Genomic DNA, 72089 nt, shown 5'->3' on the forward strand with positions numbered 1-72089 from the left:
GCTCAGTGGCCACTTCCGTCTGAGAACATCCTGCTTGAAGTCTCGCAATAGCGAGGTACTGTTGGTTGTTAGGTGTCTTGGTCTCATGATATCAAAATGTGACCAGCATGATGAGGAGGACTGTTTAAATACCAATTCTAATTTTGACGTTAAACTCCATGTTAGAGAACAGCAAGTTGTGCAAAAATTACTGAAACATTGAACAGTTGGACATGTGCATTCAAAAGTTTAGAGAAGGTCACATTAAAGGGGTGTCTGAGTTATTTTTTTGTTCTTTGTATGTTTCTAACTAATCAAATGTAACAGCTTTACCATGGACTTACTTTTATCTCCAGTTGCTGCTTTCTTAGATTTCACTGAGGATCACATGACCTGTAATGTCAGCTTCTCTCCCTTGCTCTAATGATGTTTCGTGCACAAGCCTGAGAGAGCAGATACGGGTCTGTACAGGAGACGTCGCTGTGCTGGCCACGCCCCCCTGCACTGCTATCACTGTGCTGCCGTCTGCTACTCTCTCCCTGGATTATTCAGAAAAAAACTTTAACCCCTTCAGTAGCACAGACTCAGGGCTGAAGGCATTACTGAGTAGCTGCAGGCAGTGAGGAGACAAATGCTGGGCACAGGAGCTGACAGACTAGAGGAGTTCTGCAGAGCCTTGCACAAGAACAGGTAGGGGGGAGATCCTGTGTGTATCAGCAGTGTCATTGTACTGCTGGGACTTGTAGTCCTACACATACAACATGCTGCTGAGTCTCCCACCAGGCAGACATGTCACTCAGGGCAGCACTTTTTATTCAAAAATCCCTTAATCCCTTAGCAGAGCAGGGAGAGGGGCACAAATATTCAGATTGTTGTTACTGCAGGTAAACAAAGGGCCAGAAGAGAACCAGAGAAATGAGGAAATAGATTTTTTTTTTTACCTAAAACTTCCTTAGCTTAGTTGTATATTGCTGACCATTAGATTTACAGTGCTATATACTTTTTTTCATAACTCGGACAACCCCTTTAAGTTCACCTGTAAAGGTTAAAGTGCATTTTAGGTTTATTCTGAAATTCCACTCACAAATCAAATATCTCTAACGTTTTGTGATCCCACCCATTTTTTTGGCCCAGGAATGCATGAATTTGCAGGGATTGTCTCTGAAAATTCAGAACAGTTGGCAACTATGTAATTTTAGTACACCCTAAGGCTACTTTCACACTTAAGACACAGGGTCTCAATACAGGATCTCAAACTGCGGTTTTCTTTCCATCTTGGGATAGGGAGCAAAACGGATCCGGCATGACCCACAATGCAAGTCAATGGGGGAGGGTCCCTTATCTCTGACACAATAGAAAACTGATCCGTCAGTGCTCTGTTAAAGATAATACAACTAGATCCGTTCATAACCGATACAGATGGTTTTATTATCAGTAACAGAAGCATTTTTTGCTGATGCCTGCCGGATCAGGCAAAAACGTAAGTGTGAAAGTAGCCTAACTCAGTAACATCCATACATTAAGAACCTTTTCATTATGGAAACCTGGTCAGGTGATCTCAAGTCTGACTTCTTGCTCTAATGTGTAAACAGGAATTAGGTCTCTCCCCCGTAGAGAACTTCCTGTGAACTACAGGATGACATCATCACCATTCAAATCCATCATGGGAGTTCTTAGCCTCTCCTCACACTCCTCTGTATATCTCTGCATTGTGTTGAAGATATAATGTCCCCCTTATCTAACGGACCAGAATGCAGATATATAGCAGGTCGTGTATACAGTGATTAGCTGCAGTTATATAAAACTCCTGACTCACACTGTCTGTACTATCTGTGTGTGCAGACTCTCCAGTGAAGTTCTATGGGATGTAGCTTAACACTAGACTCCCTGCCTCCTGCATGTAAGAGCTGACAGGGGAGAGAGCTGCATCACATAGGAAAACATGGAGACTGCAGCTTGAGGGGACATCAGCTGTGTCACTAATCTGTCAGGGCTGCCATTATACAGAGCAGGGCATTGTGGCGAGACTCTGCCCCTCTGTCTCCGCAAAGCCATTGGCAATGACAGGGGTCCAACGTTTTCTGTAAGTCTTCACAAGGTATTTTGGCCCATTCCTCCATGCAGATCTCCTCTAGAGCAGTGATGTTTTGGGGCTGTCGCTGGGCAACACGGACTTTCAACTCCCTCCAAAGGTTTTCTATGGGGTTGAAATCTGGAGACTGGCTAGGCCACTCCAGGACCCGTTGCCCGGGCGGTGTGTTTGGGATCATTGTCATGCTGAAAGACCCAGCCACATTTCATCTTCAATGCCATTGCTGATGGAAGGAGGTTTTCACTCAAAATCTCACGATACATGGCCCCATTCATTCTTTCCTTTACATGGATCAGTCGTCCTGGTCCGTTTGAAGAAAAACAGCCCCAAAGCATGATGTTTCCACCCCCATGCTTCACATTAGGTATGGTGTTCTTTTGATGCAACTCTGCATTCTTTCTCCTCCAAACATGACGAGTTCAGTTTTTACCAAAAAGTTCTACTTTGGTTTCATCTGCCCATATGACATTCTCCCAATGCTCTTCTGGATCATCCAAATGCTCTCTAGCAGACTTCAGATGGGCCCGGACATGTACTGGCCTAAGCAGGGGGACACGTCTGTCACTGCAGGATTTCAGTCCCTGGCGGCGTGGTGTGTTACTGATGGTAGCTTTTATTGTATTCTCCATCACCACCTCCTCAGGCAAAGAGTTCCATAGTCTCACTGCTCTTACCATAAAGAATCCTCTTCTATGTTTGTGTACAAACCTTCTTTCCTCCAGACGCAGAGGATGTCCCCTCGTCACAGTCACAGTCACAGTCCTGGGGATAAATAGCTGATGGGATAGATCTCTGTACTGACCCCTAATATATATTTATACATAGTAATTAGATCTCCCCTCAGTCGTCTTTTTTCTAAAGTGAATAACCCTAATTTTGATAATCTTTCAGGGTACTGTAGTTGCCCCATTCCAGTTTTTACTTTAGTTGCCCTCCTCTGAACCCTCTCCAGCTCTGCTATGTCTGCCTTGTTTACAGGAGCCCAGAACTGTACACAGTACTTCATGTGTGGTCTGACTAGTGATTTGTAAAGTGGTAGGACTATGTTCTCATTACAGGCATCTATGCCCCTTTTGATGCAACCTATTATCTTATTGGCCTTGGCAGCAGCTGCCTGACACTGGTTTCTACAGCTTAGTTTGCTGTTAATTAAAATTCCTAAGGCCCCTTGCAGACGAGCGTGAGCGGATTAGGTCCGGATGCGTTCAGTAAAAATGCACAATTTCGCAAGTCCATTCAGTTTTGTTTGCAATCACGTTCAGTTCAGTTCAGTTTTTATCGCGCGGGTAAAATGCGATTTAAAAAAGGAATGTTTACAAACAACATCTCTTAGCAACCATCCATGAAAAACGCATTGCATCCGCACTTGCTTGCGGATGTGATGCGATTTTCACGCAGCCCCATTCACTTCTATGGGGCCAGCATTGCATGAAAATCACAGAATATAGAACATGCTGCGATTTTAAAGCAACGCACAAGTGATGCGTGAAAACCAACGCTCATGTACACAGACCCATTAAAATGAATGGGTCCAGATCGTGCGGCTGCAATGCGTTCGCATCACGCATTGCACCCGTGCGGAAGACTCGCTCGTGTGCAAGGGGACTAAGTCCTTTTCCATGTCAGTGTTAGGGCTCATGCACACGAACGTATATTCTTTACGTGTCCATTCCGGGTTTTTTGCGGACCGTATACGGAACCATTTATTTCAGTTGGTCCGCAAAAAAAAAACGGAAGTTACTGCATTCTGTTTCCTTATGTCTGTATTTCCATTCCGCAAAAAAATAGAATATGTCCTATTATTGTCCGCATTACGGACATGGATAGTTCTATTCTATCAGGGGCCAGCTGCTCCGTTCCACAAAATGCACACAGACGTCATCCCTATTTTTTGGGGGATCTAAATTTTGCGGACCACAAAATACATACGGTCGTGTGCAAGCCCCAGTGTTTTACCATTTAGTATGTACCGGTGACTTGCATTATTCCTTCCCATGTGCATGACCTTACATTTGTCAGTGTTAAACCTCATCTGCCACTTCTCTGCCCGAGCCTCCAGTCTATAGTATAGTGTGTGTGTGTGTGTGTGTGTGTGTGTGTGTGTGTGTGTGTGTGTGTGTGTGTGTGTGTGTGTGTGTGTGTGTGTGTGTGTGTGTGTGTGTACATACAATATACTGTCCTCTGTAGTGTGTGTATATATATTTAGTAATACAATGGGACAATTTTTTTTGCTCACTTTCAGCATTTATTTCTACAGTACTTTTAAGTGCATTCTCACACACAGCAGATTGTCTCATGCTTATGAATGGGGCTTTCAGAAATCCATGTGCTTGCTGCAAGAACAAGCCCATGCAGATGTACAGTGCCGCCATGTGTGAATATATCCACTTTGAAGAGTAACTGCACAGCTCCTTCCTGGAGAGAAGGCTCTGAGGACATCTTGGAATACACCCAATAGACTGTATTAGAGATCAGCAGACCTTGGCTGTAGACTTTATCAGCAATAGAAGTCATTTGGCACATCAGGGCAAGGACAGCAAGCAGAATATAATCTTATCTTCTGCAATCATCCTCATTGCCAGCGGGTTAGTACAAGGTGAGAACGCTAAACATGAAGCCAGGGGACCAAGATGATCTGAGAAGATAGGACGTGGAGCAGATAACCAGATAGTCCAGTCCATCTTATCAACGCTACTCATGAAGATATCAGGTCTCCAGGTCTAGGACGGGGCAAAGGGTGTCAAAAATCAGTAACTGGAAGCATGCAACTAGGCTGCACCTGCCAAGGAGGGAGGAAGACTCATTTGGATATTCTATTGTAGACATTTTTACATGGCTGGTAGTTGTAGTTCTACAGCAGTGTGATTGCCGTGTGAGCTTCACAGCCTCCTTGCAGCTTACCAGGCACAGCACCGTCAACTGGATAGAGACCATGCTTAGTGTTGCAGCTCAGTCTCAGTCACTTGAATGGGACTGAGCTGCAACCAGGCCACGAAACCATTAAATGTGACATCACTGGCCTAGGAAGAGGCTCCAGTTAGCACCGCGGCCTCCTCAAACATCTGATCGGCAGGGGTCCCGGGTATAGGACCATAGGCGTGCGCAGCCTATTTCATTAGGGTGTGCACCCCTAAATCACAAACACACCGCACGCGCATATGTGTATATATAGCCTTTATGCCATTAGCCCCCATTATGCCTCTCACTAACCCCCATCATCAGCCCTTATGCCTCATTAGTCCCCATTATGCCTCTCACTAACCCCCATCATCAGCCCTTATGCCTCATTAGTCCCCATTATGCCTCTCATTAGCCTCATTTTTTTATAAAATAAAAAAAACACTTACCTCTCTGCTCCTCGCCGCCCCCGATTTTCTTCCTCCTGATGTCGGCTCTCGGCTGTGCCCTCTGAACTGGCACTCACAGCGTGACATCACAAAGCGCCTTACACTGTGCGCAGGCCTGCACAGCCTAGGACCAGGAAGCGGTAATTACATAGTGTTCTCCACTTCCTGGTCCTCTGGTACTAATGAGCACTTCCAAAATGGAAGCACTTCATTAGTATTCGCCGGCCAGCAGGCTTGGTTAAGGTGTGCCCAGGCACACCCCATGCGCACGCCTATGTGTAGGACCTTCCAGCTGTGATCAACAGTCCTATGTTAAAGGAACACTTCTATCAGGAAGATGTATTTGTTTTTTAAACTCAATATTCATTGACAAGCATTTTTTCAGAATTATTTTCCAACAGCACTATACAATAGAAAATGAATTCTAAAATATCGTCCTGCTATGGCAGTCAACACAAAACATAAGACTTCCCATAAAGGTAGGTAACCCATCATCAGCTTACTACTACTGTGAGGGGAACAATGCTATCTGCAAGGAGACGCTCATAAAAACCACATAGATCAGTGTATTGTGTAATGGAGTCATCACGGGGTGCGCTCTCTGGCCGCTGTGATGGCCTGACAGAGCGTTAACAGACTGTTTTCAGAGCTAAAATCCAAATAAACATGAAGTTAAAAAGCCAGCACAAGAAGTAGAATACACTGGAGTGACTTCAAAAATAGTATACCGTATATACTACTAGAGTATAAGCCAACCCGAATATAAGCCGAGGCCCCTAATTTTACCCCCCCAAAAAATGGGAAAAATTATTGACTCGAGTATAAGACTAGGGTGGAAAATGCAGCTATAATGCAGAGTGTATGTGTATATAATGCACACACTCTACATTATATACACACATCTGCAAGAGGGTGACTCGGATTGATGGGAGTCTGACTCTGACTCCCTGTATTTAATGCAGAGTGTGTGCATTATATACACACACACACACTCTGCATTAAATACAGGGAGCCATCCACAGATCTCCCTCCCCGATGCTCACAGCAGTATATTTATAAACTAATCAGTAACTACTTTAACTTTAATCATTGCTCATTGCTGAGCTCTTTACTCTGAGTATTTGGATATCTTACTTTGTCTTAGCTCCGGTAATAGCAGGCAGTGCTCCCACTAGGCGGCGCAGGTGCGTGACGTCAGTGAGTGAGCGCCGACCCCCGCACTGCCTGCTATTACCGGAGCTAAGACAGACCTAGACTCGAGTATAAAAATATGTGCCAAAAAACTTGTCTTATACTCGAGTATATATGGTATACAGAAATCCATCCATCCAGAATATTCACATATATGTTGTTAATATGTGACGAAAACATATTGATGGAAGTTTCCCTTTAAGGTGACCATAGATAACGGTTGGCTGAATGCTCAGAAAATGGGGAAGGAAATAAGATGCTGTGAGTCACCTCTGGTAGCAGCTTATCTGCCTTTAGAACAAAGCTTTGGGTATGCTGAAATCAAGCATACCCAACCCCCTGAGTCCTGTTTACCGCCATAGATAGGTGGTCTAAAGCAACAAAAAAAAACTGGTACAAAAAAGTTTATTGGTTTCTAAGGCTACTTTCACATTCGCGTTTGGTGTGGATCTGTCGTGGATCTGCAGAGACGGATCCGTTCAGATAATAATACGAACGTCTGCATCCGTTCAGAACGGATCAGTTTGTATTATCTTTAACATAGCCAAGACGGATCTGAACACCATTGAAAGTCAACGAAGGACGGATCAGTTTTATATTGTGCCATAGAAAACGGATCCATCCCCATTGACTTACATTGTGTGTCAGAGCGGATCCGTTTGGCTCAGTTTCATCAAACGGACACCAAAACGCTGCAGCGTTCTGGTGTCGGCCTCCAAAGCGGAATGGTGACTGATCGGAGGCAAACTGATGCATTCTGAGCGGTTCCTTTTCCATTCAGAATGCATTAGGGCAAAACTGATCTGTTTTGGCTTTCCGTTTGTGAGATCCATTCAGGGCTCTCACAAGCGGAAAACCAAAACGCCAGTGTGAAAGTAACGTTATACGAGTATCTGAGTAGAAGGCATTTCTACAATAAGAGACAACTACATGACAGCCCACACAAATCACAAGAGACAGAAAATGCAAAACTCTTCTCTTAGGAAAGAAACTGATATACACTATGTGATAAAACAAGCCATAAACAACGTGTAGCAGTGCGCCATAATCTCAAACAGAAAAACGGTGTGTCTGCGCAGTCGAGTTCATGTAAAAGGTCTGCGCAGTCGAGTTCATGTAAAAGGTCTGCGCAGTCGAGTTCATGTAAAAGGTCTGCGCAGTCGAGTTCATGTAAAAGGTCTGCGCAGTCGAGTTCATGTAAAAGGTCTGCGCAGAACAGCATTGCCTGCGGCACAATCAGAATGCAGATTTTATTTTTCATTAGAAAGACGAAAAAGCTTTAGTATCTATTTAACCCCTTAGTGACCAGCCTGTTTTGGGCCTTAATGACCGAGGGGTTTTTTTTCTTTCCATTATCGCCTTCCAAGATATTTAACTTTTTTTTTATTCGAAGTCGATGTTGCCATATGGCTGTTTTTTGTACGACAGGTTGTAGTTTGGGGGCCACATAACTTACCGATTAACTTTTATTAAATCTTTCTGGGAGGGAGATGGAAAAAAACAGTCATTACTGCCACTGAGTTTTTATTAATTTTTCAGTGTAAATAACATGACAACTTAACTCTTTGGGTCAGTACGATGACAGCAATACCAAATACATAGTTTTTCTACGTTTTTCTACTTTTGCACAATAAAAACCTCTTTAAAAAAAATAAATATATATATATATATATATATATATATATATATATATATATATATATATATATTAATGGCGGCACCGGAAAAACACAAGAAGGGTGCTAAGTCCAGGGATGTAGCAGCTTACCCCATCAGATAAAGATGAAAAACGGACAGCACTCCAAGTAAAAGATAGTGGTGTTTAATCACCCATGTGGATGGCAACGTTTCAGCTCATACAAGAGCCTTTTTCAAGCTTGAAAAAGGCTCTTGTATGAGCTGAAACGTTGCCATCCACATGGGTGAATAAACACCACTATCTTTTACTTGGAGTGCTGTCCGTTTTTCTATATATATATATAAATAAAATATTAGTAGAAAAGACCAGCATTCGCTGTAGATGAATCTTTGTATTTTATTCAGTCACATATACAGGCAATAAGTGACGCGTTTCGGTGCTACCGCACCTTCATCAGACTGATTGAAGGTGCGGTAGCACCGAAACGCGTCACTTATTGCCTGTATATGTGACTGAATAAAATACAAAGAATCATCTACAGCGAATGCTGGTCTTTTCTACTAATTTTACATTGGGACGCCATCCCATAGACTCGTGCACCGCGACTTCAAACAGCAGTGCCGACCTGTGATCATATATATATATATTTGACTGCATTGTCTCCCCGATATGATGTCCGGATGTATTCACTTAAAATGTATTGTACTTTATTTTTACTATTTTGTTTAAGTATCACTTATGTATGTTAATTTGAGATGACCACATAAAAACCCACTATTGTATTTTATGCATTGCTTGAAAATGGTCCCAGTAAGCGGACCGAAACGTCGCTACTTGGGTGAATAAAGGATCCCACCACTTTTTCACCAGACGGATGTGCTGCGGTGTGATTATTCTTTTGTCTATTTGACACTTTTGGACCTAGTGTCGACACCGCTGGCACCCAGCGTTTTCTACTAGGTGTGCTGCCCTGAATTTTCATCAATATATATATATATATATTTTTTTTTTTTTTTTTTTTTTTTTTTTTGCATCGCCACACCACCCATTATTTTTTGTTTTTTTCTTTCTATGGAGCTATGAGGGCTCGATTTTTGTGGGACAACTTGTAATTTTCATTGGTATCATTTTGGGGTGCATAACCCTTTTGGATCAATTTTCACAGTTTTTTTTGGGGGGCGAATAAGAAAAAAACATTAATTCTGGCTTTTGTTTTTCTACTGCGTTCACTGTATGGGATAAATTACATAATTGCATAGTGTAGGTCGGTACAGATGCGACTATACCAAATAAGTGGAGATTTTATTTTTTGCAATTTTTTCTAATGAATAGCGTTTTTCAAATGGGAAAAAAAAATGCTCATTTTTTACATGGAATTGTATTTTTTTTTTCTAACCATTTAATACTCCCACATGGGGACTATAATAGGCAATCTTTTGATCGCTTCCAAAATACATGGCACTGTTCATGCAGTGTAATTTATTTTACCGTCATTGCTACACAGCCATCTGCAGTCTGAGGCCTAACAAAGGGCCCAGGCCTTCTAGGACATGCTGCAAGCGGGCCTGGGGATTTCATTAGGCCCCAGCTTGCGTGAACAGACATTGGCACCCCGTGACCTCATTTGTGGTGTGTCGATGGGAGAAAGAGGGAATCCGCTTCCTTTGTAACCGTTTTTATACCATGAGCGCTTTTGATTGCGGCATCTAAGGGGTTAAACAGCCTGGATTTGCGCTTCTGCTGGTCCAGGCCATAAGAGCAGGACTTCGGCTATCATCTGAAAGCTGAGTCTCGTGCAGTCTGGGTCGTACAAAAGGCGATAGCCCCTTAGTGACCACCACGTGTATTGGTGATCACTAAGGGGTTACTTTAATGCATCTAAAAATATTTATTTTTTTAAATAATTAATCAACCTTGCAAATAGTTTTGTGTGGTCTGATCCTGCAGTCATGTGTTCCTCCCCTTCAGTCAGGTCATCTTCTCCAGGATCAGACCACAAAAGGGTTTGTTTGTAGTCTGTAACCATGGAGACACACATGTCTGTATAGGAGCTTTAGACATAAAAAAACAGTACAACGGAAACGACTGCTGAAGTGTAACTACCCCTTAAAGCAACCACTGGAAATAAGAGGGTGTAACTTCTGCCCATACAAATATATGAATTTATTTACATAAACTCTGCATAAAAGGCTCTTTAGAAAGTGATGACCAAAATCCTCTGTCCAGAGCGCAGGAAATGCCCCTGCCAGCTCATTCAAGTCCATTATGATGCCCACAGAGGAAAGACTCGGGGTCTCGTTATAGGAAATTGAATCAGAAGTCCTAATTGTCACATTGCTCAAGATTCCGTTTTTTTCTTGGCATCCGTTTTCTTTTTCCCTTTTGTGTATTTGAAAGTACGTAGAGGGTTCTGGCTCTTCCTGAACTGTAATGGGAGAGGAGCATACACTTTAATATTTAGATAACACACTACAAGAGTATTAGCATTCAGGCATTGGAACTTCCTGAACCACCGGATAAAGTTTTCAGCGCCACCTGGTGGCTAAACCATAATACAAAAAAATTTGTGAAGCTGTCTAAAACAAAAATGGCATTGCTGCCCATAACAACCAATCACAGTGCAGCGATTGAGTTATTTTTTACATTATTTCACAAATCTGCCCAGTCTCATTTAACCCCTTAATGACCAGCCTGTTTTGGGCCTTACTGACCAAGCGTTTTTGTTCCTTTATTCATCGTCTCGTTCCAAGAGCTATAACTTTTTTATTTTTCTGTCTATATAGCTTTATGAGGGCTTGTTTTTGGCGGGACAAGTTGTAGTTTTTAATAGCGCCGTTTATTAACTCTTCCTTTAAAGGGGTATTGTCATCTTAATGATCACTGTTAATGATTTAACAGTGATAATTTTTCTAAATATATTTAATTAACAAATTCCCACCCCTTAGAAGAAAATAAACCTATACTTACCTGACTGTTGTCTTCCGTCTCCCCTGGTTACGGCCACCGCTCTTCTCAGGAATCGCGGTGGCCGCGTGTGCGCAGACAACTTCTTATCTTCTCCCGGCTGGCCGCGCGCTGTACTGAACGCGCACGCCGAGACCGCGCATGCGCTATGGAGATTTCTTCCTGGCCAGTATAGTATACTTGCCAGGAAGAAGTCACCAGGGCGCATACGCGCTCTCGGCGTGCGCGTTCAGTACAGCGTGCAGCCCGGCCGGGAGAAGACATCAATCAAGATGGAGCACGCCCCCTGCCGAGTGCCGAAACCAGGAAGTGGACAGCGCGCCGGGAGCAGGTAAGTATTAAACGGCGTCATGAGAATACCCCTTTAAGTTATAAATTTAATGGCGTTCATTTTTCTGTATAAATAACATAAATATCTTTATTCTCTGGGTCACTACGATTACAGTGATACCAAATAACGAGATTTTTGTGAAACTCACCTATAAAATCTCTTTCTCGCGGGGTTCATTGGGGGACACAGGACCGTGGGGGACACAGGACCGTGGGTATAGCTTGCTGCTGCCACTAGGAGGCGACACTAGGCTGAAAAGTGATAACTCCTCCCCTGCAGGCTATACCCCCTCCAGCCTGGAGAGAGCATATCAGTTTGTGCCCAAGCCATAGGAGTAGGAGAAAATAACCATACGGTAAACAACCAACAACTGACCAACGCCAGTCGGATCAAACCAGAACTGGGGCCATACTGGCTCCACAACCGCCAACAATCACAGCAAACAGAAATTACTGGGTGGGAGCTGTGTCCCCCAATGAACGCCGCGAGAAAGAGATTTTACAGGTGAGTTTCACAAAAATCTCGTTTTCTCGCTGGTATCATTGGGGGACACAGGACCGTGGGACGTCCTAAAGCAGTCCACGGGGAGGGAAAAAATCACATGCCCATGGAGAAACAAACGCCCTCGAGGATGCGTAACTCACTGCCGCCTGCAAGAATTTGCTGCCTGGAACAGTATCCGCCGGTGCCTAGGAAGGCACCCAGTAAGACTTGATGAACGTGTGCCCGGAAGACCAGGATACTGCCTTCCACACTGGAAGCTACTGCATGAAGGAGATGGACCCGAGAAGCGCCGACCGCTGGTCGGGTGGGCCAAGACTCAGCTGGGCGTTGCCTACCCGAGGGCAAATGCCCGAGCAACTGTTGAACGGATCCATCTGGAAAACAGCCTTTGGAGGCCGTCAGCCTTGACAAGGACCCCAGGATAAGAATTGGTAGAAGTCCGTAGGGCTGTAAGCGCTAGTCAAGGACAAGCAAGCTTAGAGGCCAAATCACATGGCTGATGGAGAGCTCGGTTCGTGTACTACGAGGGAGAAGAAGAGAAACCCATGTCTGTGAGGTGTGGAAAGGCGACCAACTACTGCGAAAAAAGAGGATCCTGGACGGAACACTGCCCTATGTTCATACTTAGTAACATAGTACATAAGGCCGAAAAAAGACATTTGTCCATCCAGTTCGGCCTGTTATCCTGCAAGTTGATCCAGAGGAAGGCCAAAAACCCTGTGAGGTAGAAGCCAATTTTCTCCACTTTAGGGGAATAAAAAATTCCTTCCCGACTCCAATCAGGCAATCAGAATAACTCCCTGGATCAACGACCCCTCTCTAGTAGCTATAGCCTGTAATATTATTACACTCCAGAAATACATCCAGGCCCCTCTTGAATTCCTTTATTGTACTCACCATCACCACCTCCTCAGGCAGAGAGTTCCATAGTCTCACTGCTCTTACCGTAAAGAATCCTCTATGTTTGTGTACAAACCTTCTTTCCTCCAGACGCAGAGGATGTCCCCTCGTCACAGTCACAGTCCTGGGGATAAATAGCTGATGGGATAGATCTCTGTACTGACCCCTGATATATTTATACATAGTAATTAGATCTCCCCTCAGTCATATTTTTTCTAAAGTGAATAACCCTAATTTTGATAATCTTTCAGGGTACTGTAGTTGCCCCATTCCAGTTATTACTTTAGTTGCCCTCCTCTGAACCCTCTCCAGCTCTGCTATGTCTGCCTTGTTTACAGGAGCCCAGAACTGTACACAGTACTCCATGTGTGGTCTGACTAGTGATGTGTAAAGTGGTAGGACTATGTTCCTATCACGGGAATCTATGCCCCTTCTGATGCAACCCATTATCTTGTTGGCCTTGGCAGCAGCTGCCTGACACTGGTTTTTGCTGCTTAGTTTGCTGTTTATTAAAATTCCTAGATCCTTTTCCATGTCAGTGTTACCGAGTGTTTTACCCTTTAGTATGTACGGGTGACTTGCATTATTCCTTCCCATGTGCATAACTTTACATTTGTCAGTGTTAAACCTCATCTGCCACTTATCTGCCCAAGCCTCCAGTCTATCCAGATCCCTCTGTAGTAGTATACTGTCCTCATCAGTGTAAATTACTTTACACAGTTTAGTGTCATCTGCGAAAATTGATATTTTACTATGCAAGCCTTCTACAAGATCATTAATAAATATATTGAAGAGAATAGGGCCCAATACTGACCCCTGAGGTACTCCACTAGTGATAGTGACCCAATCTGAGTGTGTACCGTTAATAACCACCCTCTGTTTTCTATCCCTCAGCCAGTTACTTACCCACTTACAGATGTTTTCTCCCAGTCCGAGCATTCTCATTTTATATACTAACCTTTTATGTGGTACAGTGTCAAATGCTTTGGAGAAGTCCAGATATACAACATCCATTGATTCGCCGCTGTCAAGTCTAGAACTTACCTCCTCATAGAAACTGATTAAATTAGTCTGACATGACCGATCCCTCATGAAGCCATGCTGATATGGCGTTATTTGCTTATTTCCGTTGAGATGCTCTAACATAGCATCTCTCAGAAAACCTTCAAACAGTTTACCCACAACAGATGTTAAACTTACCGGCCTATAGTTTCCAGGCTCTGTTTTTGGCCCCTTTTTGAATATTGGCACCACATATGCCACGCGCCAATCCTGTGGGACATTCCCTGTCAGTATAGAGTCTGCAAATATCAGAAATAAGGGTCTGGCTATGACATTACTTAATTCCTTTAGGATACGGGGGTGTATGCCATCCGGTCCTGGCGATTTGTCTATTTTAATCTTTTTAAGTCGCTGATGTACTTCTTCCTGGGTCAGACAGGACACTTTTAATGGGGAATTTATTTTTACATTCTGCATGTCATCTGACAGTTTATTTTCCTCAGTGAATACATTGGAGAAAAAAATATTTAACAGCTTTGCTTTCTCCTCGTCGCTCTCTGCGACTCCCCCCTCATTACTCTTTAAAGGGCCAACACCTTCAGATTTATACTTTTTAACATTTATATAATTGAAGAACATTTTAGGGTTAGTTTTACTCTCTTTGGCAATTAATCTCTCGGTCTCTAGTTTGGCCGCTTTTATTTGTTTTTTACATGTTCTATTTTTTTCCTTAATAGTTTTTCAGTGCTTTCGTGCTACCCTCCTGTTTTAGTGTTTTATATGCTTTCTTTTTGTCATTTATTGCTTTCTTTACAGTTCTATTTATCCACATTGGTTTCTTTTTGTTCCTTAACCTTTTATTACAATACGGTATGTACCTCTCACAATGAGTTTTTAGGATGTTTTTAAAGATATCCCATTTTGTGTCTGTATTTGTGAGGACTTTGTCCCAGTTAGTTTGGCCTATGGCCTCTCTTAGTTGGCTAAATTTAGCTTTTTTGAAGTTTGGTATTTTTGTTCCTCCCTGTAGAAACGCTCTTTTGAATGATAATTGGAAGGTTATTACTTTATGGTCACTATTTCCCAGGTGTCCCCCGACCTGCACGTCTGTTGTTCTGTCAGGTCTATTGGTTAATACTAAGTCCAGTATGGCCGTCCCTCTAGTCGGGTCCTGAACCAGTTGGGAGAGATAATTGTCTTTGGTTATTGCCACGAACCTGTTTCCCTTATGAGATATACAAGTTTCAGTTTCCCAGTCTATATCTGGGTAGTTGAAGTCCCCCATAATAACCACCTCATTATGATTTGCCGCCTCGTCTATCTCGTTTAGTAGTAGATTTTCTGTGGACTCTGGTATATTCGGTGGTTTATAGTAAACTCCTATTAGTAATTTATTGTTGTTTTTAGCTCCATGTATCTCTACCCACAGTGACTCCACATGTTCATGTCCGTCACTTATATTTTCTCGGACTGTGGGCTTTAGACAGGACTTTATATAAAGGCAGACCCCTCCCCCTCTCCGGTTTTGACGATCCTTTCTAAACAGACTGTAACCTTGTACATTAACCGCCCAGTCATAGCTATCATCCAGCCATGTCTCAGTTATTCCCACTATGTCATAGTCCTCCTCACACATCACTAATTCCAGTTCACCAGTTTTATTAGTCAGGCTTCTGGCATTAGTATACATACATTTTAAAACTGAGAGACTTAAAGAAAAAAATACGTACAGGAAAGGCGTATCAACTCAGAGAAAAAAATAAAAATAAAAAAATAACGCCACCGCAGCTGTGGAAGTAGAACTAAAAGGCCAAGTCCGTAGGATTCACCTCTGGTCCAGAGAACGCCCCCTAGGGAGCGGAATATTGTTAGACCAACGCCCTTATAGCCATAGAGGCTGGTGGTGAGATTTCTAGTGAGAGAAGCTGCCTGATAATCACTAAGAAACAAACGCCTGAGCCAGGCGTGCCCCACTGCAGGCCAAAGTATCAATACCACATGGGAAAGGTAAAGTAAAGCCAATGTGAGCACCGCTAGTGATGGGAAGCCCCGTCAGTGACTATATTTCAACAAAGCGGCAACGCTGCCTGGAAGGGCAGATGAGTGGAACAAAGATGAGAGAAAAACTCTTGCCGGGTGAAGTTCGACTACGCTCCACCCGTCTTGGGAAGGCTCTCAGTCCACCCCCGGAATGAGCAGTGAAAGAACAACCACCATTGGCTTGAGGTGACGTAGATATCACCGACATCTGAAGAGAGGTAGCACCAATGGCGTTACGGTATGACTACTAGAATCCAGGTCCCGCTTAGAACGGCAATCTAGTGTTGACGAGTGCCGTAGGGACTGATCTACCCAGTAGAACGCACTCAAAAAGTAGGTGCCACTCACTGTAGTCTTCAACAAAAGATTATGTCTTTATTGGTCACAAACAATACTCTGCGACGCGTTTCGGCTCACATCAAGAGCCTTTCTTAAACATATGGATATGGATTAGATGTGGCAGAAGGACAACAGTTGTCAGAGCCACGGACCCTTATTGGTAGTAAACCAGAAAGAGGCCAGAACTAAAGCCCATTCCCATGTGAGACTGGAGCTCTACAGCGTCTAGTGGTGATGCGATACTCTGCCTGAAGGGGAGGCCCTACAAGGGAAGTCCCAAGAGTAATGCTCACGCCATACTCCAGCTGAGGAATAGGCCACACCGTAGAGGTCACTGATTCTCGTGTTAGAGGAATCCGTTGCCTGACGAAAGAACTGTGCAGAAGGAACCTTAGCATGTAATGGTGACTCAAACACCCCTCGTGCGGTAGAGGTTACCGCATGCTCCGCCAGCGTGGACATGAGGGGAAGGCCTGAGGACATCCAGTAGAATTTCTGGTATCAAGCTGGCCCAGTTAGTAGAGCTAACCTTAAACCCTCCACCTGAAAAGGGCGCTGAACAGGAGCAACTGCCGAATTAGTACCAGGGTAGAACCCCTACCTGAGGGGGGCTGTCTCGCTACAGCGACTAGGAGCATCTAGCCCTAGCGTGAAGACTACCCTGCGAAGGAGAAGCCGTTGTAGTAGCCACTGCAGATTGCCAGCATAACGCCCTCACCTAGATAAGGATGAGTGGTGGACGAAGCATCCGGAGTCGGTGGAATACTCTGCTTGCTGGATCTTGACCACAGTACTCTGTGCAGTGTGACTGACCCTAACGGTGGAGTGCTCATGGGGATGCGGAGTCTCTGGGACACCTAAGGCTGGGTGACACCCCTGAGAGCACAAAGGCCGACATTTTTGTGTCTCCAATAAGTGCATGAAGAAAAGAGGGATACAGTATTGGAGTGTCCATATTATCCAGTGGCAGTATCCATATGCCACTAGATGAGAATATCAGGCACCAGCGGTACCGACTGTTGCCACGGACCACCTGTGAAGGAACCCAAGGCCTCTAGATTCGTGGCGCAGCTGAAATACAGCATGCAAAGATGCATAGTGATCCCCCCGTTACTGGATCGTTTGTAAAGGGTAATGCCATAGGAAGTATGTGATGGCAAATGGGAGATGGAATAGTAACCAACGGAAGCGCAATCCCCCGGTTATGGAAGGGGGTAGTGCGATAGTCAGAACCGCAATCTACAGAAGTGTAATTACCCACCCAATGGAGGGGGAAAAATCTACGGCAAGCACTGCGCCCAGTGGCAGTGCAAACGCTTTACCTATGATCGGGAGTAATATATCCAGTAAGTACTGTAACCCGAGGTAGTGCGAATACATCACCCATCGAAGGGGGTAACGCACCTAGCAGGAACTTGCATATGACGAGTTCTGTACTCTGTGGGAAGTGCCATCATCCCACCCCAGAAAGGGTGTAATGCGTACGTAAACACTGCGACAGCAGTGAGAATGCCATAATGCCACCTATACAAAAGGTTAATGTATGCTGACGATACTGAGCCCAGTGGAACTTCAATTCTGCCACTCACAGAACGAGGGCACCTATGGCTGGCATTGAGGCCAATGCTAGTGAGGTCAGTCCACCTCAGGAAGGAGGTAATACCCAAATTAAGCACTGTATCTAGTAGAAGTGTAAGTAGTGCCTAAGGAAGGGGTTAATGCATACACCAGAACCAGAAAATTAATCCGGATTCATGTCAGAGTCCGAATAACTGTCCTGCTTCAGCTCGCTCGTGCGCAGTTCCACCTCTCAGCCTCTAGCCCATGGCTGTTGTAGGCTGTGGTGGTGTTGATATAAGAACCAAACTACCCGGAGGTGGAATGGAACTAAAAGGTCTGCTTACTGATTGCGCAGATGGTGCTCTATTAACCAAACGACCCAGGAGGGTGGGTTGGGAGCTTCCAGAGGTCCTCCGCTGAGTTGAGCAAGAGGAGAAACTCAAACAGACGCCCCCGGAGGGTGGATAGGAAGTTACAGTTGTCCTCAACTGGATTTGCGCAGTTGTAGTATTATTAACCAACCGGCCTCAGAGGGCGGATTGGGATCCTCCAGATGTACCCCACTGGACTTTGCAGTTGGAGCATTATCAACCAAACGGCCCGGAAGGCGGATTGGGGACTCTTCGGATGTACTCCACTGGATTTACGCAGTTGGAGAATTATCAACCCAACAGCCCAGAGGGCGGATTGGGATCCTCCAGATGTACCCCACTGGATTCACGCAGTTGGAGCATAATCAACCAAACGGCCCGGAGGGCAGAATGGGAACCCCTCAGATGTACCCCACTGGATTTGCGCAGTTGGAGAATGGATTTTGTGGTCTGAGGAGGGCAGGATTTGTTGCGCATAATTTTTTTTATTTTTTTTTGGTGAGGACCTAACCTCATATGGAGAGGTCAGGAAGGGCTGTATACCGCAATATTAAGGCACATTGTGCCTGCAGAAAGAAACCTATGGTAAACAGGGGCCTGAAAAAAAGGTGGCTGTGCAGGAAGGGTTAACCCTGCTCAGAGGACCGGAGCGGAGCGGAGCTCAGCGGGCACCTGGGGGAGGAGGGACAGCTAGTCGGGGAGGATTCGCGCCTAAAGGACGAACCCGCCCCCTCCATAATCGGAATGAAAGTAGGCCGCAAAGCCGGGACATAAAGTTCGGCGCACAGCCGACCGGGCGGTACTGCCGGCCGGCAACCACAGAGGGACTTAAAGGTAACCGCCGATACCCCCTCCAGATCAGTGGGCAGATGTGTCCACCTGCTGCGGGAACCCATCCTGTGGCCGCAAAAAAACTGTACGGGAACAGACGCCCCTACGACACTAAGCTAAAAACTGATATGCTCTCTCCAGGCTGGAGGGGGTATAGCCTGCAGGGGAGGAGTTATCACTTTTCAGCCTAGTGTCGCCTCCTAGTGGCAGCAGCAAGCTATACCCACGGTCCTGTGTCCCCCACGGTCCTGTGTCCCCCAATGATACCAGCGAGAAACATCGTTTTTTTTACAATAACCGGCTGTCAATATAAAAGTAGTCGACAACCCCTTTAAGACATTGCCAGCATATTGTTATGATATGCCATAACAGTCCAGACAGTGGGGGTCTGATCACTGTGCCCACTACTGATCGCTGGCATCGGCACTAAGAAGGCGTCATGCCCCCTTCCCCTTGTCAGAGGCCACATAATCAGCCGGTCACTATAAATAGCAGACAATGGACATAAGGGGGTCATTTGATTAGACTGGCGTTTTAGACGCCGGTCTTAACCCTAATAGCTGGCACTGGATCCGACGAAGTTACGTAGACACTTGCCTATACATGACTTTGGTGTATCCAGCGCCAATCTAAATGTAAGACCGCTTCCTTGCTGGCTTACATTAAGACCATTTTCTAAGCCTAAAACAGGCGTAGAAAATGCCCATCTCTTTCCCCGCCATGCCCAATTTTTGAGACCTGGCGTGAGTGGGAAAAAGTAGCAGATTGTGACGCATATAACCTTTGTGCCGCAATCTGCTCCAAAAATACGCCTAATACAGGCATATTTCTGGATAATAGGAAAGCACTATGGGGATCATTTAACTACCCTGCCACCGGGTTCTGGGGTCAGCAGGGGTCATGGATCTCCTTCCGTTGAGGAGCACTCACCTTTTTGGGTGGTGCACTGGAGGGACCCGGCTGCATCCTTTTCCTCTTCTTTTTCTTTAGTAAAGGATTTGCAACAGAGCGCAAGGAAGGGGGAACTGCAACGACAGAAATGAGGCGGCAGTCAATAAGGAGCAGCTGAGGAACATTACCACAGTGGTACCGTATACACAAGCAGCACTAAGGTCAGTTTTAGAAAAGAGTATCCAGTCTCGGAGACGCACTCCGCATGGGAGCAGAGTTTCCTGGATTGGACCCTGCTCCTTTTTGAAGTGAACTTGTAGCATCAGAATGGTTTATGATGCTGTGAATTCCTACTGAACTGTAGTCACAAAACGCCCTGACTACCGTTCAGAAGACATGCGGCGACGCAGCAATTCACAGCTTCATAAATCATTCTGATGCTACAAGTTCACTTCAAAAAGAAGCAGTGTTCAATCCGGGAAACGCTGCTCCCGCGCAGAGTGAATACGCTTATGTAAAACGGACAGAAAGAGCAAAAATACAGGAGCCGTGGCATCCATTTTCTATTGTGTCAGAGAAAACGGATCAGTCACCATTTCCTTGCATTGTGAGTCATGCCGGATCCGTCTTGCTCCACACCCCATGATGGAAAGAAAACCACAGCGTGCTGCGGTTTGCTCTCCGGTATGAGAACGCAACCAAACAGAACGGAATGCATTTTAGAGCATTACGTTCTGTTTTGTTCCCATTGACAATTAATGGGGACAAAAGGGAAGTGTTTTTTTCCCGGTATTGAGACCCTATGACGGATTTCAATACCGGAAAATATTAACGCTAGTGTGAAAGTAGCCTTAAATCTGATAGGTGAACTGGACGTGTGGACACATCTGCCTGGAAAAGCTGGGTGCTGAACTAGCGACATACTGGTTGTCACCCAGTTTTTCTAGCTTCCGAATCTGCAAACCTGCCATGTTATACGCTTATATGGGGAGGTCACCCATTACTGCAATACCTGGGAAGATCTGCAAGAGCTTGATGACATCTGGAGCTGTAATGGGGGCCATACTGCTCGTCTCCCAGAAACCGATATAACGAGGAAATGCTGCTTGCTGGCGATTTTACAGATTTCAGGAATAAATGCACATTAACAGCAATTCAGATTTCCCATAACCATCTAGAGTTAAACGGGTTGTCTCATCTTAGGATATACCACCAATGTCAGGATAGGTTCAGGTTCTACGGATGGGACCCGCACCTCTCTCCAGAACGGGGCCCCCCTAGAGAAGGTCAGTGGACCACTCATGCCCAGCATGCTCTCAATTCATTTCTATGGGAGTTCCGAAAAAAGCTGAGCGAGCGCACTGCACAAGAAATTAATGGAGAGCGCACTGCACAAGCACAGCCACCGCTCCATTCACTTCTATGGGACTGCCGGAGATGAATGGAGGTTGGCCGCGCATGTACGGCTGCTCTCTGCTCACTTCATGAGTCCCATTCTCAAGACAGAGACGCACCCATCTAATCAGGAGTGCACCTAGACTTTCTTCTGCCTGAGGTGAAAAATGTAACTGCGTCCCAACCCCCCACGCCCACTTCTTAACCTAACCCCTTCCCTCCTGCCCTACTGTTAAAGACATACTTGGAAAACATTACATACAGGGTAATGCAGCGCCACATACTGTGCCCACTGTGCTTCCCAATACTATACTGCAGAAACAGATAATCCCCCTTCTGCCCCTACCTGGTGCCTCACCTGGCCTCATTGGTGGTGCACCCCTGTATCTAATATTGGTGGCATATCCTAGAGACAACCCCTTTAAGCACACTTTTGGGTCGGGTCCTACTATTCTATACACACAGGTGTATGTGCACACCAGAGGAGCCATGGCTGGAGGACACTAAATTCGGAATGTGAAGCCACAAGTAAGTAGCAAGCCTTAGGCCTGGAACATATATGATAGCAGCTACATACGATGGCATTGATGTCTGTGGTTGCTGCCATGCAATAATTTGAATGGCAGTTCCTGAATTATTAAAGAGCCCCTGTCAGCAGGATCAACTCAATTTGATCAGGCATACTGTGTGATGGGGTTGATTCTGCTGATTAAAATCATACTTGCCTTGTGTAAATTGGTTAAGGGAAAAATATAAAAAAAAACTTTTTATGCAAATCAGGCTCCTCGGTGCACCTCCACTTTCCAGTGCTAACCACCCCCCTCGGTGCACAGAAGCCCCTTTTACTCGGGAATGCTGCAACTGATTTTCACAAGACAGGTGTCATTTTAACCAGCATGATCAACCCTACGAGGCAGTACCACTGGGTTAAGAGAGTTGATCCTGATGACAGGTGCCCTCTAAGCACACAGCAGCTGTAATGTACATATATATGGTATTCGAAGTATCTTCTAAATGTTAAAGACTAAATGCTCAGGCACACGACCGTATGTATTTTGCGGTCTGCAAAAACAGACCCGCAAAAAGTACGGATGCCGTCTGTGTGCAGTCCGTATTTTGCAGAATGGAACAGCCGGCCCCTAATAGAACAGTTCTATCCTTGTCTGTAACGCGGACAATAATAGGACATGTTCTATTTTTTGGGCGGAACGGACGTAAGGACATACGGAAACGGGATGCACACGGAGTAACTTCCGTTTTTTTGGGCAGAACCATTGGAATGAATGGTTCCGCATACGGTCCAACAAAAAAACGAACGGACATGGGCCCTAATAGAGTGTCAGTATAAAGGAATCGCACATTTTCAGGACTTTGTAACCCGTTTCATGTCTTATCTCACGCCTTCACCGCTGTCTGTCCGGTTCTCATGCCCTCCATCAGCGGGGACCCCTCTCTATATACTATCAGAGTATTTGGCCAGTGATGCGGCACCCTGCGCTAGATCTGGACTAATTCTTGATTTATTTCCCAGCAGGTCATTCGGCCCACGCGTACTTAGGTAATCGGGAACATTTTTCAGATGAGGTTTCACTATTGCAGGGTGCAGAGGTCTGTCATGACGGAGGAGATTGAAATCCCTTGGGTTATCTTCAAAATACGTCTGTTGGGACCAAAGGAAAGAGATTAGGAAAGTACAATCAAAATTCCATTTATCACACCCCAGCAATATCACGCAAAATGGAAACTGTTATAGGTGCCGCACACACCAGCCAATCAGATTTCAGCTTTTATACCTACAGGGTAGGCAGAAAGATGGGAAGAGTAGGTCCGATTGGTCGTTATGGGAAGCTGCCTCCCTTTTGGGTAGGGTTAGATTTAAAGGAGATAACTATTAGATCGATGTGGGGGTCCTACCACTGGGACCCCCACTGATCACGAGAAAGGGGCCCCCGTACCCCCTGCAGCCGCCCTGAAATGAGCGGATCAGCCGGTCTGGCATGCGTTCGGCCACTCCATTCATCTCCATAGGAATTCCGGCGATAGCCGAGTACAGCGCTCATCTTCATAGAAATTAATGAAGCGTCCATGAGCATGTTTGACCGGCCGTTCCATTCATTTCAGGGGGGCTGCTGTTTTCGTGATTGGTGGGGGTCCCAGCAGTAGTATCTGTTATCCCCTTTTCCTGTGATGGCTGACCTCCGGAACTCCAGCTGTGATAAAACTACGACTTTCACGATAACACTTGCTCAATGAATGGAGCATGCTGGGAGTCGTAGTTTCACCACAGCTGGGGTGCCAGAGGTCAGCCATCACTGCCCTATCCCGAGGATAGAGGACAATTTCTAACAACCAGAATACCCCTTTAAATCGCTCACAAACTACTGTTCATAAGAATGTATGATGTCAATTACAAATGATCGTAGTCCGCTTTTTTTTATATTTTTATTTCTTTTGATAGGACTACAGAGAAATTTTAACAATTTCCTGGAAGGCTAGGTGACCACCATGACTTGCTTTATAATACTCTGTATGGCTAATCTGTAGTGGTGGAGTGCTATCCTGCTGGAGCGGGAGTGGAGGCCATACAGGTTGTCACCCAGTTTTCCCAAAAACAAAATCGACCTAATAAATTGATGAATCTTTGACAGCTTGCAGGATAGGGACGAGCAAGGACTAATTGTATGCCCCTCCTCAATAATGCTGTAAGAACGCATTTTAGGCACCGGCCTTCTGGTTTTGCACTCTGTATTAAAAGGGAAGGAAATGTATAAAATTCAGAGCTAAAAACAGAAATAGACACTCAGCAGGAACAATGAAATCATTATAGACAAAGATTAAAACGTCAGCCACCTGTCCCTACTAGACACAGTGACCTGTACTCCTGCTGATAAGACCCGTCCGCGGTGCCAGCTGCCGCAGAACATTGCAGGAGAAGGCACAGAAATCGGGTTATGTAACTAACTGTGGCTATGATGTGAAGGCCGGTCATGGAGGACACACGGATGTGACTCATCCAGTAAACTCAGCTGCACCTTTTATAGGGCATGTGTAAGGGCAGAGATGACATACATAAACTGCTTACTGTAAAAAAAAAAAAAAAAAAACTATTTGAGATAGAAATGAGAATTATTAAAGGGGTTGTCCCATCTCAGCATGGTGCTATAATGTCAGGACAGGTGGGACCCAGACCTATGTCCAGAATGGGGCCCCAAAAGTGGAGAGCACACCACGCATGTACAGGAGTTCTGAAAATAGTCGACCACCGGTGCTGCTATTTCCAGCGTTCCACATTGGTGAATGGAAAGGTGGACGAGGTTTCTCGCTATTTTTGAAAGTCTCATAGTAATGAATGGAGCGCACGCCGCGCAGATGCAGAGCTGCAGCTATCTGACATTTGTGGCATAGGCATATCTTAATAGGCCATAAATGTTGATATGGAACAAACCCTTTAACGCCATGCGGACATCCAACATACATGTATGGTGGATGCCCACGCTAGGCAGACATCCGGGGCTAATGTTTACGATCGGCGATAACACTGATCGCAGACATTTAACTCTTCAATTGTCACCATGGCATCTGAGGCAGCTTTCCGCTGTCTGTGGCAGGGCACCATACGAACCTACTTAATGTTCCCTAGGCGGCAATGGTAAATCAACTGTTCAAGTCTCCTAGGAGGACTTAAGTGAAAAATAAAAAGTAGTTAAAAAAAAAAAAAAAACATTAACCCTTAGGATACCGGAGGTTTTTTTGTTTTTGCATTTTTATTTTTCTTCCCTATTTTCCGTGAGCCATAACTTATTTATATTTCCGGTCACATAGATGTATGAGGGCTTATTTTTTGCGGTACAGGTTGTACTTTCTAATGCCACTATTAATTATGGCATAAAATGTAGTGGGAAGCGGTAAAACAATTCCAAATGGGGTGGAATTGAAAAAAAAAAATGCAATTACAGGTTTTGTTTCTACAGCGTTTACGGCAAAACTGACCAATGCCCTTTATTCACTGGGTCAGTACGATTACAACGATACCCCATATGTGTACGTTTTTTAAATCTGAATAACGTAAAAATAAATTAAAAAACTTTGATAAAAAATTATATATTTTTTTTACATCACCATATTTGATCCCCATAACTTTTTTTTTTTACTTATGTCTACTGAGCTGTTTAGGGGCTCATTTTTTGCAGGACAATCTGTAGTTTTTATTGATACCATTTTGGAGTGTGCATGACTTTTTGATCACATTTTATTAAAAAATTTTGGGTAAGAGAAGCAATGAAAAAACTGTAAATTGGCCATTTTGACCCTTTTTTCGTTACGCCATTTTTATATTTTAATAGTATGGGCATTTTCGGTCGCAATGATACCCATGATGTTTATATTTGTTATTTAGGTATTTATTTTTTAATTATACGGAAAGGGGGGGGTGATTTTTTTAAAATATATATTTAAAAAAAAAAAAAATTGTAATCATTTTGAAGCTCTTATATGAGCCTAGAAATAATTTTGTTTAATTTTTTATTTTGTTCTATCAGGGATTTTTTAATTGACATTTAAACCCTAATTTGCTCATTTCTTATGCCGGCCAAAATAAGAATTGCAGTATGAATACTTTCATCCTCGTCAGCGAAGCTGAAAGTATTCAGCACAACTACTGATGCCCACTTTGGCCACACGGGGCATCGGTAGAAAGCACTGGTCACGGCATCTAAAGCATTTAATTACCGCGATCGGCATTATTGCCGGTCACCGTAATTAGCCGCAGGTTTCTGCTGTTTGAGATCTGCCGGCCATGGCGCCCACTGCAAGTGCGAGCAGGCACCATGTTTACACATTGCTCCAGCGCCGTACATGTATGGCGCTGGTAGCGAAGGGGTCAAAATTAACAAAAATTTAATCACCCCCTTACCCATGATAAAAATAAATTTTAATAAACTAAAAGCCATTAGCACCGCCGCCTCCCAAAATGCCTAAACTATTAGAATAAAAATGTATTTATCCCATATTGTGAATGCCATAACAGGAGAAAAAAAAATATCTATATGGCCAATTCAGAGTTTTTTTTCATCGCTTCACCTCCCAATAATTTAATAGAAAGTGATTAAAAAGTCATACAAACTCAAAAATTGCATCATTGAAAACTACAAATTGCCCTGCAAAAATTAGCCCAATGCAGCTGTGTAGACCCAACTATGAAAATCAAAATGCTGTTTTTTTGCTAAGTTTTTTTTAAGTATTAAAAACACAAGAAAAACTATATAAAATGTGCTATCGCTGTAATTGTACTCACCAGAAAAATGTAAAGGAACAGATCAGTTTTACCACATAGGGAACATTGTACAAAATGGAACCCATAAAACAGTGGTGGAATTTCGTTTTGTTTTTTAAATTCCACCCCATTTTTCTAACTTCTGACTACATCAAATGCAATACTAAATGGTGCCATTTGGAAGATCGGGAGTAAAAACTGTAAACGTAATAAAGGAAAATTGTTCTATCCTTAAGGGGTTAAGCTTGCTACAGGAAAAAAAAAAATGGATCCAGAAGCCCAATGTCAAATGATCTGATTCTACCCCAATAATGATGGCTGAAGCACACCTAGTCAGAGTGCCCCCTATAATGACCACAGTAATGCCCTGAAGAATAGCAACCAGTTGGACGCACCTATAACAGAGTACAACATAATGACAGCGACAAGCTAGAGTGCCCCATAATCTATTGGCATATTCTTATAGAGCAGGAGGAGCTGAGCAGATTTAAAGGGGTATTCCAGTTACACAAAGTAGTATCTATGTTAGAGTTTTGCCGTGCAAATGGCTCACCAATATGTTATTACCAGTTTTGCTGCCTTTATCTGTAATAAAAAGTACCTTTTTTGGGCAGCCAGCCTTTTGTTTATTCAAAGTTTTCTATGGATACGACCTGTAGTTTTCTGTGCAGCATGGTCGAGCATGGACAGTTATTCTCTGCCAAGCTTACTTCCTCATAAGCAGTGGAAGTGCTCAGATGAATGATCGCATGCCTTCAAGTAAAGCAGAGACATTGGGGCAAATAAGCCCTGCCTCGGGAAGGCTCAGATCCGCCCACTTACTGGGGGGTTTGTGTTTTGGCTAGGGGCAGGCCGAGAGAGAGTCATGGGCAATGTAGTCAGAATGTTTTTTTTCCAGCTCATATGATGTAAGGGAAAGTGAATTTCACTGATACAACTGGTATAAGGTATACGTTCCACCTATCAAAATTATATCACTGTCGTTTGGAACGCTATATTACTGTTAAAACTAATACTTTATTAATTAAACACAAGGGAAGGGAAGGGGAACTACCTATATTAAAATACTAGGACACCATCTAACCAGTGTTCGGTCGATGATTAGGACCTATGGAGCCGCCAATAGCGGTACACGCGGCTATAGATGGGGTCACTAGAAGTGCCGCAACTAGTGCTGTACTGCAGGCTGGATCATGAGGCCATGGGGCCGTGCTGGATCCAATCCACCAGAAGTATGCACTGTGGCGCGGTCAAAGTGCTCTGAACCACTACCAGCTAATAGTGCCCTAAACTAAAGTTAAAATGGACTAATCCATTGATAAACATCTGCCTGCAGAAGCCGACCTCAATGAGAACCATCCGTTCAGGGTGAATCAGATGTCTGAGTGTCGGCTCTGCAGGCACGAATCAAGGGACACTAGGCTAAGCTGGGTGGAACAGAAGGCTTGATTGCAATTGCTCATCAGCTGCAGAGGGCTGAGAACCGCAGACCTCAACTGCAGTGTGAGCACAAAACAAGCAGTGTGATCATTGATTTATCACCACACCACGCTCGACGCGTTTCACCATACTCGGCTCGTCAGGAGCATAAAACTGTGGTTATGTGGACAAATGGTCAGAGCTGCTAAGCCTCCGTGACAGAGGCTGCAGCTGTCAATACGAGGTGGCCGGCCATTGGCGGCTCCATAGGTCCTAATCATCGACCGAACACTGGTTAGATGGTGTCCTAGTATTTTAATATAGGTAGTTCCCCTTCCCTTCCCTTGTGTTTAATTAATAAAGTATTAGTTTTAACAGTAATATAGCGTTCCAAACGACAGTGATATAATATAAGGGAAAGTGCCATAACATTAAGAGTGGAGAACAGATCAAAATGTGAGAACAGTAGTCGGAGAGAAAGGCAACGCTGGACACCTGTTTCTGTATGGGTTAAGACTGACACCTATTGCAGAGCAACACTGTAGTTTATGGGAAAAGATACAGTATAACCTAAAATGTATTGACTGAAGTCCCTGATCTTTCTAACTAAGAAGTCCAGTGGGTGGTCTTATTAGTGACTGACAGGCTTATTTGTCAGGGAGATGAGAGGCAGGCTGAGAGGCTGGGCCTCAGCAGTTAGCACTATGTATGACTGCTTCAACCTGCCACTGGTTGGCTTCAGTGGTTACACCATATGACCGCTTGTAGCTAATCAAGGAAGGGAGTCATAAAAGGCAAGCCGTGTTGCCAATATATTAGTATGACTAGTACTTAATTACGGGTGACCCAAGACTATGGTTTAAAGGAGTTATACCACAAATAAAAAAAATAGTAACTAACTATATCAATGCAAAAATGTGGCTCCACGTGTCATTTTCACCAATCATATTAAAGGGGTTAACCAACATCATACAACACCCCCCCCCCCCCCCCCCCCCCCCCTTCCCATGTGCCGGGTCCCTCAGAGGGAATATACTTACTCTGCTCCTGGACCCCGCACCGCCGCCAGTGTCGGGGGGGAGGGGGGAGCAGCCAATGGCAGGCGGGGATTGGGTAAGTATATTCCCTCTGAGGAGCTTCCCCATGTCCGCAGATTTAATACTGTGCCTGAGGACGGGGTTTACTCCCTGTACTTCTATTGTGAATGGACATGGCAGACCACGTTGTGCATACATGCCTTATAGAGATGGTTACCTGCCAACATGAGGTATACAGAAGAGGCACACGGTTTGGGTAGAGGAGATACGATTTCAATTCTGCAGTATTGTCATGGATTGGTTCTCACCTTTAATTTCTCGGAGTTGAGCAGTTCTTCCTTTATCTCCTTCAGACGAGCTTCTTTAATGGCTTGTTTAGTTACAGATCTCATTGCATCCTGTGGGAGAAAGTCACATCACACATGATACAAGTAAACAGAGGAAACTCGCGGCCTAGCAGACCATGCTCTTACAATACGGCACTGCCGGGAAACGCAAGATCAAAGTAGGCGCATGGAAAAAGACACAAATCCATTAGAAGGGAACGAGTCATCAGAAAATGACTTATTGTTTATAACATTTTAAAGAATGATTGATGATATTACTTTTTTTTTTAAACACGTTTTATTGAAAAAGAGTAACAAGGCAAGATTGTGGTACAATCAGGTGGACATAAGTCAAGAGTATGCAGTATACAATATCTTGTAATACAAAGGTATCATTTGTACTTATGCAAGTTGATGTATAAGAGCAAATCAATGCTTCTTCACATTTACAGCATGAATACAATAAATTGAGCCAATACATTAATAACGTGTGAGGTCTGTGTGTTATGACAAATTTAAGGGCCAATGGAGATCGCAGATCCAGGAAAAGTGGTTAAAGATGAATCACCCCAGAGACCCCATACTTTCTGGAGTTTGTCAGGACATTTCCTGTGAATAAATATTACATTTTCAAGAGGTATTACTTGATTCACTAGTCTTTTCCAAGTCCCTAGTGTAGGTAGATCATCTGCCATCCATTTAAGAGCAATTACCTTACGGGCAAGAAACAGAGTTTCGCTCAGGAATATTTTATTGTAATGAGACCAACCATCATTGTCCAAAATACCCAGCAAGCATACTTTAGGACATAATGGTATTGGGCCTATGCCCAGTGATGAAAGTACCCCAAGCACCTCCTGCCAGTATGATCTAATGTACCTGCACTCCCACATCATGTGCCAAAAATCAGCACTATTATGAGAGCATCTAAGACCACTAGGTTGAGACATTTTCCCCATCCTGTGCAGTCTAGTGGGAGTTAAGTAACTGCGGTGTAGCATAAATAATTGAATGAATCCGTTATTGACAGAGGGAGACACATTAGTGACCGCCTCCATCGCCTCTGGCCTCGGCTAGTATGGGTTGTAATGACATATGGTTACCTAAAAGGTAAGTATAGAGTGCAGATATTATACCTCTAGGTCCTTGTGATTTAATAACCGCAATTAAAGGATAAGAGGAAATGGCCCCTCCCTAAATTGTTCCTGGAGGGCATGTCCGATCTGTAAATATTTAAAAAAACTGGGTGCGTACTATACCATATTGCTCCTGAATTTGGGAAAAGGAGCGTAAAACTCCATTTTGATATAGGTCTCGCAATGTAGTGATTCCAGATGTTTTCCAGGTATGTGTCCCTTCTATACCCTGTAGGTGGGGGAACAATGGGTTATCCCACAAAGGTATGGTATCGGCCCAATCTTGATATTGACGTGATTTGGCATCTCTCCACACCTGTTGTGCCAGTCTATGGATCTGCAACATTTGCCCCGATAGGGATCCAGTGTTTTCAAGTACTGGCCACAAATTGGACAGACCTAGGTATTGTTGCAAATAGTACTCCATATTCTGAAGGGGTTCCTCGTTGACCCAATTAGCTAGGAACCTCAACTGCCCTGCGAGGAAATACAAATGAAAGTTTGGTAGCGCCGCACCTCCCTGTATCTTAGATCGTTGCAGTGTGTTCAATGCAAGTTTGTGTCTGGCCTTTCCCCAAATAAAGTTAACTATTAGAGAATGAAGGCGGTCAAAGAAGCTTCGGGATAACGGGGTGCAAGCATGTTCCAACATATATAGCCCTTTGGGTAATAAGATCATTTTTATTAGGTTAATCCTACCCATGATGGACAAAGGTAGGGTTTTCGACACCTTAAATTTGTCAGTAAAGATGGCTTCTAAAGGGGCAATGTTTTTGGAATAGGAGTCTTTCGGCACTTTAGTAATGAAAACACCTAGGTATTTAAAGTGGTCCACTATCTTGAGATTGTGATAAACCCCAGGCCAGTCGGATCGCCACAACGGCATCAGGGCCGACTTAGCCCAATTTATATGTAACCCTGAGAAGTGCCCAATGATGGCAATCGCTCGTGGTAGAGAAATGTCCATCTCACTCAAACAATATAAGGTCGTCCGGATACAGACCGACTCTGTCCTCTCTCCCCCCTAGCGCCACCCCTTTAAATGTCGAGTCCTGCTGAATTCGTAGAGCCAGATGTTCAAATGGCAATTGCAAACAGTAGGGGAGAGAGAGGACAATCCTGCCTCGTACCCCGCTGCAGGGGAAAAGATGAAGAGGCTGTACAGTTAACCATAATACTGGCCTAAGGATCTCTATATATTATCTGTACCCATTGTAGGAATCTAGGGCCAAAGCCAAACTTCTCCAGCGTTCTCATTAGGTAGGGCCATTCCAATGAATCGAAGGCTTTGGCCGTATCTAAGGAGGCCATTGCCCATTGTCTGTCGTGATGGGTTCCAATTTGGGCTATGACTTGTTCTCTGCGGAAATTTTTGGAAGTCAACCTTCCTGGTATGAAACCAGTTTGATCGCCGTGTATTATGCGAGTTATTATTTTGTTCAGCCTATTGGCCAAAATTTTTGTCAAAATTTTGTAATCTAAGTTTAATAAGGATAGCAATACTACTATGGACGCCTCATATAAGGAATCCGGTAATCTGCCCATCCGCCATGCCTCTTTAAACATATCTTTAAGCTGGGGACCTAAGATATCTACATATTTGGAATAAATCTCCAGGGGTAGCCCATCAGGTCCAGGAGATTTCCCATTCGCCAAACCATTAATTGCCTCCTGTATCTCCAAGGTTATATCCTCCTCTATCAAATTGCTGTCCTCTACTGTTAGTTTTGGGTAAGCTATCTCATCTAGATATATCCTCAAGCACCAGCTCTGAGTACGTCACGGTAGAAGTCAGCAAATCCCATTACAATGCCTAGGGCAGAGTCCCTAACCTCGCCACTTGGGATCTGTATGCTTAAGACCAGTGGAGCAGATGTATTCCTGTGGACTATGTGGGCTAGCACTCTTCCTGCCTTATCTCCCAACTCAAAGGCCTGTTTATAAAAAAATGACTTACGATTACTTTTTTCATGTAGATGGACCATATACATCCTACCCTTCTGTAACCAATCCTGTCTATTTGCTTCAGAAGGATCCGAGACAAACCTTGCCTCGGCTTCCTTGACACAAATACTAAGGGAGTCCTCTTTTTTCCGTGCGTCCCTTTTAATGTAGGAGATGGAGGATTTAAGGCACCCCCTGAGATATGCTTTCAGCGTATCCCACAGTTGCAAGGCATTTGTATCTACGTCATGTAACTCTAGGAACATTTGTAGTTTGTCTGGGATCCTATCTTGATCCGTCAGGAGGGTGAGCAAGAATGGATGTATTCTCGTCGCTATCTGGTTTTAACTGGCAGATACATTTTTGGCGAAACATTACCATTAAGGCTACTTTCACACTAGCATTAATATTTTCCGGTATTGAGATCCATCATAGGGTTTCAACAAAGGAAAAAAACACTTCCGTTTTGTCCCCATTCATTGTCAATGGGGACAAAACGTAACTGAACAGAACGGAATGCTCCAAAATGTATTCCATTTCGTTTTCATACCGGAGAGCAAATCACAGCATGATCTGACACAATAGAAAACAGATTCGTCCACCATTGACTTTGAATGGAGTTCATGACGGATCCGTCTTGGGTATGTTAAAGCTAATACAACCGGATCCGTTCATAACGGATGCAGACGGTTGTATTATTTAGGGATGAGTGAATCGACTTCAGATGAAACATCCAAAGTCGGTTCGCATAAAACTTCGGTCCAATACTGTACAGTTTTAGAATGTATTGGCTCAGATGAGCCGGTTATTACTTTGCGAAGTCTCGCGTGACTTCGCGTAATAACTTCATAGATTCATTTTTACTGTAAAAAAACATTTCCCGAACCAGAGTTTGGATTTTTTTTTTTTTTTACAGTAATATTAATCTATCAGTAACGGAAGCATTTTTGCTGAACCCTGCATGATCAGGCAAAACCGCTAGTGTGAAAGTAGCCCAAGATCAGCACTGTACTTCCATGTGTTCCAGTGAGATAGACTGTAATTTATCACCATCATCAGAGACATAATGCTGGTGACTATTTCTATTGCTGCTTCAAAGGAAGGCATCCAAACCCATTTCCTCGTGTCCTCAGCTATACTGGACTTACCCTGCAGCGATAGCGAAATCCTTCCACCTCTTCCATGCGAAACCTGTAAGGACGCAGCACACACTCCTCAGAGCTCCCTGTAAGAGAGGCATGGGACGGGAGATTACTATAGCGGAACTGGAATTGCACCGCACAACTCTCAGAAACCCTTTCCCTGAAATTCAAGTTACTTTATATCAATCAACTACTACTTACCCTATAATCGTATACGGGGAAAACACAGAAAATGTTAACACTTTCAAGACCGCAATTTTTAGTTTTTTCACTCCCTGCCTTCCCAGAGCCATAACTTTTTTATATTTCCGCATGAGGGCTTGTTTGTTGCAGTACAAGCTGTACTTTCTAACGGCACTATTTAATATTGCATATGATGTAGTGGAAAGCTGGAAAAAAAATTCTAAATGGGGTGGAATAGGGAAAAAAAGAAAAAGAACACAACTCTGAGGCAGTTTTATGGGTTTTTTGTTTTTACAGTGTTCACTATGCAGTAAAACTGACAGTTACCTACATTCTCTGGGTCAGAACGATTGCACCAATATCACATTTATACATTTTTATTCTTATGTTTTAATACAAAAAAAAATAATATCCTTTAATCGCCAGATTCTGACCCCCACAATTTATTTTATTTTTTTTATATCCAAGTCTACAGAGCTGTGTGAGGGCTTATATTTTGCAGGGCGATCTAGTTTCAGTGATATCAAGTTAGGGTGTGCCTGATTTTTTGATCAATTTTTTTTGCTTTTGTTTTTTTTGGGAAGGGAAGCAAAAAATTATAATTACCGGTAATTAGATTTTCCAGAGTCCATGACAGCACCAGGAGAGGGGGTCCTCCGCCCAGGACAGTAAACCCACAGATATTTAAGAAGGAGGGGCCTCTCCATTCCTCTGTGGTCTTCAGAGACGAAGAGAGCATCACTGATAATTATCCTTCTAAATCCATTGCGTTTAATTCATTGAATTTTTCTCTCTTTTTTTTTTTTTTTTGCTGTGCACCATAACCAAGACCCATCACTAACACCAAAACCAAGAGAGGGAATATAAGGGTGCTGTCATGGACTCTGTAAAATCAAATTAACGTTAAGAGTAATTATCATTTTTCCCTTCGTCCTATGGACAGCACCAGAAGAGATTTTAGAGATAGAGAGTTAGGCCTCATGCACACGACCGTATGGCTTTTTCAGTGTTTTGCGGTCCGTTTTTCATGGATCCTTTGTTCCGTTTTTTGTTTCCGTTGTGTTTCTGTTTGTTCTGTTTTTCCGTTCCGTTTTTCCGTATGGCATATACAGTATACAGTAATTACATAGATGAAATTGGCCTGGCCATAACATTTTCAATAGAGTGTTCAGCAAAAAACGGAACGGAAACAGAAGACATACCGATGCATTTCTGTATGTGTTCCGTTTTTTTTGCGGACCCATTGACTTGAAAGGAGCCAAGCACCGTGATTTGCGGACAAGAATAGGACATGTTCTATCTTTTCACGGTACGGAAATACTGAAATACTGAAACGGAATGCACACGGAGACACTTCAGTATTTTTTGCTGAACCATTGAAATGAATGGTTCAGTATATGTACCGCATACTGAACTACAAAAACGGCCAGTATACTGAACGCAAAATACTGTCGTGTGCATGAGTCCTTAGGGTGGGATAACAGCCTGCAAGACTTTATGCCCAAACGAAAGGTCAGAGACAAAAGAAAGGTCCAGTCTATAGTGCCTATAGAAGGTTAGACGCTTTGTAAATGTTGAGAATAGACGCATCTACTCTCTCTGCCCACCTTTGACCCCATGCTGGGTATAATGACCTCTGACCCCATGCTGGGTATAATTACCAGATGTTGATTTAGTTACATATTTATTCCCAGAGAATTCTTGTACAGTCACTCAGAATTGAGAAAGCTCGTAAATCTACAGTAAGTCCAGTTGCCTTGATTTATTCTTTACAGATATACCATGACCTGGATAAATGAGAACCTTCACAGACTGTAAACCGGCCAATTTGGAATTAAGGATGGCTATGATGTTTATACTTTTATTATAGGAAAAGGTTGTGGATTAGAATAAAATTTTTAATTTAGTTAATATTTTTAAAAACATTTTTATTTTATTTTTTACTTTTTTTTTTTACACTATTCCTAGGGAGCCCTGCCACCTGTAGGCCTCTGGAAAAGCCTCTGATATGTTGGTCACATCTGACCACCCATCTGAGGGGTTAAATGTCTGCAATTGCCTTTATTGACAATCGCAGACATTAGCCCCGGGTGTCTGCTGTAAGAAACAGCAAACACCGGTTGGCTAGGGTGCCGACTCCGCTCCAGAGCAGGGGCCATCTTTAAACACCGTACATGTACAGCAGATGTCAGGAAGGGGTTCAAGAGGTATTCCCATCTTGTAAACTCATGGCATAGCCTTAGGAAAGACCATCATTTTATGATCGGTGGGTACAGCCACTGGAACTCTCACCATTCACTGTTTCACCCTAGAGAGCAGCGCTCCTCACCACCTGGCTGTGCAGGGAACTGTAGCCATCGCCATTCACTCAAATGGGCACAGCAGATGCGCGGATGCACAGAGAAAGTCTTGAAGAGGCTCAAATCAGCGCTTAAACCCAGTATTAATGAGGATTCCCAAAGTTAAACCCTACGTATCGTAACGTGTTGCCAAGTATGAAATAGGAATACCCTTTTAAGACATATGAACTGTAGCACAAAGCTATATACCTCCACCCAGAGCCTCTTCGATATCTTTTAGCAGGGACAGTTCTGTATGTGCCACAAATGTAAGGGCCACACCGGGGTTATTGGCTCGGGCGGTCCTGGAATGAGAAGGTAGATATGAGGGTCATTACATAAGATATAAAGAGGAGATTTGGAAAACTAGAATCAAACTGTATAATACACACCTTCCGGCACGGTGAATGTAGGAGTCAACAGACAAGGGGAAGTCAAAGTTTAACACTGTGGAAACATTCTGAAAGTCTATCCCCCGAGACACGCCATACTCACTGTCCTGGCCTCTGGAAGACAAATGCAGCAGATGAGCAGGCGGTCAACGGCAACATGGAACCACAAGCCTCATATGAAAACCAAGTATTCGCATTGTGTCTCCGGTAAAAAGGAGTCATGGGATAATCAGAGCAGCAGACAGCGAAGCGGACCACATGAGGAATAATGGGACTGCAGCACGAGTCGCAAAAAAATCCAGCAATCTACATTAATTTATTAGTATGAGTAAATAAGTCTTTTTTTCTCACAGCGTTCACGGTTAAAATGGATAAAGGCCATAACTTTACTATACAGGTCAAGGCAAGTGTAGGGATACATAATATGTACTTTATGCACGTTTTGATTTAAATATTATTTATAAAATAAACTGAATTTTGGTATCTTTGCACAGTGTTTTTTAATGACTGTTTTTGAACATGATGAATGGTCACGTCTATATGACAGCGAATTAATGCCTGTGGATGTAAAATGTGTAGGCTAGACAACCCTAGGGGCGGTCCACGCTGCCTTCAACAACTTTTGGCTTCGGGAATGAGCTGTGCGTTTCTCTTTTCTACGTAGACAGCCCTAGGGGCCTTCATTAGGGGTCACCACCATGGGCTACTTCTGGTATTGAAGCTCAGCAGAATCGACTTAAACAGTGCTTGCAATACCGGGTACAAATCATGGGCTTGTTTTTGGGGAAGCCAAAAAAAAAAAAAAACACCCTTTTTGAAATCTCTGTCAGACCATTCACTATGTGCAGCATGTATAAATGGTGAAATATTAAAGGGGTTGTCTCACTTCAGCAAGTGGTATTCATCACATAGAGGAAGTTAATACAAGCCACCTACTAATGTATAGTGATTGTCCATATTGCTTTCTTTGCTGGCTGGATTTATTTTTTCCATCATACTATACACTGCTCCTGTCCAGTGTTGCGACCACCCTGCAATGCAGCACAGGTGGTCGCACTTGCACACTCTAGGAAAAAGCTTTAGCCTCTCTGGTGTGGTGGACTGTGGGAGCTCACATAGGCCGACACTTTTTCCTATAGTGTGCAAGCACGGCCACCACTGCTGGATTGCAGGGTGGTCGTAACTGTGGAACGAGAAGTCTATAATGTGATGGAAAAATAAAACCAGCCAGCAAGAGAAGCAATATGGACAATCACAATACATTAGTGAGTGCCTTGTATTATCTTTCTGTACCTAATAAAGGCTATTTCCTGAAGTGACACAGCCCCCTTTAAGAATAGACATATTAGGAATAAGTAAAGAATCTACTGCACCCACAGGGACGGATGAAAGTGGATCCAGCCCTTTATCTGAACCATGAAAACCTTGGACAATAGAGCCAATAGGAGGGCATGGAGGTTACAGGATGAGCATGCTCTAAGATAATAACACTGGTTTTATACATGTCTTACTTGTCCGTTTTTCTACCCTTTTTCTTGCCGGCCTGTTTCTTTCCTTTCGCCTTTGCTTCAGATAACGCCTGCTCATCTGATGCAATAATATAATCGTAGAAGCCCCTGTTAAACTGCGCAATGATGTGACACCTGCAGAGCAAGAAGAAGACAATGTCTCACATATCCACGTCTAAAGCGAAGAAACCATACTGTATACGTGTTAACACTCTAAACCGCCCATACCCGCTCTGCTAGCACTCTATTACCGCGCACACTTGTGTCATAGAGATGAATGCAGCAGCGGACATGAACTCACTCGCTGCAATGCAGATCACTAACATCGGATTAATAAGCGTCGGTTCCAAGGTACCAGTTAAAAATCAACTACTGAAGTTAGACGGAAATGGATCTCTGTACAGTATTAATCCGAAGTTATGAACGAAGCGACTTTGGATGTAGCATCAGAAGCTCCCTTCGCTCAACCCTAGTAGTGACCATGCCCGCCATTCAGGTGAGTGAAAGCACTGCCGGCTTACCGGGACTGCACCGGCAGCTCGGAGTTCAGCACGCAGGACGGGATACTGAACTGCTCCAGGAACAGCTTGAGCCGGTAACTCCTCTCCACATCATTCACAAATATAATAGTTTTCCCGCGGATGAGGGAGAGCTTAAGAAGCGTATAAAGCAGAAGAAACTTTTCCTCCTCCTCGCACTGGATGTGATACTGTGTGAGCTGAGAGCTGTCCGGTAACTGGGACTCCTCGAGCTTCAGGGTCACCTAGAGAAGAAGAAGAAACAAGTTCTATCACAGAGGTCACAACTAGGGATGAGCCAACCTAAACTTTACAGGTCTGGCGTTCAGGCACTAAAGGGATTCTGTTACAATGGAATATAACAGAATTTGTGACGGAATGCAAAACGGAAGACCTTAGGAGGCATTCCGTTTTGAATTCCATCATAATAGAAGTCTATGGACAAGCTTAACAGATCCAGCCGGTTTCCATTATGCAGGGAAAAAAAACAAAGTGCTCCATGACGGAAATCGGCCGGATCAGTTATGCTTGGCCATAGACTTCTATTATGATGGAACGCAAAACGGAATGCCTCTTAAGGTCTTCCGTTTTCCATTTCGTCACAAATTCAGTTTTAACGGAATCCTTTCAGTGCCCAAAAGCCGAACCTGTAAAGTTCGGGTTCCCTCAACCCTAGTCACCACACTACAAAAAAAAGACAGAAGCACTGCGTGCTGAGGAGCTAGCCACGCAGTCTGCTACAGGGCGCAAGATGCAGCTTGGTTTTATTTGGTTAACAGAAGCGGGTCTGACACAGGACCTTCAGCTAAAGAGGAGAGCGGCTGCAAAGAGCATTTGTCACACTGGAGAATCCAACGCGTCATGCAGCCCACTGATTTCAAGGAAACTGTAATGCTTTTTTCCCTCCTGTGGTGGCGCTGCAGGGGTACATTTTCAGCAGGTCGCTGGGGGTTCCAGCAACAGCATCCCCATCTGCGGACCATGTGCCTCACATTAACAGTAACCCAATAATGTACCTCCTCATACAATAGACAACATGGGGTTAACATGAGGTACATGAAGGGGTCATTTACCATTAATGCGAGGCACATGGAGGTCCAAACTGAGAAAACCATGTGCCTCACATTAATATTAGGTAATCGCATCATATACCTACTCACATAATCGGCAACATGGGGTTAATGTGAGGTACATGACGGGATACTAATTATGAGGTGCACGGAGGGGACAAAATTAATAACGCCATGTGCGTCACATTAATAGTAACCCCCCCCCCCCCCCCCCCATCAGGTACCTCCTCACATAATGAACAACATGGGGTTAATGTGAGGTCCTTGATGGGGTTATTCACTATTAATGTGAGGCACACAGAGGTCCAAATTGATAAAACCATGTACCTCACATGAAGCCCATGTTGTCCATTATGTAAGGAGGTAGCTGACGGGGCTACTATAAACGCGAGGCATATCGTCTTATCAATTTAGACTTCCATGTGCCTCACATTATTAGTAAGTGACTCAATCAAGGACCTCCTCACATAATGGGCAATCGGTAATTTGCAAAAACAATAAAAAATACTTACACATTAACCTCATGTTGCTGGGTGATGAAGTTAATGTATGGGTATTTTTTCAGTTAGTTTTTTTTTGTTGTTGCATGGTATCGAGTATCGCAATACTTTTCTTGGTATCGAAATCGAATCCAAATTCTGTTATCGTGACAACTCTACTTACTTATAGTCTCATCCACGTTGCTGGCACTGTACAATGATGCGGATTTGCCGCAAGAAAATCTGCAGCATATCGGTCCCGCGTGAAAACACCCTAAGGCCTCTTTCACACGAGCGATACGGAATGATTCACGGTCTGTTCAAAGAAAAACTGATGGTTTTGCAGGCAACTTGAATCGGTTTTGTCTGCGATTGCGTTCAGCATTTCAGTTTTTTTCCGTGCAGATGCGTTTTTCATGCATGTGAAAAAAAACTGAAGAACTATCTACATCTCCTAGCAAAAACCCATCGCGTCCGTATGTCCCATTTACTTCTTTGGGGCCAGAGATGCTTGAAAAAACGCACAATATAGAACATGCTGTGATTTTTCCTGAAGGCAGAGATGGTGCGTGAAATGAATGGTTCAGCATTCGCTCCGGATGCTACGCATTCACTACACACATCGCATCCGGATGGAAAACTTGCTCGTGTGAAAGAGGACTAACTAGATTTCTTTAAAGCTTCTTACCGGATTGTGCAGCACAAGTTTCTTTAAGGCCAGGACATCCTCATTGAATGTGGCAGACATGAGGTATGACTGATAGATGTTTGGAAGTTTGCTAAAGTTAGAGAAAAAAATAAATAAAATTATGACAAAGCGAACACGTATCAATCTAGAAGAAGTGGCATCCATGTCCCATCATTACACAACCACATTTGGTCCAGACCCATCCACTCACCACAGCAGGCTCTTCAAATCATCTTCAAAGCCAAATGAGAAGATCAGGTCCGCCTCATCAATCACCAAGACCTGGAGGCTCTCTCGCAAGCACAGGGTCTTCTGGTTTATGTGAATCAATATTCGAGAGGGGGTACCGACCACGATGTCTGGCTTCTCCATCAGGATTGGTCTAAGGGGGCACATATCTTATTAAGAAAAACAGATGACCAACTTAGTGGGGACAAATAAAATGCCATTCCGAGAATAGGTCTGACCTCTGAGCAGAGATATCTGCCTGGCCGGAGATGTCTGCGATTTTAATGTCTCGCGCACAGTAGGTTGTGAGCTGTCGGACCATTTGTTGAACCTGGTGGCCAAGTTCCTTGGTAGGTACAAGGATCAGGACTCGGACGGCCTGTTCGGAGACAGTCTGAATAAAGAGAATTGTGTGAGTTGACTGCTGGACACGTATTGTAGGGAACACGTTGTTGCCGGCAGGACATGGATGTGTACGCACCATTTTTGACTGCAGAAGGCTCTGTATTATGGGTATGGAGTAGGCTGCAGTTTTACCCGACCCGGTCCTTGCTCGTGCCAATAGGTCCTTGCCCTCCACGCCCAGTGGAATGGCCTTTTCTTGAATTAAAGTTGGCTTTTCCCATCCTAAATCTGCAACAGACTTTGAAAAAAAATACCAATGTAAGTAAGCTACACAGAGAACAGTGAAAGTAACTTCTAATACAAGGTAACATACATATAAATAGCCAAGAAACTGAAAAGTTTTTTTTTAACTTACCGATTCACCGATTCCCTGGTGCTGCTCTGGTCCCTGCTGCTCCTCAAACCAGAAAGGCCCACTCAGCCAACCAATGCCATTCGTGGTGACACGCCTCAGCCTGTGATTGGCTGAGCAGGCCTTTCCTGGCATGTCAAGTCAGGACAGGAAGTGCAGAGCAGCAGGGACCGGAGCAGCAGCAGAGAAAAATCCCCCTGGAAAACCCTGCTGATGTCCCATTCCAACACTTCCCGGGAGCCTGGTGCTCTCTCTTCTATCTGGTCCCTCTCCACAGAAATCACTTTCCTCAGCAACCGCCGACACTCCAGGTGTTGTGAAACTACATCTCCCATCATGCACACTTGCTTGGCTTTTCTCTAAACTCCCACACAGGTGGAAGGAGCATGCTGGGAGTTGTAGTTCCACAACAGCTGGAGTGCCGAAGGTTGCTGATCCCTGATCTAGGCAGTCACGTTACGTGTCAAAAAGGACCAGAAAGAAGAGAACGGGTACAGTCAAAATAGGAAGGATTAGGAACGGATGAAGTGAGCATCATTTTATTACTTTATACCAGGGATGGCCAACCTGAGGCTCTCCAGCTGTTGCAAAACTACAACTCCCAGCATGGCCAGACAGCCTACAGCAGGGCATGGTGGGAGTTGTAGTTTTACAACAGCTGAAGAACCGCAGGTTGGCCATCCCTGCTTTATACTGAACTGAGCCTGTTTGATAAAACCTTCTTCAGCTAGACAACCCTTTTAATAAAGAGGACCTGTCATCATTCCCATCATGTCTTTCAGTAAATAATTCTGTTACATGTGAAATGACCATTCTGTAGCATTTATCCCTATGACTATGTTGTGCCAGAGCTCAATTATTCTCGTTAAATATTTTAGAACAAAGGTACAACTGTGCGTTACCAGCTTGGGGTGCGTCCAATCATCGCTGAGTGTAAGGGCCCTTGCACACAACTGTATGCCCTCCGCGATATACGGTCCGTGAGCGGGCCATATGTCCCGCAGCGGCATACATCATGCACACGGGAGTACACAGCATCATAGGTTACTACTCATACAAGCCTTTGAGTGTGGAACAATAGTCCCACGGGCAGCCCGACGTGCACAGCATCATTATAATCCGTGTGGACGGATCCGGCATTGCGGTATTTTTAATAACGGATCCGGCACTAATACATTTCAATGTAAATGAATCTGATCTGGAATTTTAGACAGAGATAATACTGTAGCATGCTGCGGTATTTCCTCCGTCCAAAACGCAGTTCAGTGACTGAACTGAAGACATCCTGAACGGATTTCTCTCTATTCAGAAGGCATTAGGATAAAACTGATCAGTTCTTTTCCGGTATAGAGCCCCTAGGACGGAACTCTGTGAAAGTGACCTTAGGGGCCTGCCGTTCCATAAAATCCGGAATGCACATGGCAGACCCGCAAATTACGGACCACAAAACATCCAACGGTCGTGTCTATGAGCCCTAAATCCATGGACCCTGTGCTGCCTATTTGATTGTGACACTGAAAAGATTAAACAGGGAAGATCAGAGGTTCCTCATTGGAGCAGGACCGCAGCTGTGTATTACAGCCATTACTCCGCTCCTAGCAGAGTGGTAGTGCCCACTCATTCACCATGACATGCTGCTGCCTGCCACTCACATACAGAAGCTCTTGTTAGGATGTAAATTAACCTAATGTGCCACGAATGCCACTGTCACCTTTTGTTTCACTTCCTCATTCGGTTCAAGATCTCTGCTAGCACTCAGTGAATGAAAGCACTCTAGTTACAGAGGCTAAAAATCCATTTATCTAGACCAGCGTTTTCTACACCGTTCTGCACTGAAGTATTAGGCACATTCTCTGGCTGCCTGTGCACCTAGACTGAAATCTACATGAACTGTAGATTGCTTTCATTTTCGGCAGTAGACTGGCATAAATTAGGTTAACTGTGCCGCTAGCCCAGACCACTTTTTTGGATAGTGCAAACGCCACTTGCAGCAACATTTTTGTCACAATGGTGTTTAAAAAGTTGCAAACAGAGGGTTTTTTTTCATAAAAAAGTGGCATAGGGAGATAATAACCCCCTCCCCTTTTAAATGAACAGAAGGAGCCTGTGGACGGAGTTGCTGAATGTGAAAAGTGGACAAAGAGCATTATAATGGTGTCACGGAGTCCCCCTTTAATGGGGCTAGCCCACAAAAATGTACCACCTATCTAGATGTATGATTGCTTAGGGTCCGACTGCTAGGACTTCCATTGCTCACGAGAGGAGGAGTCCAGTGCTGGACAATCTCCAGCAGTCCCATAAAGGTGCCTTCACACAGAGCGGAAAAATAAGCCACAAAACACGCAGCATAAAGACCTCACCCATATTAGCCTACAATGTCAGTAGGCCTCTTTAACCACCTCCGGACCGCCTAACGCAGGATTGCGTTCCGGAGGTGGCATCGCTGCGCAGAGTCACGCATATACGCGTCATCTCGCGAGACGCGAGATTTCGCTCAAAGCCGGCCCGTGCATGCGCATCGCGGGCCGGCAAAATTAAAAGAAGTATTTCGTCACCAGCCTGCCAGCAACGATCATTGGCTGGCAGGCTGGCGATTTTCAAAAAATCCAATCCAAAGTCATATAACAGATCATATTAGTAAATATGATCTGTTATATGGCTTCTCTGCTCCTCTGCTGGTCCTTTTCGTCGGTTGGATCCAGCACAGGAGCAGACTGAACTGTGAGTACACCAACACTACACCTTAGCCCCAGATCACCCACCTGCACCCCAATTAACCCTTTGATCACCCCTTTGATCGCCCCCTGTCAATCACTAGTGAAAGGAAAAAAAGTGATCAGTGTAAACTGTCACTTTTTTTTTTCCACTGGTATTGGCTGTTAGGTTTTAGGGATAGGTTAGGCCCCTTGGTTAGGTAGTTAGCGTCAGTTAGCGCCCACCCCACCGCAGTCACTTTTATTCGCTGTTTAGCGTATCGCTAATCAGCATTTGTACTTTTATAGTATCTGTAAGTGATCAAAACTGATCACGGTCAGATCTATAATAGTATTAGTGTCACCTTAGCTCGCCCTCCACCCAAAACGCAGTGTTTGCCCGATCAGGCCTGATCGGTCGCCCACACGTGCGTTCACCCACGCCCGCCCCACCGCAGTGACAAAAATACTTCAATTACTCTTACCGGTAATATGTTTTCCATGAGCCCATGACAGCACCTGTGAGAGATCCTCCTCCTTCCGGACAGGAAACAGGAACTTCCCAGATCTTTAAATTGGTCCCATGCCTTCCACCTTCAGTATTTGACAAGATTCCTGGGACCAGCAACGCACCTATATATAGTAAAAACTAACAACATAGGCGAGAAAACATAATAGAAAAAACTCTGCGCCAAATATATGCCAGGCATATCTCTTCTTTGGCACTATACTAAAGAGTAAATTTCTCCTTCTCTCTTTTTTTTTTTTTTTTTTCTTTTTTCCCATCATCATTCTTTATAAATAAAAGTCTTATTATTATTATATATATATATATATATATATATATATATTTTTTTTTTTTTTTTAAATAAGGGAGGGAATTATGTAGGTGCTGTCATGGGCTCATGGAAAACATATTACCGGTAAGAGTAATTGAAGTATTTCCATTACGCCCCATGACAGCACCTGTGAGAGACTAGACTAGATAATTATTAGGGAGGGACTACAGCCTGCAGCACCTTTCTCCCAAAAGACATATCCTGCACAGATGAAAGGTCCAACCTGTAGTGCTTGTAAAACGTAGAGGGAGAACTCCACGTTGCAGCCCTACAGATCTGTTCTATAGTAGCACACCCTTTTTCTGCCCAGGAAGAGGCTACTGCCCTGGTAGAATGGGCTGAAAAATCTGAAGGGACCTGACACTCTGATAGTGAATATGCCAAACCTATCGCTCTCTTGATCCATCTGGCTAAGGTACGGCTTGTAACCTTTGAGCCCCTGTTCTGACCCTGAAATTGAACAAAGAGTTGCGGGGTCTTTCTAAAGTCCTTTGTAGACTCTAAATACTCACAGACACACCTAACGTCTAAAGTATGAAAAGATCTTTCTCCCTCATTCTTTGGGTCCTGACAAAAGGAAGGGAGAACTATCTCCTGAGACTTATGGAATACAGACACTACTTTGGGCAGGAATGCAGGGTCTGGTTTGAAAACAATCCTATCCTCCAGAATCTGAGTATATGGTGGGGAAGAGGACAAGGCGGACAGCTCTCCTACTCGTCTGGCAGATGTAATGGCCACTAAAAATACGGTCTTACAGGACAACATCTTTAAGGGGATGTCCCCCAGAGGCTCAAACGGAGCCTTGGTAAGAGCAGAAAGAACCAGGTTAAGGTCCCAGGGGGCTGACTTAGATCTAACTATAGGACATAGTCTAGAGGACCCCCTAATGAACCTTTTGACCCAAGGATGAGTAGCCAATCGAAAGTCAAACAGGACACTCAGAGCTGAGACCTGCACCTTGAGAGTGCTGGGTTTAAGCTCTTTGTTAAGGCCTTCCTGCAAAAAGTTCAAAATTAACAGGATGTTGGGTGAGCTCAAGTCTAAGCCTGGACCTGCAAACCGAAGGAAGGTTTTCCATACTCTCAGATAGATTTCGGAGGTGACTTTCTTCCTACTAGCTAGGAGAGTCCCGATGACCTGTTCTGATAGGCCTCTAGACCTGAAGAATGTCCTCTCAAAATCCAAGCCGTCAGGTGGAGGTTCTTGACTTCCGGATGATGTAGAGGGCCCTGATATAATAGGTCCTGTATTTCCGGAAGCACCCAAGGATCGGCTATTGATAGTCTCCTCAACCAAGCAAACCAGACTCTTCTTGGCCAGAATGGTGCTATTAGTATCACCGTCGCCTGCTCCCCTCTGATCTTCTGGATCACTCTGGGCAATAGACTGATGGGAGGAAACGCATAGACTAGGCCTTTCCCCCACGACTGTGAGAGCGCATCTGTGCCTATCGACTGATCCTCCCTGCTAAGAGAAAAGAACTTTTTGCACTTTTTGTTTTCCACTGAGGCGAATAGATCTATCGTAGGGGATCCCCATAGGGCCTGTATTTGGTGAAACACTTCCTGATTCAGACACCAATTCGCCTGACTGAATCTGTGTCTGCTGAGAAAGTCCGCCTGGTGATTCTCTGAGCCTTTCAGGTGCACCGCTGAGAGGGACAGAACTTTCCTCTGTATCAACAAGAAAATCCTGGATGCCAGCTCCATTAGTCGATAGGATCTTGTCCCCCCTTGTTTGTTTATATAAGCCACCACCGAGGCGTTGTCTGATAGGATCCTGACATGCTTTTGGGACAAAAAAGGGAGACTTTTCTCTAGTGCGCACAGGACTGCTCTTAATTCCCTGGCATTTTGGGACTGAGCACTCTGGTCTCTTGACGAAGGACCTTGGAAAAACCCCAAAACTGAATGGGCCCCCCATCCCCAAGGGCTTGCGTCGGTGGTAATTATCAAGGGATCGTGTCTCACCCACTCTACCCCCTGACCGAGGTTCGAAGCCTTTAGCCACCAAGCTAGGGACCGGGTTACTGAACCCGGGACCACAATCTTGTGATCCAGGGATAGCGACCTCCCATCCCATTTGGATAGAATGAGCCGTTGCAGTATTCTGGACCTGAATTGGGCCCACCTCACAGCCGGAATACAAGCCGTCATCAGACCCAGAATAGACATAGCTTTTCTTAAGGGGACTTCCTTGACCTTGCTGAAAGACCTGATCTTCTGCTGAATCCCCTCCTTTTTGTCTGCTGGAAGATAAGATTTCTGAGTCTGAGAGTCTAACAGGATGCCGAGGAAAACGCATCTGGATGTTGGAATCAGGGATGATTTGTCCCAATTTATTAACCAGCCCAGGCTCATGAGGATCCCCAGGACCTTCTGTATGTGAGATTTCAACTGCTCTGGGGACTGCCCTACCAGGAGAAGGTCGTCCAGGTATGAGACTATAATGATGTCCGACCTCCTTACTTCCGCCATTACCTCCGCCATCAGCTTTGTGAAGAGCCTCGGCGCCTGTGATACCCCAAAAGGAAGTGCTCTGAACTGTAAATGGACGATTGATTCCCCCATCTTCACTGCCACCCTCAGGTATTTTTGGGACGAGGGATGGATGGGCACGTGGTAGTAGGCGTCCTTTATGTCTATTGAGGCCATCACGCAGTTGGGAAACAGATGGAGGACCGTGGAGGAGATGGACTCCATCCTGAACTTCTGGTAGGACAGATACTGGTTGAGACCTTTTAAATTTATAATCAGTCTGAACGTACCGTTGGGCTTGGGGACCAGAAATAGGGTTGAATAGAAACCCTCTCCTTGTTCGTCCATGGGGACTGGGACAAGGACTGCCTTTCCCAGGAGGTTGTTTATTTCCTCCGAAAGTGCCACCTGTTTTGGAGAATTTTGATTTAAAGAAGTAACTTTGAATGTCCTGGGTGGTAGTCTCTTGAAGTCTAGGCGATAGCCTTCCTTTATAATATCCTTTACCCAGGCGCTTGCGGTAATATTTCGCCAGGCTGGAAAAAATAAAGAAAGACGACCGCCCACCTGGGGTCTGGCGTCATTGTTGAGTGGAACCTGATGTTTGAGGTCTGGGTTTAAACAGGACACTTTTTGATTTATCAGATCTCCACTCCCTCCTTTTCTTTGGATCCCCAAAAGCCTTCCTTCTTTCATTATTCCGAAATGGCTTCCCCTGTTTAGGCAAGGACGGTGCTGGAAATCCTTTCTTTTTATCGGATGCCTTATCTAAAATGTCATCTAAGGCTGATCCAAATAAAAAATCTCCTTGGCAAGGCAAGGCGCAAAGCTTAGATTTTGAAGCTACGTCGCCCCTCCACCCTTTCAACCATAAGGACCTTCTGGCTGAATTGGATAGGGCAGCCGCCCTAGCGGAAAGCCTCAATGCATCAGCAGAGGCATCAGAAATAAAGTCCACTGCCCTGGACATAGTTGGTATTGCCTCAAGCAGCTGATCCCTAGGAGTCTTATTCTCTATATGAGACTCTAATTCCTCCAACCAGAGCTTTAATGACCTAGCCACCGAGGTAGTTGCTATATTTGGCTTAAAGGCAGAGGTGGAAGCTTCCCAATTCTTCCTTAAGTATGCGTCAGCCCTTTTGTCCATGGGATCCTTAAGGGACCCTAGATCCTCAAACGGAAGGGCTGACTTTTTATTTATTTTAGCTACAGGAGCGTCTACCCTTGGTACCTCCTGCCAAGCTGAGACCTCCTGATCATCAAAGGGGTACTTTCTCTTGACCGCTCTAGGGATAAAGAATTTTTTATCGGGCTTCTCCCATTCACGTTTAATCAGGTCCTTTATACAGTCCTGAATGGGGAAAACTCTAGACCTTTTGGGCTTAAGGCTCTCAAACATCAGCTCTGGTCTAGACCTGGACTCCTTTTCCTCCCCCAGCTCCATCGTGGATCTAACCGCCTTCAATAATAGGTCCGTATCTTCAGCTCTAAACAACGGCTTCCCTGTCAAATCCTCGGAAGAGGAATCTGAGTCTACAATAGCGCCCTCCTCAGACTCGGAGTCCGTAGTATCCTCCGCTACCGCCTGGGCCTTCTTATGCCTGGATGAGCTAGGCAGGGATTTTCTAAGCTCCTCTACGGACAAACGGACTTCATTTTTTACTAAATTCTGGATACTCTGTAATAAAGATGGCGACTCCTCTGCCACTAACTTATCCAGACATGGCTGACAACATGTCTTGGAGTAAGATGAATCCAACTTCCTCTTGCAGATTCCACACTCCTTAGCTCTTTTGTGGGAAGCTTTCCTTGGGGCCTCTTTAGCCTGCATTTAATAAAACATCCCATCAGTTTAACCTGGCCAAAATAATAACTCCCCAAAGGGAGATGGTGGGGGTTAACCCCTCTTACCCCCAGGAGTACCATGCTGGGTTCCAAAAGCTGCTCCTGTCTGTCGGTGCGCTGTTGTACATCCCCTTCTTCCTGCATTATCGTGCTGTGTAAAGGGAGGCAATCGAGGGCTGTAGGTGCCGCTTGTGCCAGTCGATCCTGCTGCTACTCCCTCGACGCTGGCTGGCCGGCGTTCCCTTTTTCAAATGGGCCGCGCAGCGCCCGCCATGTTTTAGCTCCTCCCCTTCCGGCCGGTGGAACGCACGCGTCACTTCCGGCGCGACGCGCGCGTCCAGCACAGCCAGCCTCAATGAGAGGGAAGACGCAGCTCCCCCCTCATGCCGCGACTTCGCCGGCAGGCAGGGACACGAGGCAGCCCAGGCATCCCCCTATGGCTCCGAAGAAGGGAAGAAAATGCAGACGCCGGACTTCTCAGCGGCTCCTAGTGGAGACTTACGCCGACAGGTACCTCCACTAGGTTTCGTCTTAACCCTAGAGGTCCTGCAGCCACAAAATAGACCTGGAAAGAAATCCTCCTGTCCCTGGACAGGAAACAGGAAAGAACTGAAGGTGGAAGGCATGGGACCAATTTAAAGATCTGGGAAGTTCCTGTTTCCTGTCCGGAAGGAGGAGGATCTCTCACAGGTGCTGTCATGGGGCGTAATGGAAAATATATATTTTTTGATCACTGCACATTCATTTTACACGCACTGCGGCGATAAAAAAATCAGTTTTGATATTTTTTATCAACCGCAGCGGCCTCCGGTACTTCGCTAGCCTCCCCTTTGTAAGACAGGTTTGCTTTTTTTCTTGGGTAGTCTCAGGGAATACCCCTAAATTTAGTAGTCCAAAATGTCAAACAGGGGGTATTCTTCTGAAGAGGCCTACAGGATTCTGACCCAGTCGGATGAGGAGTGGGAACCCTCATCTGACGAATCTAGCGGGTCAGAATATGAACCTGTGGAAAGCAGTGGCTCTCTGACCCAAAGTTCGGACGAGGAGGTGGAGGTCCCTGGCAGCACCAGGCGTACCAGGCCCCGTGTCGCTAGACCACAGGTTACGCAGGATCCGCTTCAAGAGCAGCAGAGTGGGGCTGTCGCTGCCGGATCACGTGGTGAGGCATACACCAGCAGCGCAGCCCTTCCTGGACCTAGTACCAGCACTGCCGTACAACATGGTGACGTGGCGAGCATCAGAAGGGCAGTTGAAGCTGGTACGGTGGCACGTGCACTAGTTACCCCGTCGCAGCCACCGCACAGACAGGCCCGTAGAGCCCCTAGAGTCCCTGAGGTGCTGGCAAACCCTGATTGGCAGTCACCAACTTCAGCCGCACCTGTAGTTCCCCCTTTCACCGCCCAGTCTGGAGTTCGGGTTGAGACGGCTCAAATCGGTTTGGCCCTGGGATTTTTTGAGCTGTTCTTGACTGCGGAGCTCTTGGACTTAGTCGTGGCAGAGACCAACCAGTATGCCACACAATTTATAACCGCAAACCCGGGAAGCTATTATGCCCAGCCTTTCCGGTGGAAACCAGTCCAAGTTTCCGAACTTAAAATTTTTTTGGGCCTTCTCCTCAACATGGGCCTGACAAAAAAGCATGAATTGCGGTCATATTGGTCAACGCACCCGATTCATCACATGCCCATGTTCTCTGCTGCTATGTCCAGGGCACGATTTGAGACCATCCTCCGTTTTCTGCATTTTAGCGACAATACCACCTCCCGTCCCAGAGGCCACCCTGCTTTTGACCGGCTCCACAAAATTCGGCCCCTCATAGACCATTTCAACCAGAAATTTGCAGATTTGTATACCCCTGAGCAAAACATCTGCGTAGACGAGTCCCTAATACATTTTACCGGGCGCCTTGGCTTCAAACAATACATCCCAAGCAAGCGTGCCCGGTATGGGGTCAAATTGTATAAGCTCTGTGAAAGGGCCACAGGCTATACCCACAAATTTCGGATCTATGAGGGAAAAGATCAGACCCTGGAGCCGGTCGGTTGCCCTGACTACCTGGGGAGCAGTGGGAAGACAGTCTGGGACTTGGTGTCACCCTTATTCGGCAAGGGGTACCATCTTTATGTGGACAATTTCTACACAAGTGTGGCCCTCTTTAGGCATTTGTTTCTAGAACGGATTTGCGCCTGTGGCACCGCGCGAACTAGTCGCGTGGGCTTCCCCCAACGGCTTGTAACCACCCGTCTTGCAAGGGGGCAGAGGGCTGCCTTGTGTAACGAAGAACTGCTCGCGGTGAAATGGAGAGACAAGCGTGACGTTTACATGCTCTCCTCCATTCACGCAGACACGACAATCCAAATTGAGCGAGCAACCCGTGTCATTGAAAAGCCCCTCTGTGTCCACGACTATAATGCGCTCATGGGAGGGGTGGACTTCAATGACCAGATGTTGTCTCCGTATTTAGTTTCCCGCAGAACCAGACGCTGGTATAAGAAGGTGTCTGTATATTTAATTCAATTGGCGCTGTACAATAGTTTAGTTTTGTTCTCTACAGTAAGGCTGGGAGAACAGGATCCTTCCTCAAATTCCAGGAAGAGATCATCGAGAACCTCCTTTACCCAGGAGGTTCCGTGGCCCCATCCACCAGTGTAGTTAGCCGTCTACACGAGCGACATTTCCCCAGTGTCGTTCCTGGTACCTCAACCCAACCGTCACCCCGAAAAAGATGTCGTGTCTGTAGCAGGAGTGGAATAAGGCGTGACACCCGCTATTTCTGTCCTGACTGTGCTGACCACCCTGCCCTATGCTATGGAGAGTGTTTCCGGAAGTACCACACACAGGTACACCTAGCATAGGGATTGCATCTCACAGGACAGGCACACAGGGCTATTAGGGCCCATTCACTCACAGCTGCTGCAAACCTCTCCTTTCACTTGGGATAAAGTGCATAACGTACTTCGCCACATCTTTGGGCGATTTGCGCTTTGCACATTGTCCCATGGGGAAGGAGAGGTTTGTTCTATAAAGGTAAAAAAAAAACTAAACAAAAAAAAAAAATACCGGTAAGTAAAAAAGTTAAAAGTTCAGTTAAAAAAGTTTAAAAAAAGTTTCTATGTTCTGTTCAAAAGTTAATAAATTTATTGCATTGAAGCCTGGTTTTTTCTTTTTTGTTTTGTTTTTTTTACCTTCCAGGTGGACCAACCGATCGACCAGCTGCAGCACTGATGTGCATTCGGACAGAAGCATTGCGCTGCTGTCAGATTACACGCAAGTCGGTGTATGCGGCGCTGCAAGACGAGATTTCTCCTCTGCAGTAAAAGATACGTTTGCCGAGGCATATGAGCTGAGGAGGTGGCGGTGTTCATATACTTTGGCAAACACTTTGTATATATAAAAAAAAAAATCCCGGCAATGATTTATTCATCCACATCGATTGATGTGAATGGAGAAATCTAGTTTGCCAGGGCATACGAGCTAAGTGGGTATGGATGTTGGGCGGAGCTCCTATGTCCTGGCAGACGCCTTTCCCCTCCTTTTTCTTTTTTTGGCAGAGATTTTTTCATCCACATTGATCGATGCGAATGAAGAAATCTGTGCCGTTCATTTTTTTCTTTCAGCCCAGAGGCTGAACGGAAAAAAAAAATCTCATTACCCGTATGCTCAATATAAGGAGAATAGCAGAAACTCCTAATGCTGGGCATACATGTAATGATTGCGGAGACCCTCAAATGCCCGGGCAGTACAAACACCCCACAAATAACACCATTTTGGAAAGAAGACACCCCAAGGTATTCGCTGAGGGGCATATTGAGTCCATGAAAGATTGAAATTTTTGTCCCAAGTTAGCGGAAAGGGAGACTTTGTGAGAACAAAATCAAAAAAATCAATTTCCGCTAACTTGTGCCAAAATTTTTTTTTTTCAATGAACTCGCCATGCCCCTCATTGAATACCTTGGGGTGTCTTCTTTCCAAAATGGGGTCACATGTGGGGTATTTATACTGCCCTGGCATTTTAGGGGCCCCAAAGCGTGAGAAGAAGTCTGGTATCCAAATGTCTAAAAATGCCCTCCTAAAAGGAATTTGGGCCCCTTTGCCCACCTAGGCTGCAAAAAAGTGTCACACATCTGGTATCTCCGTACTCAGGAGAAGGTGGGGAATGTGTTTTGGGGTGTCATTTTACATATACCCATGCTGGGTGAGAGAAATATCTTGGCAAAAGACAACTTTTCCCATTTTTTTATACAAAGTTGGCATTTGACCAAGATATTTATCTCACCCAGCATGGGTATATGTAAAAAGACACCCCAAAACACATTCCTCAACTTCTCCTGAGTACGGAGATACCAGATGTGTGACACTTTTTTGCAGCCTAGGTGGGCAAAGGGGCCCACATTCCAAAGAGCACCTTTCGGATTTCACAGGTCATTTTTTACTGAATTTGATTTCAAACTCCTTACCACACATTTGGGCCCCTAGAATGCCAGGGCAGTATAACTACCCCACAAGTGACCCCATTTTGGAAAGAAGAGACCCCAAGGTATTCGCTGATGGGCATAGTGAGTTCATGGAAGTTTTTATTTTTTGTCACAAGTTAGTGGAATATGAGACTTTGTATGGAAAAAAAAAAAAAAAAAAAAAAAAAAAATCATTTTCCACTAACTTGTGACAAAAAATAAAAAATTCTAGGAACTCGCCATGCCCCTCACGGAATACCTTGGGGTGTCTTCTTTCCAAAATGGGGTCACTTGTGGGGTAGTTATACTGCCCTGGCATTCTAGGGGCCCAAATGTGTAGTAAGGAGTTTGAAATCAAATTCTGTAAAAAATGACCTGTGAAATCCGAAAGGTGCTCTTTGGAATATGGGCCCCTTTGCCCACCTAGGCTGCAAAAAAGTGTCACACATCTGGTATCTCCGTACTCAGGAGAAGTTGGGGAATGTGTTTTGGGGTGTCTTTTTACATATACCCATGCTGGGTGAGATAAATATCTTGGTCAAATGCCAACTTTGTATAAAAAAATGGGAAAAGTTGTCTTTTCCAAGATATTTCTCTCACCCAGCATGGGTATATGTAAAATGACACCCCAAAACACATTCCCCACCTTCTCCTGAGTACGGAGATACCAGATGTGTGACACTTTTTTGCAGCCTAGGTGGGCAAAGGGGCCCATATTCCAAAGAGCACCTTTCGGATTTCACAGGTCATTTTTTACAGAATTTGATTTCAAACTCCTTACCACACATTTGGGCCCCTAGAATGCCAGGGCAGTATAACTACCCCACAAGTGACCCCATTTTGGAAAGAAGAGACCCCAAGGTATTCGCTGATGGGCATAGTGAGTTCATAGAACTTTTTATTTTTTGTCACAAGTTAGTGGAATATGAGACTTTGTAAGAAAAAAAAAAAAAAAATCATCATTTTCCGCTAACTTGTGACAAAAAATAAAAAGTTCTATGAACTCACTATGCCCATCAGCGAATACCTTAGGGTGTGTACTTTCCGAAATGGGGTCATTTGTGGGGTGTTTGTACTGTCTGGGCATTGTAGAACCTCAGGAAACATGACAGGTGCTCAGAAAGTCAGAGCTGCTTCAAAAAGCGGAAATTCACATTTTTGTACCATAGTTTGTAAACGCTATAACTTTTACCCAAACCATTTTTTTTTTACCCAAACATTTTTTTTTTATCAAAGACATGTAGAACAATAAATTTAGAGCAAAATTTATATATGGATGTCGTTTTTTTTGCAAAATTTTACAACTGAAAGTGAAAAATGTCATTTTTTTGCAAAAAAATCGTTAAATTTCGATTAATAACAAAAAAAGTAAAAATGTCAGCAGCAAAGAAATACCACCAAATGAAAGCTCTATTAGTGAGAAGAAAAGGAGGTAAAATTCATTTGGGTGGTAAGTTGCATGACCGAGCAATAAATGGTGAAAGTAGTGTAGGTCAGAAGTGTAAAAAGTGGCCTGGTCTCTCAGGGTGTTTAAGCACTGGGGGCTGAGGTGGTTAAAGGGGTCTTCCTACTAACAGGAGGACAGCTGGGAGTCCCAAGCGAACACTTAAACTGAGGTCCAGTAGTCCTCTAAGGCTGGGTTCACACTTGAGCGTTTTACAGCGCGTTCAAACGCGCTGTAAAACGCTCAACACATGAAAACCAATGCTTCTCTACGGCCCTGGTTCTCAGGCTGGGTTCAGACCTGAGCGTATTTGATATGCGCGTTTAACGCGCGTTTTTATGCACGTTTTTTGCAATAGTAAACGCGCGTTTGTGTGATTGACTGCAGTGTCCTATGGCCACAAACGCGCGTCAAAACGCCCCAAAGAAGCTCAAGAACTTGTTTGAGCGTAGGGCGTTTTTCAGTGCGTTCAAACGCGCTGTAAAATGCTCAAGTGAGAACCAGGGCCATAGGGAAGCATTGGTTTTCATGTGTTGAGCGTTTTACAGCGCGTTTGAACGCGCTGTAAAACGCTCAAGTGTGAACCCAGCCTAACTTGAGCGTTTTACAGCGCGTTTGAACGCGCTGAAAAACGCCCTACGCTCAAACAAGTTCTTGAGCTTCTTTGGGGCGTTTTGACGCGCGTTTGTGGCCATAGGACACTGCAGTCAATCACACAAACGCGCGTTTACTATTGCAAAAAACGTGCATAAAAACGCGCGACAAAAACGCGCGTTAAACGCGCATATCAAATACGCTCAGGTCTGAACCCAGCCTAAGACAGGCATGCCATGCCCAACCTGCGGCCCTCCAGCTGTTGCAAAACTCCAACTTCCATCATGCCTGGACAGCCTTCAGATATCAGGGAATGCTGGGAGTTGTAGCTTTGCAACAGCTGGAGGGCCGCAGGTTGGGCGTCCCTACTCTAAGAGAATGGACCAGTGGTGAGTGTGTGTGACCACCGCCCAATTTTCTTCTATGGAACTGCTGGAAAGAGCACGGAGCACAGTACTCGCCAGTCCCAGTACACGCATGCTCCATTCCCTGGGGGACACCAGGACCTCCTTTTCATGATTGCTTGTGGTCCTAGAGGTCGGTCCACCAGGGGATGTGTTGTTAGTGGTACAACCCCTTTAAAAAGGAACCTGTCACCGGGATTTGATGTGAAGAGATGAGGACATGGGTTGCTAGATAGCCGCTAGCACATCCGCAATACCCAGTCCCCATAGCTCTGTGTGCTTTTATTGTGTAAAAAAAACGATTTGATACATATGCAAATTACCCTGAGATGAGTCCTGTCCCTGACTCATCTCACATACAGGACACATCTTGGGTTAATTTGCATATGTATCAAATCGGTTTTTTTACACAATAAAAGCACACAGAGCTATGGGGACTGGGTATTGCGGATGTGCTAGCGGCGATCTAGCAGCCCATGTCCTCAGCTCTATACACAAAATCCTGGTGACAGGTTCCCTTTAAGCTACCTGCACATGAGTGCAAGTTTAAAGAGGTTCTGTCACCAGACCAACCGTATTAAACAAGGCATCTAGCCTGGTAGGGTTGATCCAGCTGAGTAAACCGATATTTATTTATTTTTGGGTGTAAAGGGGTTGTGGAGAATTTTACACTTGTATTTTTATGCAAATGAGGCATTGGAGCACTGGGAGCTGGGCTTATGCCGACGCCTTCATTGTTAAAAACATGCCCCTCTCACCTTAGATCAGGGATCAGCAAATTTTCGGCAGTCCAGCTGCTGTGAAACTACAACTCCCAGCATGCACACTTGCTCAGCTGCTCTTGTAACTCCTATAGAAGTGAAAGGAGGATTCTGGGAGTTGTAGTTTCAGAACAGCTGGAGTGACGGAGGTTGCTGATCTCTGCCTTAGGCCTCATGCACACGGCCGCTGGGCGGCCGTGGCCGTATTGCGACCCACAAACGGCGGGTCAGCAATCCACAGCCGCGTGCATCACAGATGCGGACCCATTCACTGGAATGGGTCCGCAATTCCGTAGATGCGGAACGGAGTCACGGAACACCGGAAGGACTACGGAGTGCTTCCGTGGAGTATCTTTCCGTTGTTCCGCACTGCAAATAAATATGACATGTCCGGACAGACCACGGACCCATTCAAGTTGAATGAGTCCGGCCTGCTGCACGGATGTTGGCCGTGCATTGGGAATCGCAATTGCGGTCCCCAATGCACAGAACGGCCGTGTGCATGCGGCCTTAGATTGACAGCGCCTGGTTTGCAAACACAGCACGTCTTCTGCTGCTTGCAGATCAGCGAAGAGGATTAGTGCCCACGTGTCGGTGACGTCACTGAACCCAAAGTGAAGGTGACTGCAGATGCAGCCGACGGCGCCTCCACTTCTGGGTGGAATGATGTCAACAGCGTGTAAATTTCTCCCAAACCCCTGCACCTACAAAAAATAAAATAAGAATCTTACTCAGCTGGATCAACCCTACCAGTCTATATGCCTAGTTTAATAAGATTGATCCTGGTGACTGAGCTGCTTTAAAATAAAATCGGCACAGACTCCGGTGTGTTACTTTCGTTTTTTGGTGTGGATTTGATGCAGTTGTGGCCCAGATCCCATCCACATAGAATTGACAGGCTGTGTATTTCAAAATCCACATGGCAGGTCAATTTTCACAAGGAATAAAAAAATAAAAAAAGCAAAGTGTATATGAGACCTGCCTAATCTTTGCTCGTACAGTATTACATCGCAATCTCTCCGCACAAGAATCCGCGTGAAAAAACATCCATAATCTGCAATGCGTGCAGGTAGCCTTAGAGGGGTTGTGCAAGAATAGAGGGACCTGTAAAGGGAAGTTTACCTGCTTCCTGGCGCCGGCTGCCCTTCTCCTACAGGCCTGCGATGCTCCCTCGCTGCAAACGTCCGGTTCCTGGCTGTGGCCGAAACCCGCTCCCCTTACGTCATGACAAATCGTCACCGCCACGGCCAGTGATTGGCTGCAGCGGTGTCAAACCAGATGTTTACAGCAAGGGAGGCCTGGAAATGAAGGGTCGGGGAGCAGGTAAGTCATCTTCCCTTTTCAGGAACCAGCCCCCCCCCCCCCCCCCCCCAATTCTTGCACAACCCCTTTAAAAGTCTCTTTTTACAACACGATTGTGGTAGACAAAAGAAATATACACCAGGTAAGTGTTCAGATACTACATTAGTGCTTTATTTTGTCGTCTCCCTGTCCTGAAAGTAACTGTATACACAAATGTGGTGTGAACAGGAGCGTAGCGCCACAGGTCACTGCTCCAAAGGCAAAAGGCCACATGGGAGACCACTGAAAGTCTGCGGCAGCTACGGCGAGTCAATAGGGTAACATGGAATCGGCTCTACGCAAAACCATCAGACGATGGTAGCTCCCCCCCAATAGCCACTGGGGGTTTGCGAAGCTGGATCCAAAGCTGCAAGCTGATCACTGAGCCAACCTCAATCTAGAGACAATGCAGGTGATGAGCGGCGCCCGTGATCAGCGGCAGAACACCATGGGCTCATGGAACAGTAATGTCACCTACCATTTGATACAGAACCACTGCTTCTAACAAGTCCTAGCATCCCTTGTCATCACTAGGGTTGGAATGATGAGAGTTATAGTCCAGTGAATAACTGCAATACATACTTCAGGGCATGCTGGGATAGATAGTCCTACTAACAGGCAGTATTATGGGAACGTCTATCATACCCCTTATTACTCACCTTTAAAAGCCGGTCATCCAGCCCCAGCTCATGGAAGCGCAGCGCAGCCATACCCACGTGTGGAACCGGGGAGGACTGACACCACAGAGTCGAACCAGCAAACCAGAGCGCCGCCTCACACCATAGAAACTACATCGTTACCACAGCAAACCATAGAGTTTTATCGAGGGATCGCCTTTTCTCTCTGCACTCCAGCGCCATCGGGTGGTAGAAGTGTGCAACTGTGCATGTGCTTCCGTTTACAGCACTGTGGAACCTAGGCAGCAGAGAGAAGCCGCATTGTGGAAAATAAACTTTGCCGAGTTATTAAAATATAAAAAACATAAACATTTCAATATAATAATCTACGTTGTGACTAGAACCCCCCTAGTATGTTATTAATGGAGCAGGTGCACACACTGCTGTTTATCTGTGAGGTTTACCCTGGGTTTACAATGGTAATTCCCAACTTTTTAGACTGTCAAAGAGGGACACTTATGGTTCATGGTGTGAAAGCTCCATTTTTCCTGCATATCTATACACTTCATTCGATTTCTCTTACGAAATGGCTCAAAAATTATCTAAATATAAAAATTTCTAAAATCCCAACTGCATTAAATAGTGAAATAATATAGAAGACAGGCTCTAATATACAGAGAGGAACCAGGGAAACTCTTTCTGGGTCAATATCTATCCCTCAGATCAAAAAGAGGGACATTTAACCACTTCCCATCTGGGCCCTTTGCCCCCTTCCTGACCAGGCCAAATTTAGCAAAACGGACATATCTCACTTTATGTGGTAATAACTTTGGAACGCCTTTATTTATCCAAGTCATTCAGCGATTGTTTTCTCGTGACACATTGTACTTCATGATAATCATAAATTTGAGTCAAAATATTTCACCTTTATTTATGAAAAAATCCCAAATTTACCCAAAAATTTAAAAAAAATCGCAATTTTCTAAATTTCAATTTCTCTGCTTTTAAAACAGAAAGTGATACCTCATAAAATATTTATTATTTAACATTCCCCATATGTCTACTTTATGTTGGCATCATTTTGGAAATGTCATTTTATTTTTTTAGGACGTTAGAAGGCTTAGAAGTTTAGAAGCAATTCTTCAAATTTTTAAGAAAATTGCCAAAACCCACTTTATAAGGACCAGTTCAGGTCTGAAGTCACTTTGTGGGGCCTACATAGTGGATACCCCCATAAATGACCCCATTGTAGAAACTACACCCCTCAAGGTATTCAAAACCGATTTTACAAACTTTGTTAACCCTTTAGGCGTTCCACAAGAATTAAAGGAAAATGGAGATCAAATTTTTAAATTTCACTTTTTTGGCAGATTTTCCATTTTAATCAATTTTTTTCTCTAACACATCAATGGTTAACAGCCAAACAAAACTCAATATTTATTACCCAGATTCTGCGGTTTACAGAAACACCCCACATGTGGTCGTAAACTGCTGTATGGGCACACGGCAGGGCGCAGAAGGAAAGGAACTCCACATGGTTTTTAGATGCCATGTCCCATTTGAAGCCCCCTGATGCACCCTTACAGTAGAAACTCCTAAGAAGTGACCCCATTTTGGAAACTAGGGGATAAGGTGCCAGTTTTATTAGTACTATTTTTGGGTACATATGATTTTTTGATCATTCAATATAACACTTTATGGGGCAAGGTGACCAAAAAATTGGTTGTTTTAGCACAGTTTCTATTTATTTATTTTTACAGCGTTCACCTTAGGGGTTCAGTCAAGTGACATTTTTATAGAGCAGATTGTTACGGACGTGGCGATACCTAATATGTATACTTTTTCTCATTTATTAAAGTTTTACACAATAATAGCATTTTTGAAACCAAAAAATTATGTTTTAATGTGTCCATGTTCTGAGAGCTATAGTTTTTTTATTTTTTGAGAGATTTTCTTATGTAGGGGCTCATTGTTTGCGGGATGAGGTGACGGTTTTATTGGTACCATTTTGTGGGACATACGCGTTTTTGATCACTTGGTGTTGCACCTTTTGTGATGCAAGGTGACAAAAATTGCTTGTTTTGACACAGTTTTTTTTTTTTTTTTTTTTACGGTGTTCACCCGAGGGGTTAGGTCATGTGATATTTTTATAGAGCTGGTTTTTACGGACGCGGCAATACCTAATATGTATACTTTTTTTTATTTGTTTCACTTTAACACAATAATAGCATTTTTGAAACCAAAAAAATGATGTTTTAGTGTCTCCATGTTCTAAGAGCTATAGTTTTTTTATTTTTTGAGAGATTTTCTTATGTAGGGGCTCATTTTTTGCGGGATGAGGTGACGGTTTTATTGGTACCATTTTGTGGGACATATGCGTTTTTGATCACTTGGTGTTGCACCTTTTGTGATGCAAGGTGACAAAAATTGCTTGTTTTGACACAGTTTTTTTTATTTATTTTTTACGGTGTTCATCTGAGGGGTTAGGTCATGTGATATTTTTATAGAGCTGGTTTTTACGGACGCGGCAATACTAAATATGTCTATTTTACTTTATTTTTTCTATTTTAATTTTTTTTTTTTTATTCCTAACTTGGGAACTTTTTTTTTTTTTACATGTGAAACTTTATTTTATTTTATTTTTTCAACCCTTTATTTTTTTTATTTTTTTTTACACTTTTCGTCCCCCATAAGGTCATACAAGACCTCTGGGGGACATTTGCTTCACTTTTTCTTTTTTTTTTTCACAGTTGATTTCTCCTGTAACTGGGGCTGACATAGTAGCCCCAGTTACAGGACAAATGCACCCCTATAGAGGCTGTACAGCAGCAATCCTGCGCTGTACAGCCTCACAGCAGGGCTGATCGAGGTCTCTGAGAGACCTCACACAGCTCCTGCACTCTCCGGTCCCGGCGGTCACATGACCGCCGGGCCGGAACAGGAAGCGCACAGCGCTTCCTGCTCTGCAGACACAGCGCTCGGTGAGCGCTGTGTCTGCAGCGATCGTGAAGGCAGGGACACCTGGGCACTGTCCCTGCCTTGTCTTAGGGTTGCCCTGCTGTCACTGACAGCGGGCAACCCGATCAGCAGCTGCACGATTAGCGTGCAGCTGCTATTTCTGACAGGACGTTTTAAAACGTGCTGTCAGAAATAGACGTCCACCCATAGGACGTTTATATCCTATGGGCGGACGTGAGGCGGTTAAAGGGGTTGTCTCACTTCCGTAAGTGGCATTTATCATGTACACAAAGTTAATACAAGGCACTTACTAATGTATTGTGATTCTCCATATTGCCTCCTTTGCTGGCTGGATTCATTATTCTATCACATTATACACTGCTCGTTTCCATGGTTACGACCAACCTGCAGTACGGCAGTGGTGGTCGTGCTTGCACACTACAGGAAAAAGTGCCGGCCTCTCTGGTGGCCTGGAGCGTAGGAGCGCACATAGGCTGGTGCTTTGTACTATAGTGTGTGAGCACGACCACTGCTGATGGATCACAGAGTGGTCGTAACCATGGAAACGAGCAGTGTATAATGTGATGGAAAAATGAATCCAGCCAGCAAAGGAGGCAATATGGAGAATCCCAATACATTAGTAAGTGCCTTGTGTTAACTTTCTCTACATAATAAATGTCATTTGCTGAAGTGAGACAACCCCTTTAAGGAGAAAAGAGGGAAAGAGGAACTTGGATCAAAAAGAGGGACTGTCCCTCCAAAAGGAGGACACTTGGGAGGTCTGCTTCTGTCACCAGAATAAATGCAGTGAATTGAAGCAGGTTGACCTGTAACGTGCGCAGCTCAGCAGGGGCGGATTGGCCATAGACCTTACAGGGAAATTTCCCGGTGGGCCAATGCCCAGGGGGCCGCCTGAGTCCTCCTCACGGTCGGCCAGTGGATGTTTTTGGGGATGTATTTTGTGCTGCTGGCAGTATCTTGTGATGGGCTGTGGTCTTTGGTGGTATAATGTGCCAAGATATGGTATTGGTGGCCCTGCCTTCCATCAATGTGGACCCGACTACAAAACGGGGCCACTTTTAGTATTTTTTTTTTCCGGGGCCAATCCGCCCCTGGCTAGCAGTCTTGGTCCTGCTGTACAGGAAGCAGTCAGGAACCATAGAGTTTTATCAAGGGATCGCCTTTTCTCTCTGCACTCCAGCGCCATCAGGTGGTAGAAGTGTGCAGAGGATTGGTCATCAGTTAAAAAGGCATTCCGTTATGCATTCAGTCACAGAATTGCGTTATGGTCCGTGGTAACGAAATCCATAACGCAATTCTGCTTTTACCACCAAACGAAGCGTGAACGAATTTCATAACATGAAATTCGCTCATCTCTAGTCAAGACGACTGGATAGTTGTTGACAGGATCCAGGATCAACAGTTCTTGTGCAATCATTAGTTTAACACTTTATATGAGCGAGTATAAGGGCTCATGCACACGACCGTTGTTGTTTTGCGGTCCATTTTTCAATGATACGTTGTTCCGTATCTGAGTTTTTTTTTCCCCCTCTGATTGAAGTCCTCTTCCGTTCCGTTATTGCACAAAACATATCCGTATGGTTTCCGTATTTGATCAGTTTTTTGCAGATCGTATACAGAAACAGTAACTTACCACCAAACACATGAGCAATATGGGCTGGACCTATTGACTTGAATGGGGCCTCGGACCGTGATCTGCGGACAATAATAGGACATGCACTACTTTTTTGCGGAACGGCCATGCAGACAAACGGAAACAGAGTAAGGCCTCATGCACACACAGCCGTTGTTTTGGTCCGCATTCAAGCCGCAGTTTTTGTGGTTCGGGTGCGGACCCATTCACTTCAATGGGGCTGCAAAAGATGCGGACAGCACTCTGTGTGTTGTCTGCATCCGTTGCTCCGCAAAAAAAAAAATATAACATGTCCTATTCTTGTCCGTTTTGCGGACAAGAATAGACAGTTATATCAATGGCAGTCCATGCCGTTCCGCAAATTGCAGAACGCACATGGACGCCATCCGTGTTTTGCGGACCACAAAACACACAACGGTCGTGTGCATGAGGCCTAACTTCTGTATTTTCTACAGCCCCATTGAAGTGAATGGTTCCACATACGGTCCGCAAAAAAACCGGAACGGAAGCGGAAAGAAAATATGTTTGTGTGCATGAGGCCTTACACTCTTTCACACGGTCAGTATTTTTGCATCAGTATTAGTAGCCAAAACCAGGAGTGGGTCCAAAACACAGAAGAGGCACAAATATTTCTATTATTCCTTTTCTCCGTAGGTTCCACTCCCGATTTTGGCTTACAAATATTGATGCAAAATACTGGTCGTTTGAAAGAGACCTTATAGTATGACTTTTCAATCACACTTTATTTTATTTTTATGGAGGTGAAGCGAATAAACCATTCACCATATAAAAAATATAATTTACATTTTAATAGTTCAGCCATTTTCAAATAAGGTGAGGCCTAGAATTTTAATTTAATTTTGGAAAAAGGGGTGGGGTGAATTTTTTAAAACTTTACTTTGTTTAACCCTCTCGCTACCAGCGCCATACATAAACGGCGTTGGAGCGATGTGCGAACATGGCGCCCGCTCACACGTGCAGTGGGCGTCATGGCCAGCAGGTCTCTGCTATTTCAAACAGCAGAGACCCGCGGCTAATTACAGCCACCGGAAATAATGCCGATCGCGGTAATTAAAGCCTTTAGATGCCGTGATCAAGTGAGATCATGGCATCTAAAGGGTCAAAAACCCAGAAGCGGCTTGTTACCAGCATCCTCTGTGGCCAATGAGGATGCCGGTAATTGATTAAGGGTCCATTCACACGTCCGCAATTTCATTCCGCATTTTGCGAAATGGAATTGCGGACCCTCTCATTTCTATGGGGCAGCACGATGTGCTGCCCGGATATGGAATTGCAGACCCGCACTTCCGGGTCCGCAATTCCGTTCCCGAAAAAAATAGAACATGTCCTATTCTTGTCCGCAATTGGGGACAAGAATAGGCATATTCTATTAGTGCCGGCGATGTGCGGATCCGCAAAACACGTTACGGACGTGTGAATGGACCCTTAAATACACTCAGCCTCGCTGTAGAGGCTGAGGGCATTCAAGCTGCAATTCCTATTTTGGCCTCCAGGTGGCAGGCCAACATAGGAAATGAGCAATAGACAGTAATAAATGCATTTGAAAAATCCCTGATTGTTCAAAATTAAAAATTTCGTACGCTCACATGCGAGCTTCAAAATCATTACAAAAAAGAAAAAAACGTAAAAAATATATATAAAAAAAAAATCTAAAAAAGTTTAAATCACCCCTCTTTCCATATAATAAAAAAAAAATACCTATATAACAAAAAATATAAACATCATAGGTATCACCGTGACGCCCGTACTATTAAAATATAAAAATATTTTTCAATACGGCGAATAGTGTAATGGAATAAAAAGGGACAAAATGGCCAATTTGCAATTTTTTCAGTTTTTCTTACCCAAATTTTTTTTAATAAAATGTGATCAAAAAGTCACAAACTCCAAAACGGTATCAATAAAAACTACAGATTGTCCCACAAAAAATGAGCTCCCACACAGCGGAGTGGATTTAACTATAAAAAAAAGTTACAGGGGTCAGATATGGTGAAATGCTTTTTTTTTTCCCAAAGTTTATTAACCCCTTCAAGACCAGGCCTATTTTCATTTTTACATTTTTGATTTTTCCTCATGTTCCAGAAGCCATAACTTTTTTATTTATAGTCACATAGCTATATGAGGTCTTAATTTTTGCGGGAAAAGATGCATTTTTTAATGCCACCATTTAATTTACTATGTTTTGTATTGGAAAAAAAATATTTGTGTGGCAAAATAAAAAATAAAAAAACTGAATTCCACTAAGGTTTTTGGGTTTCTGACATCACAGCGTTCAATATGCACTAAAAATGACCTGACATTCATATTCTGCGGCTCAATACGAATGCGGCGATACCAACCGTAAACAGTTATTTTTTGTTTTACTGCGTTAAAAAAAAATTAAAATCTTTACAAAAATGTAAATTTTCTTTGCATTGCTATATTCTGACAGCCATAACTTTTTTTATATTGCGGTCTACAGAGCTTTATACGGGTCCATTCACACATCCGTGTCTGTTTTGCGGATCCGCAAAACACGGACAGCGGCAATGTGCGTTCTGCATTTTGCGGACCGCACATTGCCGGCACTAATAGAATATGCCTATTCTTGTCTGCTATTGCGGACAAGAATAGGACATGTTCTATTTTTTTCGGGATCGGAATTGCAGGTCCACAATTCCAGGCCGCACATCGTGCGTCCCCATAGAAATGAATGGGTCCGCAATTCCGTTCCGCAAAATGCATGGTGGAATTGCGGATGTGTGAATGGAGCCTAAGGGCTTGTTTTTTGCGTAAAGAACTGTCGTTTTCATTGATGCCATTTTTGTAGTATATACAAAGTTTTGACCGACATTTTTTGGCGGGACAAAATGACCAAAAAAAGTGGCAAATCATGTGTTTTTAATTTTTTTTCTGTTACTGCGTTCACCGCAAAATAATTTTTTAATAGTTCAGACATTTTCAGGCACGGCGATACCAAATATGTTTATTTTTTTATTGTAAAATTGGGAAAGGGGGGTGATTCAAACTTAATATATTGGTGTTTTTTTACTTTATTTAACTTTTTTTTTTTTTTTTTTTTTTTTTTTTTACAGGAATTAGCCCCCATAGGGGCCTCGTACATGGGATCTTTTGATCCCATCTTCTATTCACCATAATAGAGATCTATTATGGTGAATAGGATTTTTACACTCTCCATTCAGCGCTATGCCTCGTGCATAGCTCAGTATGGAGAAAGCCATGGCAGGCCTGGATAGCTTCAGCAGAGTCCAGGCTGCCATGGCAACCGATCGGAGCCCCGCGATTTCACAGCGGGGGCTCCGATGGGAAGGAAGATGGAGCCGCATCACTTCACAGGTGCCGCGATCAACCTTGATCGCGGCACCTGAGGGGTTAAATGGCAGGGGCGGCGCTTCCTGTCAGTGCGGCCGGATGCTGGCTGTATCATACTGCCAGCAGATCGATCGTATGGAGCGGGCTCACTGCAGAGGCCCGCTCCATACATCCCCTGGCCCGCAAATAGGTACCTGTACATCATAATGCGTGAAGGGGTTAAAACCTATACATATGGGGTATTGTTGTAATCGTACTGACCCAGAGAATAAAGGGCATGGGTAAGTTTTGCCGCAAACAGAACGCAGTGGAAACAAAACCTGTAAACGGTGGAGGAATTGCGTTTTTTTTCTAATTCCACCCCATTTGGAATTTTTTTACCGCTTCTCACTACATTGTATGCCATAATTAATGGTAGCATTAGAAAGTACAACTTTTCCCCCAAAAAAATAAGCCGTCATACAGCTATGTGACCGGAAATATAAAAAAATGTTATGGCTCAAGGTAGATAGGGAAGAAAAATGAAAACGAAAAAAAAACAAAAAAAAAAAAACTCTGGTATCCTAAGGGTTAAAGGGGTTGTGTCATCTCAGACAATGGTGGCATATCACTAGGATATGGGTCATGTGGGTAAACGGAGCCGGCAAAGTCCCGAAGGGTGCACCGCACGTGCTCTCCATTCATTTCTATGGGCCCGACGGATATAGCAGAGCGCGTCGCTCGGTTATTTTCGGTGGGCCAATAGGAAGGCTTGGTAAATAAAAGAGGATTAAAATGGCCCCGGATGTCCTGGACTAGAAAATCCTAGCTGCTTTCATCCACATCCACCCATGTGTTGTGCCTGGTGTCGTCACTCAGCTTCTTTGATGTCAACGAGGCAGAGCTGCAATACCACACATAACCTGTGGACAGGGGGTGGTGCTGTTTTTTGGCAGAAAGAAGCCATGTTTTTCCAATCCTGGACAACCCCTTTAGGATCTGGACTCCGCACACCACTGAAGAACACCAGACAACGCTCCCATAGACATGGAAATATTAGCTTTTATTACAATCCAAAATCATCACAGAAAATCGGAGCATTCTTCATTGTAATCCCAGAGATATAAAATACATTAAGAGACATCATTTTGGAGGCTGTGTCAAAAAGGACACGTATGAGGGCGAGGCGTTAGTGACAGCCTAACTGTTATATGCTTCAATGCCGTGATGACTACGGGGAAGAAGGTATCAGGCCATGTTCGCATGCTGCAGAAATTTCTGCCCCTGTAAATCCACTCTAATATATGCATGGGGTTGTGGAGGCCGAAACAAATCTGCACCATGTGAACACAGGCAGAGTGGCGAACCCCACCGCTCTCCCAAAGATGCAATCCTCCTCCACTAAAAAGCAGGCACATGCCCAGTAGAATATGGCATTACCACACAATCACGCCCCCTGCTGTCCGGTAGTAACAATACAAATTTTCCTGGCAAACACTCCTTTAGGGGCAGCACCTGACAGTGACTAAAAAAAAAAAAAAAATTTGACAACCCAAACCACTAGATTTTAGCAGTAAGGCGACATCCTTCTCTGCGGCCATACACGTTAGATTAATTTTGGCCAACCCCACGGACTTCAACGGGACCCATCAGGGGGTCCGACCTAATGCACCTCACTGCTCAGCTGTTCCACAGTAGCTTTAGAGGTCTGCGCTGGCACTAAACAGCTCCATCCTTCAGGGTGGACGACGCAGGTTACTGCAGCGCTGCTCCCACTGAAGTGAATGGCTGCAGTTACCAGCTCTGTCCACTGCACAATGGACGGCACTGTAATTCCAGCGCTGGAGTTACAGCAGAACAGATGATGGGTGGGGGGTGCCGGTTGTCAGACCCCTAATGATCCCGAGTATAGACCATTAATAAAAGAAGACTAGGTAGATGAGCAGATGCCAATCAGAGATATTTTTTTCCTGCACTGCACCCCCCCCCCCGAAACTACACAGCTCCATCCATTGTGCAGGGGACAGAGCTCGTAACAGTCACTTCAATAGAAGCAGCACTGCGCCTACCAGTTCCCTTCACCGGACTGAGAGGTGCAGTTCCAGAAGTCACAGCTACTCCGAAAGAGCGTATTGTGCAGGGGTGTTCGGTTTCGGGGTTTCGGACGCCAGCCCATCTGATATTGATGGCCTCTCCTGAGGATAGGACATCAATACTGAAATCCTGGAATAGCAGTCATCAAAAGGCTTCATACAGTGGGTGCATACATCATACACCAAGCTTATTAAAGGGGTTGGCCTATCTGGGAGATCGATGGCATCTCTCTAATGTTGGATGGTTGCTGGTCTCACAGTTCCCCTCCGAGACCGACTCCTATGTCCAGAACGGTGCCCCCCAAAGTGAACAGAGAGCAGCTGCACGTGTGCCCACCCTCCGTTTACCGCTATGGGAGTTCTGAAAACAGCCGAGCTCCAGCTCTGCTATTACCGCCGGTCCTATAGCTTACAATAGAGAGGTGACAGCGCTTGCGCAGTGTGGTGGTCTCCAGTCACAGCTAATGGGCTTTCCGAAAACAGCGGAGTGAGCACTCAAATCCAATAGGGAAGAATGGCGAGGATGCCACGCATGCGTAGTGTGCTCTCCTTCACCATTCTGGAGATAGGAGCAGGTCTCAGAGTTCCCCTGACATTGCTAGTGATATGTCAATGTCCCAGATGGACCAACCCCTTTAAGGTGCATTACCCACCTTTCAGCAGGACAGTGTAGAAAGACTAAAGAAAGCTGGCACCGGATAGTCTGCCCTGGGTTACAGTATATGCCCTACATCTACGGTCTAGGTAAATGTAACTAGTCTCTAATACAGGCATCCTCAAACTGCGGCCCTCCAGCTGTTGTAAAACTACAACTCCCACAATGCCCTGCTGTAGGCTGATACCTGTAGGCTGTTCGGGCATGCTGGGAGTTGTAGTTTTGCAACAGCTGGAGGGCCACAGTTTGAGGATGCCTGCTCTAATACATGTATAAAACATACATCAGGTCAGTATTAAATAGGGTACCTGCAGCAGAACTACACGTACCAGCATGCTATGCTATAGGCACACGGGTACAAGCTGCCTACACCCTACACCTTCACTACCCACTAATCCATGTGCGCAATTCTAACAGCAACTCAGCCTAAACCATTCTCGATCCCAAGGCTCTAAGTGACTAGGCAACCCTGCCATTCTGGGAAAGCTGACGGCTGCTGTAATGGAAGCCATACTGGTCATCACCCAGCTTTCCCAGAAACAGATGCAAGTATGTTGTGTTTTCAACGCTTAAAGAGAAAGACGCAAGAACATTTACTTACCCGTAAGGTTTTGATTTTAGTAGGAAATGTTAAGATGCCATTAACAAGATTTATTGCCTACTGTACCCACAGAAGAGGTGATAAAAGCACGGGTTTGGCCATTGGGACCCCCAGTGATCATTAGAATGGTGGTCCAGGTGTGAATGAGTCTAGAGGAGTGCCCATCACTTGGCTATCTCCATCAGTCCCATAGACACCACCATTTACACAGGGGACTATGATCTTGTGTTAATGGGGGTCTCCGTAGTCGAACCGCTGTATCTACCACCTGTGGATAGACCAACCCCATTAATAGTTCTGTCACCATTCTTACAGCCCAAAAGGTCTAGAGGGTTGGGCAAGTACCGCCATGAAAACAAATGCATTCCAGATTTGGACCCCAACCATCTCAGGGCTCCAGTCCTTTGTTACTGCAAGAACAGATAATATTTCAGGTGTATTTATTAAAAAGATTCCCACCCCCACAAAAAAAAAAAAAATTGTGTTTCTGGCCAACAGTGACAGACCCTTGACAAGAACCCGAGTGATGGCATCTCTGAACCCACTGGTCTCCATACAGTTTAGAAATATTGTGGCTATATACCTATAAAGGCAATATCTACGTGTGGGCAGGTGGGAACACGGACAGAAGACCATATGGTTGTTTTTTTTTGTCCATATGCGTGGGGTATACAGTATGCAGGATCGGGCATGGAGGTAGACGCTTCACACTAGTTTCTTGGCCTCGAAAAAGCATTTAAGGTGTCTCATTTGCCAGATGCCGGTGAGGATAAGGATGAGGGTCTGAGCAATAGACCACCACAGGACGCGCTGGTTTGTGCTGTCGCTGGTTAGTCGGAATCGCTCCTCGCGGTACTGCAACATGAATACATGACGTCAGTAGATACATTACAAGACTTAGTTTCCTAAATGTTATATATTTAAAGGCACATTCATGGAGTATATATATGTGGTTCTCTGTCACCATCCAAGCTCCCCCCTCCCCCCCCAACATTCTCTTTTATTCCATCTCATGTAAGAAAATACACAAATGCTTTATTTGTTCCATTTCATTTATTACTGTACGTGTTCATAAAAAAAAATTCTGAGAAGATACTAAGGGGGTTTTCCTAGATTTTGAGATAGATGGCCTGTCCTCAAGATAGATCATCAACATCAAATTGGCGGGGGTGTGACCCCCATCGCTCAGCTGTTTGAAGGGGTCACAGTGCTCTGGTGCGTGCCGCAGCCTCGTCCTTGTAACGTCACATCCGTAGGTCACGTGGCCTAGGCGCAGCCCAGTCCCACTGCAGTGAAGGCGGCCAAGCTGCGAGGAGGCCACGGTGTCCACAGGCCTCAAACAAGTCATCGGCAAGAGTGCCGGGAGTCAGACCCCCATCGATCTGATACTGATCACCTATCCTAAGGATAGGTCATCAATATTAAACACCGGGAAAACCCCTTAAAAAAAAAAAAAAAAACATTATACTTAACACCCAAACCCCCCCCCACCCAACGGCCTCAGTGGTATATGGCACGAGACCGTGTAGG

At 44.7% G+C, this 72089-nt stretch overlaps 2 protein-coding genes across 2 annotated transcripts in view; both read right to left on the reverse strand.

The window, feature by feature from the left end:
• Positions 1–9590: 9590 nt before the first annotated feature.
• On the reverse strand, positions 9591–59460 carry DDX56 (DEAD-box helicase 56). The gene is made up of 14 exons (XM_040414575.1): positions 59329–59460; positions 41539–41700; positions 41297–41451; positions 41041–41211; positions 40830–40920; positions 38596–38837; positions 38078–38209; positions 36567–36680; positions 36385–36479; positions 33659–33735; positions 29413–29502; positions 22931–23036; positions 20021–20115; positions 9591–10673 (listed from the first exon to the last, which is right to left on the reverse strand). Exons 1-14 carry the CDS (start codon positions 59377–59379, stop codon positions 10587–10589), a joined length of 1668 nt encoding a protein of 555 aa, XP_040270509.1. The 5' UTR covers positions 59380–59460; the 3' UTR covers positions 9591–10586.
• Positions 59461–70605: 11145 nt separating this feature from the next.
• The window catches only part of TMED4 (transmembrane p24 trafficking protein 4), an 11106-nt gene continuing 9622 nt past the window's right edge, over positions 70606–72089 (reverse strand). The window contains exon 5 of the mRNA XM_040414576.1: positions 70606–71414. Coding sequence (XP_040270510.1) covers positions 71265–71414 — 150 coding nt within the window. The 3' untranslated portion in view covers positions 70606–71264. The remainder of the gene's footprint in view (positions 71415–72089) is intronic.

The sequence above is a fragment of the Bufo bufo genome, chromosome 1 (genome assembly GCF_905171765.1).
Source record: "Bufo bufo chromosome 1, aBufBuf1.1, whole genome shotgun sequence".
Classification (NCBI taxonomy): domain Eukaryota; kingdom Metazoa; phylum Chordata; class Amphibia; order Anura; family Bufonidae; genus Bufo; species Bufo bufo.

Coding starts and splice junctions, on each gene's coding strand:
- DDX56 (XM_040414575.1), bottom strand. CDS start 59,379: ATGGCTGCGCTGCGCTTCCATGAGCTGGGGCTGGATGACCGGCTTTTA. Junction 41,452..41,538: donor GCCTTCTGCAGTCAAAAATG/GTGCGTACACAT, acceptor CTCTTTATTCAG/ACTGTCTCCGAACAGGCCGT. Junction 23,037..29,412: donor TCAACTCCGAGAAATTAAAG/GTGAGAACCAAT, acceptor TGGTCCCAACAG/ACGTATTTTGAAGATAACCC.